This window comes from Anomaloglossus baeobatrachus, chromosome 4 (genome assembly GCF_048569485.1).
Source record: "Anomaloglossus baeobatrachus isolate aAnoBae1 chromosome 4, aAnoBae1.hap1, whole genome shotgun sequence".
Taxonomy (NCBI): Eukaryota; Metazoa; Chordata; class Amphibia; order Anura; family Aromobatidae; genus Anomaloglossus; species Anomaloglossus baeobatrachus.
In genome coordinates this window covers 661,151,951-661,224,039 of record NC_134356.1, presented here as the reverse complement: position 1 = coordinate 661,224,039, position 72,089 = coordinate 661,151,951, and positions in this window count along the sequence as shown.

Sequence of the window (72,089 nt, the reverse complement as noted above, 5' to 3'; positions counted from 1 at the left end):
CCGTATGCGCTGCCACCCCAGAGCCGTATGCGCTGCCACCCCAGAGCCGTATGCGCTGCCACCCCAGAGCCGTATGTGCTGCCACCCCAGAGCCGTATGCGCTGCCACCCCAGAGCCGAATGTACAGCCACCCCAGAGCCGTATGCGCTGCCACCCCATAGCTGTATGTGCTGCCGCCCCAGAGCCGTATGCGCTGCAACACCAAAGCCATATGCACTGCCACCCCAAAGCCGTATGTGCTGCCACCCCAGAGCCGTATGCACTGCCACCCTAAAGCCAAATGTACTGCCACCCCAGAGCTGTATGCGCTGCCATCCCAGAGCCTGCTGTAATGTCTGTGTGTGCGTGTATGATGTGTATGTCAGTATATATGATTGTATAGGTTTATGTCTGTCTATATGTATTTTTTGTGAATGTATGTGCGTCTCTACGTGAGGATGGGGCCTACTGAGCCTCTTTCGCCCAGGGCCCACAAAAACCTGGAGCCGGCCCTGCCTGCAGTGCATGATAGTGAAGAGAAGGCTGCAAGCACAGTAAATGTATGAGATGAGCATTATGAAAAAAATTAGTGATGAAAAAATTAGTGTGAGCGAAATACTATTTAGTAAAATGAACATATTTTAGGTAATTAGAGTGGATATAAAAAGTTTACACGCCCCTGTTAAAATGGCAGATTTTTGTCATATAAAAAAAAATCATACAAAGAAGAATTATTTCAGCACTCTTTCCACTTTTATGTTCACCTATAATCTGTAAAATTCAATTGAAAAAGAAACTAAAATGTTTTCAGGTGGAAAAAAAAAATTAAAATAATGTGGTTGCATAAATATACACATCCTTATACGAATACTTTGTTGAAGTACCCTTTAACTTTATGACAACATTCTGTCTTTTTAGGTCAATGTTTCAGCAAGGCACTACTGTAATTGGCAATCTTTGCACACTCTTCTTTGCAGTAGCGCTCCAAATTTGTCCAGTGGCAAGGGTGTCAAGCTACCAGTAGGGGTTGCAGGGACTCAGGTAGAAAAACAACTCCTGACTGCAGGTAGACAGAAGCCCACTAGAGGACGCTAACACAAGAGCAGAGATAGTGATCAGTCAGGGTCTATTCCGGGATGTCATGTCAGTATTGTGGGGAATACAAGCCAAAGTCAAAGAACAGAGCTGAGGTTGGATACCGGGAGAGCAAGTAAGCACAGGGGAGAGGGTGGAAGACACAGAACAGGACCGGAGTCCTGAGGACAGGTAGGTACAGAGAACAGGTCGGGCATGAGGGACGGTGGTCAGGACAGGCAGGAGGGACAGAGTTAAGAACTGATCGGGGAAACGGTGGTCAGGTCAGATCGGGCAAGAGGGACATAGGTAAGGGCAAACAGTACCGGGTAGCAGGACAAGAAACAGAGAACTTCTCACAGGAACAGAGCACACAGCAGAGCAGAAAACAGGCCCGGATTTAGGGGGTGGGCAAGGGGCCCGGGCCCTGGGCCACCCATCAAGCGGGGGCCTCACACCAATATAGGGATAAATATCTCACAACATGTAAAATACACGTCTCTTTGCTGTGAACCGTTTCAAATGATAAGGAACATTTAACAAAACAGAAACTATTGAAAGTGTAGGGACCTGGCTACGATCCTACATCTCAGTGGCTGGCGCAGAGTCATAGCACCTGCGTCAGCATCCACTGACCTGGCTAGCCAGACTTCCATAGTACCTGTACCTAATGCTTAGCTTATGGCATGCGGCAGCCTTCTCCGATCCCAACAGAAGCTTCTAGGCCAGTGATGGCGAACCTATGGCACGCATGCTGTCGCCTCATTCAGCCACTTTGAACTGCCGGTGTGATGGCGCCGGCAGTTCAAAGTTGTGTTGGAGCAGAGCTAGAGGAGACATTTCTGGCGGGAGTATCAGTAAGCGGCGCCGGTGTAATGACGACTAGTGGCAGCGCGGAAACTGAGGACTGGACCTAGCGGCGCACAGCGGTGGAGTGGATGCTGGAAGGTGAGAGTTGTTGTTTGTTTTTTTTTTTTTTATAAACTATTTGCAGCAGTGGCTGTGTCAAGGTGGGGGGGGGCATGGCAGCATGGGGGAAACATTGCAGCATGGGGGAAACATTGCACCATGGAGGAAACATGGCAGCATGGGGGAAAACATGGAAGGATGGGAGAAACATGGACGGATGAGAGAAACATGGAAGGATGGGGGAAACATGGAAGGATGGGGAAAACATGGCAGCATGGGGAATACATGGAAGGATGGGGGAAAACATGGCAGCATGGGGGAAAACATGGAAGGATAGGGGAAAACATGACAGCATGGGGGAAAACATGGAAGGATGGGGAAAAATGGAAGGATGGAGGGAAACATGGCAGGATGGGAGAAACATGGCAGCATGGGGGAAAACATGGAAGGATGGGGAAAACATGGCAGCATGGGGGAAACATGGGAGGATGTGGGAATCTCAAATTAATTGAAAACCGATTAAGCACATCCATGAAGCAGGAATGACTTGTAAATTTGGCTATCATAAGCATCGAGTCAGATATACTGCGTGAATTGGACTTTAGGGACATCATTAGTGATTTTGCGGCACAAAAATCAAGGAAAGTGCCTGGATTGTAAAAAAAATGAACGATTTTACCTGAATTACTCTGCGTAAATGATTTTTGTAAATAAACTTGCGTTCGTTTCATTTTGTGTTACATATTGCAACACCTTGAAAAATGAGCCTCCCTCCAACATGGCCCCCGGGCCACCCACCTCTTAAATCCGGCCCTGGCCGGAAATATTACTGACAGGAGGTAGCAGCACCAAGATATGGAACGAGGCCAGAATGAACAGGCTCTTCCCCAGAGACCTAAACCCCAGAGGAAGTATACTTGCACCGACTTAGGAACGGCAGGGCCTTGCATGAATCATGACAAAAGGCTTCTCGTGTGTATAGTGCCCTCTTCATGTCAATCCACAGATTTTCAATTGGATTCCGGTCTGGGCTCTGGGTGGGACATTCTAAAACTGTGATCTTCTTCTGGTGAAGCTATTCTTTATTTTGAGGTCACTTAAAGCCTGCTTTACATGTTACGATTTCCGCCCCCGTCGTATGTGCGGCATGTTCAATTTGTTGAATGTGCTGCACAAACGATTAACCCCTATCACACGTACTTACCCGTCCATACGACCTCGATGTGGGCGGCGAACGTCCACTTCATGGAGTGGGAGGGACGTTCGGCGTCACATCGACGTCACGCAGCAACCGGCCAATAGAAGCGGAGGGGCAGAGATGAGCGGGACGTAAACATCCCGCCCACCTTCTTCCTTCCGCATTGCTGGCTGGGAGACGCAGGTAAGATCTGTTCATCGTTCCCGGGGTGTCACACACAGGGATGTGTGCTACCCCGGGTACGATGAACAATCAGAAGTTCAATTTTTAGGAATTGAACGACGTGCATGCGATGGACGTTTTAACGTTCAATCGCATGTACCTGTCACACACTACAATGTACCTTACGATGCCGGATGTGCGTCACTTACGACGTGACCCCGCCGACACATCGTAAGATATATTGTAGCGTGTAAAGCGGGCTTTAGGTTATTGAAAGGTAAAGTTACTCTTCATCTTCAGCTTTTTTGCAAAGGTCTGAAGGTTTTGAGGCAAAATTGACTAACATTTTGAACTGTTCATAATGAATTACACCTTGATTTTAGGCCTGGTTAGAGCTGATGAAAGACAGCGCCAAAGAATAATGCTGTCTTCACTATCCTTTTCTGTGGGTATGGTGTTCTTTTGGTGATATGCAGTGTAGGCTGTGCACGAAACATACGTTTTCTATTCATGGACAAAATAGTTCAACCTTGCTCTTATCAGACCATAACATTTTTTCCCACATGCTTTTGGCAGACTTGTAAGTTTGGGAAAAACAAAGCCAGGTTTGGTTCGTTTTTTTTGGAAGAAAAGACTTCTGTCTTGCCACTCTACCCACAGGACAGACATATGGCGAATACGGGAGATTGCTATCAGATGTAGCACACAAATTGTAGTTGCCAGATATTCCTGTAGCAGTAGCTACTTTAATATTGCTGTAAGCCACTAAACAGCATCCTGGTCCAATTTTCTATTGTCTTTTTAACTTTTGAGGGACATACAGTTCTAGGTAACGTCACGGTTGTGCCCAAGTTAAGCCACTTTTTGATGATGTCTTCACATTGTTCCATGGTATCTAATGCCTTCATAATGTTTTTGTACCTTTCTCCTGACTGATAACTTTCAACAATGACATCCCCTTGCTGTGTTGTAAGCTGGCTTTTGCTATGTGCTGTAACATACAACTAAGAAAATATCGGGACAATACTACTAGAACAGCTAAGCTTTACATGGTGTTAATGCACCCCCCATTATTACTCGTGTAAGTAAACATAAATAAGCACAAAACACAGAGAAAAATTGTTTATTAAAAAGAAAAAAACAACAAAAAAAACACCCTCTGTCTCCAATTTATTGACCCACAAAACACTCCTCCATGTCCTATGTAATCCACAGATACGCCATCCCACAACGATCCTGGCTCTACTACATCTTGAGGTCGCAATGCGCTGTTACATTATAAAATGCGACCAAACACTGTAGCAACATGGATTCACTGACAGAGTCGCAGCTGTGATGTCAATGAGTTCACCTGAATTCACAGCCTGCTGTTCCCACGGTACCCCAGCTGTGAACTCATTGAACTTAGTGACATCACCTCAGGTGAAGTAATTGAACTCCAAACTTGATTACCGGATTAGGCAATGTGCACACATTGAGTATTTGGTTGCAGACACTTCTGCACCAAATCTGCATCTCGTGGCAAAAAAATTGCACCAACAGCCTATCAAAAATGCAGTGAGTGTTTTGCCAGGAGATGCAAATTTGGTGCAGCAATGTCTGCAACCAAATGCTTAAAGGGGTTGTCCGACATAAGAAAAATTTTTGAGTTTAAGCTAATCTGTGCTGTATTGTCATATTAATCACCCCTACATTGTTATTTTTTGTTTTCTAACTTTTATTCCTCTTGAATTCACCCTTTATTCTCTGCAGCTTCTTGTTTACATTCAGCTCCAGCAAACTGACCACTTCCTGTGCTGAACCTCCCAGTCACAGCTGGCACCGCCCGACCTCAGTGTCCAGCCCCACCCCCTGCCCGCCACCTGCACACACATTCCCTGTCAGTATATTCTGCCCCAGCACCTGACCTGTTATCACTACAGCATTGCAAATAACAGCCCCATATCAGGCTCTGCACCCCACACCCCCACACACACATCGGGCTGTGCACCGACTCCCCCCCCATAGGGAGTACATACTCACCCGTCCTCGGTCCCCGCTGCTCCTGCACGTTCGCGCGCTATCTGTGCTCTGGACATATCAGCACAGTAGTGACGTCACCGCTGTGCTGAAGAGAGCTCAGACAGCGTGCAGTGATGAGAAGCAGCGCAACGCTCCCTCTCATAAGCGCTTTCAAATATACCAGCATCGGTGATCTGTGATGCCGGTATATTTGAATGTGCGATCCTGAGCAGGGGGCCCGGTGCTGGTGCTGACACCACGGCAGCCGCCGCCAGGCCCCTCCCCCAGGGCACGGACCCCACAGCAGTGCAGGGGGAGGTTGTGGGCAGAGTACGGGGTGCAGGGGAATGTGTGGGAGGGTGCAGGGAAAGGGGCGGAGACTCCTCGCACTGTACAGCCCAGCAGGGAGGCGACATGCTGTTTCCAGATTTGCATGTCAACATGGCCCTGCCCATGTTGACATGAAATGACCGGAAGCAGCAAAATCGCTGCAGGAGCGGTCACATGACCACTCTGAGCCGGGGGAGAGGGGCTGACAGCAGGGCAGGTAAGTGGTCACTATCTACTTACCTGCCCCAATGTAGCCCAATAGGGTAATAATAAAAAAAAGCAAATTAAGCCGGATAACCCCTTTAATGTGTGCACATAGCCTAATCCGGCATGAAATTCAATGACTGAGGTGAGGTCACTGAGTTCAAAGAGTTCATCTTAGGTTAGTTCACCTAAACTCACAGCTGGGATACCGTGGGAACCCCAGCTGTGACCTCAGCTGAAGTCATTGAACTCAATGCCAGAATACCAGATTAGGGTATATGCGCACATTGAGTATTTGGTTACAGACATTTTTAAACCAAATCTGCAGGAGATGTAGATTTGGTGCAGAAATATCTACAGCCAAATATTAAATGTGCGCACATTGCCTAATCCGGCATTGAGTTTAATTATTTCACCTGAGGTTTGGTCACTGAGCTTAATGAGTTCACCTCTGATCAGTTCACCTAAGGTCATATCTAGGGTACCGTAGGAATGAGCAGCTGTGATCTCAGGTAAAGTCACTGACGTCCCCGCTCTCACAGCTGCGGGCTCCATCAGTTTATGTGTTTTCTAATGTGACTACACAGTGCGACCTCAGGATATAACAGTGCCGGGATCATCGTGGGATCCTGTGGAATGGATTAATTTGGACCTGAAGAGGTGTTTTGGGGTTACTAAATTGCAGGAATAGGGTGTTTATTTTTTAAATAAATGATTTTTTTGCTTTGCATTTATTTCTTTTTACTTAACTGATTAGTAATGGGAGGTCTCATAGACCCCCCCCCCCCCTTTTACTAACCTTGGGCTTGATGACAATTGTGATTTTTTTTACAGATCAAGCTGTCATTATTCCCTTATATTACCCCGATTGCCACTACACAAGGGCAATCGGGATGAACCGGGTAAGCGCCAGGATTGGCACATCTAATGGATGTGCCAATTCTGGGGCGGTTGTGGGCTGCTATTTTTAGGCTGGGGGGACTGGACGTTGTTTTTTAAAATTATTTAAATAATGCATTGGGGTCCCTCGTATTTTGATACTCAACTAAGATAACACACACAGTCAGGTTTTGCAATCTCCAACTGTCTGCTTTATCTGCTCTGGATATAAAAATACAGGGACCCTGCCCCATTTTTTTCCAATATTTTTTTTTATTTTTACACTCCACTTTCTTGACCCAGACAGCTATTTTGATGGCAACCAATCACAGATTCCGGTATACCAGCAGTCTGAGTGTAACCAATCACAGACACTTTCATTGAGGGAAGCAGTGAATATGCATGAGGTTTACTGAGCAGGCCCGGAAGTAGTGTGACAGCTATGGGGTTCAGCGTCTGGGCTCAATTTTGGGTTCAAGTCCAATGGTGAACTGTTTTTTTTTTTTAAGTCTGGCCGAACCCAAACATCTGCGGGTTCGCCCATCTCTAGTAATAACTTAGATATAGGTGGTTGTATGAGGGAAGATTAAATAAAGGTGATTGTATGAAGGTAAATAATATATGGGTGTTTATAGGAAAAAATGGGAAGAGGAGATTTAGGTGGTTGCATGAGGGAAGATGAGGTATAGATGGTTGTATGAGTGAGATCTGATATTGGTGGTTGTATGCGGGAAGATGAGATATAGGTGGTTGTATGATGGGAGAAGAGATATGAGTGATTGTATGAGGGAATAGGAGATATGGGTAGTTGTATGAGGGAAGATGAGATGTTGGTAGTTGTATGAGGAAGATGAAATTTGGGTTGTATAATGGAAGAGGATATATATGTAGTTGCATAATGAAAGAGATATGGGTGTTTGATGGAAGATGAGATAAGAGTGGATGTATGAGGGAAGAGGAGAAATGGGTGGTTCTATGAGGGAAGAGGAGATATGGGTGCTTCTGTGAGGGAAGAGAAGATGCGTGTGGTTGTATGAGGAGAGATGAAATTTCGGTGGGTATATAATGGAAGAGGAGATATGGGTGGTTGTATGAGGGTACATGAGATTTGGGTGGTTGTATAATGCAAGAGGAGATATGGGTGGTTGTATGAGGGGAGATGAGATTTGAGTGGTTGTTTAATGAAAGAGGATATATGTGTGGCTGTATAGGGGAAGAATACATGGGTAGTTGTATGAGGGAAGAGGAGATATGGTAGTTGTATGAGGGAAGAGGGGATATGGGTAGCTGTGTGAGAGCAGATGAGATTTTGGTGCTTGTATGGCGGAAGAGGATATATGGGTGGTTGTATGAGGGAAAAGGAGATATATGTGGTTGTATGAGGGAAGATGAGATATGAGTGATTGTATGAGGAAAGAGGAGATATTGATAGTTATATTAGGGCAAAGGAGATATGGGTGGTTGGTTAAGGGGAAATGAGAGTTGGGTAGTTGTATAAAGGAAGAGGAGATATGGGTGGTTGTGGGTGGGAAGAGAAGATATCAATGGTTGTATAACCTAAGAGGAATATTGTGTAACTCTGGGAGGGAGGATGATACATCAGTAATATTATGAATGAGATAGCTGCTAAGTGATTGTACTGAAGGCTAAACATGTCATATTAAAAATCTTCATGAGACTAGGACGAGATATCTACCTATTTGCAGCCACTTTGAAATTGGCCATAGATAAAAGAATTCAACAGATTATAAACTATGACTGTTAATGATTATCACTGAGCTTGTGACTCTTTAACTATATTCTGATCAGTAGAAGTTGGTCTACAGTGTTATAAATTTCACTTGTTCATTACTGACTACATAATCACAGGCATTGGAGTTTTCGTTTTTTCATACATTCAGGTATAGATGTAACTACATGTGGAGCGAACAATGTTTTCATTGTTTTGAATTAATTTCCATTACTTAAAGGGGTTGTCCACTACTTTTACAGTGATGACCTATCCTTACGATAGGTCATCAATGTCTGATTGGCTGAAGTCCAGCACCCCACACCCCTCGCCGATCAGCTACTTCAGGTCCCGGTGGGAGCAGCAGCAGGCAGCCGGAAATGTTCAGTTCCGGAGCTGCTCCATCTTTTGATAGTGGCTGCAGCTAGGTACTGCATATCCGCCTCCCATTCTAATCAGTAGGAGGCGGATATCCAATAACCGGCCGTGGTCACTATCTGAAGACGAAGCAGCTCCAGAACTGAGCATTTCTGGCTGCCTACTGCCACCGCCGAGACCGAAAACAGCTGATTGGTAGGGGTACTGGTAAGACTTCGGGGAATCAGACATTGATGACTAGTGATGGGCGAACCCGAACTGTAAAGTTCGGTGTCCATACCCAACACATAAGCGGGTTTTACACACTACGATATCGTTAGTGAATTATCGTCGGAGTCACGTTGTTTGTGACGCACATCCGGCGTCTTTAACGATATCGCAGTGTGTAAAACTTAAGAGCGATCTGAAACGATCGCAAAAGAGGGCGAAATCGTTTGCCGTGGAGAGGTCGTCCTGAAATAAAAAATCGTTTTCTGCTTTTTAGCGATGTTGTTTGTCGTTCCTGCAGCAGCACACATCGCTATGTGTGACACCGCAGGAACGACAAACATCTACCTGCGTCCACCAGCAATGCGGAAGGAAGGAGGTGGGCGGGATGTTTAAGTCCCGCTCATCTCCGCCCCTCCGCTTCTATTGGACGACTGCTGTGTGACGTCGCTGTGACGCCGCACGACCCGCCCCCTTAGAAAGGAGGCGGGTCGCCGGTAAGAGCAACGTCGCAGAGCAGGTATGTGAGTGTGACGCTGCCGTAGCGATAATGTTCGCTACGGCAGGATCACCACATATCAGCCGTACGACAGGGGCGGGTGTTTATCGCGCTTGACATCGCTAGCAATTGCTAGCGATGTCACAGCGTGTAAAGCCCGCTATAGTGTTCGTACACATGATCCCGAACACGAGCTTTCCTGTGAAGCCCGTGTTACAGTTCGGGCTCAGGGACTGTAAAAAAAAAAAAAGAAAATTATTAAAAAACATTATGATTATACTTACAGGTCCCGCGACGCATCCTGCAGACTCTGTCTCCTGGCTGCTTTTGCTTCTGGGTCCGATCATTGCTGTGCCTCAGGGTGTTGTATTACCTCATAGGTTACAGACTGGTCACATGGCTATGACGTCATGGAAGGTCTTGTTAACTTCCGGGGGTATTCACTGCACTGCTCGTCACTCTGCAGTCTTCGGCTGTTTTCAGCTGTGTTCGCGGTGATGTCCAGGTTCACTTAAGTTCATGGCTCATGGACTCGATTGAACTTTTTAACTTTCACTGTGCGGGTCTCGCATCGCTATCACCCGATAAGGCGCACAATCTCCTGACAGGAGCTGGTTGGCTGCATGTATTTCCATGGAGCTGTGGCACTCCTGTCTGGAGAGTATCAGGCCATGGTGGGTGATACCGATGCAAGACTTGCACAAGTCATATGCAAGTGGAATCATACCCTCAGTGTCAGCCTGCTTCTCTCTCTGTAGAGACGCTTTTCTTTACAGAGTGATGAAGCAGAGCTGACAATGCTCTACCTGTGGACTACATCGGACTAAGGATTTTTATAATAAAAGATAGTCTCTAAATGTTTTTTTGTTTTATTTCTAATAAAAAAAAAATGTTTCTGTGCGTTGTGGTTTTTTTTTTTTTTTACTGTTTACTAGAAACTCATTGTAGCCATGTCTAATTTGGCGTGACACCATGACTTTCGGGCTTAGTATCAGATGAGAATACAAAGCTGGTATTAACCCCTTTATTACCCAGCATGCCACCGCAATCATGACCGCTGGACGAGCGTTTTTTTTATTATTTTTTTTTTTTTTTTCCAAAACGTTTTTTATTGATTTTTCAAATTTGTAAAAACATGACAAGTATCATTGCAAAAGAAGAACATTCGTCTGACAAAATGTGACATAGAGGTGGGTGATACCCCAATTTGGAGTTCCATGTTGCTGTTCGATTTAAGATAGTATACAGTAACATTAAACCAAAACATAGGTAATGAAATATAATATAACATATGCGATACAATTCGTTAAATCTCTGTGTCGTCCCTGAATGATTTCAATTTTGCTAGCGTGTCTTGGTATTCCCAACCGTCTCGTCTCCCCCTCCCTCCAGAGCCCCCTCCTAGGTGATTCTCAGTTTACCCAGGCTGTCCTGAATATCGCTCAGGATATACCACTCCGAGTGAACAAAAGGTGCCATCAGGTTAATTATTTCTCCCTGTGTGAATTGGCTTTCAATAAAATGTCTCCATCTCACAAAAAACTTGGCTGTCAACCCATCTTTATCCCTCTCCGCTTCTAGTTTTTCCCACTTCAGAAGGTTGTGTAGTTCGCCCACAACCTCCTTTATGGATGGGCCCTCCCTTTGAATCCAGTGTTTTAAGATGCAACGCTTAGCTATCATGGCTATGTCATGCATTATTGCGTATTTCCTCTTTTCCTGCGTGCTCGGTCCTCCTCCTACTCCTCCCTCAAAGGAGTGGAAAATCCACACCATTAAGTCTAGTTTGCTGAAAATTCCCCATGTTGACTGGGCAAATAGTCTGACTTGGTTCCAGAACCTAGCGATTGTCTCACATTCCCATAGCCCATGCAGCATATCCGTTTTTTCTTTTTGACACTTAGGACACCACCTATCCCTACCTGGTATGTTGAAACCTATAATGGCCCTATGTAGAATTCTGAATTGAGTGTCTCTCCATCTCTCATTGGTAATATGTTTCCGCACTTGTACCCATCCTCTCAGTATATCATCCACCACTTCTTCCCTTCCCAATTGTTTCCCCCACGCTTTTAAAGTCCGACTATCCTCCCGTGAGATAAGCACCCCCCTTAGCGATCGATAAATTTTAGAGACATTTATACTTGTTACATCACATTCCAGTAACTCATCAATCGAACTTCTGTTCAGCTCTCTTCCAACCACACCCAGGTCTCCTATTATTCCATGTTTCAATTGTTCATACTGGATGACATGTGAGCTATTAAGGTTGTACTTATCCAACACTTCCCGACCTGTCATCCACCTCCTGTCCTCCACATTCATAACATCTATCATTCTCCTGACTCCCCTCTCTTTCCATCTAGTAAATAGCTTGTTTTCTCGTCCCAGGGGAAAATTTGGGAATGCCCAGGGGTTCAAGTACTTGGACACTTTCCATGAGAGCCCCAGTTTTTTCCTTACCGACTTCCATGTTAGCATGGTGTCTCGGAATATAATTGAGTTCCTTATGTGCCCTTCAACCCTGGATAGTGGGGAGTGCAGAATGGACGTCAGATCCCACGGTGACGCATATTTAGTTTCCATCGCATGATCTGAGTGCCTACTCGTTCCTCTCACCCAATCAATTACATGCCTCATGATACATACAAGATTATACCCTTGGACATCTGGAAAGTTTAGACCTCCCTCCTCTGCTGACTTCATCAGCGTACGCAGCTTTATTCTGGGTTTCCTTCCCCTCCACAGAAATTCTGTATACGCGGAGTTGAGCTTATTCACATCCTTTAGTTTTAGCAATAGCGGGATTGTCTGGAAGGGATACAGCAGCCTAGGAAAGCTCATCATTTTTATCAGGTGGCATCTTGCCAGTAATGGAAGTGGCAGACCTTTCCATCCCTTTAATTGAACTATAATTTTCCTGATTAGCGGTCCATAATTCAAGTTATAGATTGTTTCCACCGATCTTCCTATATGCACTCCCAGGTATTTAATTGAAGATTGTGCTATAGGAATTCCACATAGACAGCCATCCCTTATTTGTCCCCCCATTGTCCCATGATGCCCCTTTAGGAACATGATCTCGCATTTTTTTTTGTTCAGTTTGAAACCGGAGAATGAGCCAAATTTTTCAATCAAGGCAAGAGTCTGTGGCAAATCCGCACCGGGGTCCCCCATTTAAAGTATGATGTCATCAGCAAAAAGCGCTGTCTTTACTTCTGAACCCCTTATCTTGATTCCTTTAAAGCTATTTTGTCCCTGTAGTATTCTTGACAACGGCTCGATTGCCAGGTTGAATAAAAGAGGAGATAATGGGCAGCCCTGTCTTGTTCCCTTCATCAAAGGGAACACGTCTGATAGAAAGCCCGGAGTGTGTACCCTAGCTCCCGAGTTGGCATAAAGGTTTCTAATGTAAAGTCTCATCTTGCCTACAATCCCTATGGCCTCCATTACCCTGTCTAACCACCCCCAATTTACATTATCAAACGCTTTTTCTGCGTCAAGTGTAACTAGGGCAGGTCTAGCCCCTCCCTCAGTGAGACCCAGTCTAACCGCGTCTACCACTAGAATTGTCTTTCGGATATTGGTAACGGCATTTCTCCCCTTGATAAACCCCACCTGGTGATTCGTAATGATCCTAGGTAAGATCTCGGCCAGTCTATTAGCCATGATCTTGGACATAATTTTTAAATCCTGATTTATGAGCGATATAGGTCTATAACTAGAGGGATCATCCAGGTCCTTGGTTCCCTTGGGGAGTAATTTAATATATGCTATGTTGGAATTTTTGGGTATTTCCGCCCCTCCCAGGAAAGCATTAAAGACTGAGGTTAGATCCGGCGAGATCAGATCCTTCAGAGCCTTATAGAATTCACTATTGAAACCGTCAGGTCCCGGTGCCTTGTTGGTGTTAAGCTCCCCAATTGTTCTCGTCACCTCCTCTACTGTGATATCTGCGTTTAAGGCACTCAAATCTTCCTCCGTCAAGCTAGGCATTTGGGCTTGTCTTAGCCACTCTGCCTCATCAGTCATGTCGTTATTCCCTGACCCATATAGTTTTCTATAGTAATCTCCCAACAGTTTATTAATGTCCTTAGGATCCGTAGTCACCTCTCCCCCCTTTGTTTTCAGTTTAGAGATCACTGTCATCTTTCTGCTGCCCCTTGCCAGATTGGCCAACATCCTTCCCGCCTTGTTGCCAAACCTATGTAAGTCAACCTCCTTGTGCGACCAGAATAGTTGTTCCTTTTTTTTGGCCCATTCGTCAAATCCCTCTTTTGCCTCCAACCATCTGCCTTTTGTCATGGGAGATCTATTTGTCACATAATTTGTATATGCTACCCGTACTGCTTCACTATGGAAATTATAATTCTCATTGGTTTTCCGTTTGATCATGGCTGCGTACCCCACCAGACGGCCCCTTAGGACCGCTTTTGCCGTTTCCCAAAATATCACTGGGGACTCTCTATGTTCCTTATTGTCCTCTGCGAATTCTCCCCACCACTCCTGTAGCACCTTATGGAAATTATCTTGCCTGAGAAGGAACGATGGGAATCTCCATATGATATCTGTACCTCTCCTGAATTTCTCTCTAATGCCCAATCTCACCGGACTATGATCAGAGATCACCATATTCTCTATCACACAATCTTGCGTTCCACTCAGTAAGTCTTGCGAGATCCAGAACTGATCAATACGTGACCAGCTATCATGAGGGTGAGAGAAGTGTGTATACTCTCTGTCATGTGGGTGAGTTAGTCTCCAGATGTCTTTCAGTCCTACGTCTTCTAATGTTACATCCCTATTGTCTAAACTCCTGCCCACATTAGCTGTCCCCTCCTCGCCCCTCCTCCTATCTTCAGCTGAGTCTGGGACAGTGTTAAAATCGCCTCCCACTATAATGTTAGCCTCCCCATCTGCTAATATGGTGGCCTTTATGTCATCATGAAATGTGATTTGTTGTGAATTTGGGCCATAGACATTATAAATACTGAGTTTACCCGCTGGACTAACGATTGTTAAGTGCTGCCACCTTCCATGGTCGTCTGCCTCATGTGCCACTACCTCATGACTGAGTTGTTTATTTATTAGAATCATAGTGCCCGCTTTTCTACCTTGTGCCGCTGCCCCGTAAACGGTGCCCACCCAATGTTTCTTCATGCGGAAAAAGTCCTCCCCCCCCAAGTGGGTTTCCTGTAATAAGGCAATGTCTGTCTTTAGTCTTTTCAGATGTCTCAATATCATTGCTCGTTTGTTAGGTGATCTCAGCCCTTTAACATTCCACGTAGTTATCTGTATCATGTTAACCTGTGTATTCTGCTTTTACTACTCCCTCCCCTATGGGCCCCTGCATCAAGGAAGACGAGATGTTCGACACTAGAATCACAGTTGGTACCACAAAATCGACACTCCCTTTCCCCACCTTGCAAATATAACAAATACAACAAAAAGCATGTAACTGTAAAACATATTTTCCCTTCCGAGAAATCCACGGCGTTTCCCGCCACGTTGGTGAGCTCCCCTATTCCTAGCCAAAATATGTAGCTCCCTAATCACCCCCCAAAAAATATATGTTCTATCCCCGGACTAACTTGAATAAGCCTTTGAAAATTATGCAAAAATTAGCACAGTATGTCAAAACCTCAGCAAGATTCTCCAGTCCTACTTATCTCTGACTCCAGGTAGCCATCAGTCCGCCCAGAACAGGCCCACTTCATTTGAATTTGGATGATGTTCCTGGACAAAGGAGAAAAAGAAAAAAAGAAAAAAAAAGACCAAGGGGAGAGAAGATGGAGAAAGAAAGGAGAAGAACAAAAAAAAAAAAAAAAACAGGCAAAAAAAGGAAAAACAATGAGCGAGTTCCAGTTCAGGTATCATGGTTTCTCTCCAAGGGTTGGTTCCTGTGTTCCAGGCGAGAATTATGCTGTCGACCCGGGCTTGGCCTCCTTTCCTCCCTGGTCTCGACTTGCTTTTGTCCCCCAAGACGTCCCACATCTCTTCCTGAGCTTGTGGGGGATCCTCTTCTATTATTCCCTTCTCCACTAGCTCCTTTTTCTTGCCTTTCTGACCTAGTCTTGTTGAGCTCTGCCATGAGAATGTTTTCTGCTTCTTTGTAGTCCTTGTAGTATACAAACGAGCCATTGGGGTTTCTAACTTTCAGTGTAGCAGGGTATAATAGCTGGCACTTTACTTTTTTGTTGTACAGAAATGAGCAAATTTTGGTAAATTCTTTTCTCCTTCTGGATACTTCCGCTGAATAATCCCCAAAAATTAGCAGTCTGTTGCCTTGATATTGTAGTGGACGCTTTCGTTCTCTAAAGGCCCTCAATATTTCCTCCTTATGCTTATAATCAAGGTACTTGACAATCACCTGCCTGGCTCTTATCGGGGTATTCTTGTTTGAGTTTTGGCCCTCTCCCTTATTCGCCTCCTGGTGTCTCAGTGGACCCACTCTGTGGGCTCTTTCAACTCTGAATTTCGCCTTTATGCCCAGGGCCTGCGGTAGCTCCAACTCGCATATATTATCCAACTGTCCAATCGACACAGACTCTGGCAACCCGACTATACGTAGGTTGTTTCGTCTCGATCTGTTTTCCAAATCGTCCGCTTTATCCTTCAAGTATTCATTAGATTTTGCTAGAGCTGCTATTTGTGCTTGCATAGCCAGTATTGTCTCCTCGGAGTCAGATATTCTCTGCTCTGATTCTGCCAGTCTAGAGGCATGGGCATTTATCTGTTTTTGCATATTAGCTAATGATGTTTGTATGGCTGCCTCAATAGCCACTTTAACCTCTTTTGACAAGTGTGATGTCACTTCTTCAGCCAGTTTTTTATAGTCCACATTAAGCTTTTGTGTGTACTTGTCTTGGCCTGCAGGTGGTGCTGTTTTCTTAGTTCTCTTTGTCTGGACTGGGCCACCACCTCCATCCCCCAATAGCTTGCAGGCTTGTGATGTTGGTGTAGTAAGCTGCTTTTTGTTTCCTTTGGAAGGGGTACTATGAATTCTTGCATTTGACTTCCTGTGAGTCTGAGTGGGATTAATCTCCCTGTGCTGTTTGTCAGTTTCATCCTCCAACACTGCTGTGTCTTTGAGCTGCCCTGCTTTGCCTGTATCTTCTCTCCCCTCTGCCTCCATATCTCCTTCATCCTCCCATTGCGATCCACCATCATCAGTCCCCTGCATCCACCTCTCTCCTGCTGTGTCCTCCTGTGACTCCTCGCTCATATCTTCCTTATCTCCTGTCTCCTTGCTCATATCTCCCTTATCTCTCCCCTTCCAGCTCTGTGTTTGCTTTTCTGTGTCTCGCACCATGCGTTCAGGCTCCTCCCCCATCAGGCTCGGCGCCATTATCTTATCTTCTCCTCTGTCCATATCAAAGCTTCTCCAGGCTGACTCACTGCTCCCAGAGCTTCTCAGGAGGTACCGTTCCATAGCTGTCTGCTTTAGGTAACCTCCTGTGCTGCTCTCTGTTTGGTGGCTCGTCCGGGGGGTCTGTTTTTAGTCGGTTTCTGTGAGGGGTGGCAGGAGATTCTCCTCTAAGCTTCCACCTCAGCCAGGACAGGAACAGGAAGTCTTATTATTTTTTTTAAATAACTAAAAAAAAAATTAATAGGCTTTCCTGTATTTTTATTGCCAGCCAAGGTAAAGCCAGGCAGATGGGGTGGCAGCCCATAGCCGTCTGTTTTATCTGAGCTGAGAATCAAAAATACTGCGGAGCGCTATGTCATTTTTTTAAATTATTTAATTATTATACTACTATATGTGTGAAGGACCCAACAGCCATTCACAGACGCAGTCACGCAAAATGGGCATCTATGATTGAATGTTGGAGTAACCTTGAATCTGCCCATACATTCTAGATGCTAGAATATATGGTCTGGTTTCAGGTTACTCCAGCATCCAATCACAGACGCTCACTGCGTGACAGTGCCTGTGATTGTCTGTTATTTTAACAGTAAAATAAAACATCACAGAGAAAAAAATATTTTATTAGAAATAAAACAGAAGACATTTAGGACTCCAGGACCTTTATTACTCAAAAAAAAACCCCTCCAACGTAGTTCAAAGTTGGGCGAGCATCTTCAGCTCTGCTACATATGTGCGAGGAGACAAACAGGTCTTCCCACACAGACTCAGCTGAAAGCTGTCAGAGACTTTACCCGAGTGCATAGCTTAGGTTGGTCAGCTGTGCCCCCAGGTAACCAGCACTGACTACAGGACCTTCCATGATGTCATAGCCATGTGACCAGTCTGTAACCCACGAGGTAATACAACATTCACACCAGACTGGTCACATGGCTATGATGTCATGGCATTACCTGTAACCCGGTGGTACAGCAATGATCGGACCCGGAAGCAGAAGCGATCGGGAGACAGTCTGCAGGACGCGTCGCGGGACCTGTAAGGCTATGTGCCCATGTTGCGTATTTGCATGCAGTTACGCTGCGTATTGCACTGCAGCGTAACTGCATGTGTCCTGCGTCCCCAGCACAATCTATGAAGATTGTGCATAATCCATTGCCACATTGTTTTAGAACGCAGCGTTTCGACTGCTGCCAAGACGCTGCGTTCTAAAAAGCAACATGTCACTTCTTTTGTGCGTTTTGGTCGCAATGTCGGTCTCTCTCTCTGTCTGTCTGTCGGTCTCCCTGTCGGTCGGTCTCTCGCTCTCTGTCGGTCTATCCCTCTCCCCCTCACTCTCATACTCACCGATCACTGGCGCGGCGCTGCACGGCTGTCACACTGCGGTGGCTTCTCCTGCTTTTGAAAATGCCAGCCGCTCATTATTCAATCTGGTATTCCCTGCTTTCCCCGCCCACCCGCGCCTATGATTGGTTGCAGTCAGACACGCCCCCAAGCTGAGTGACAGCTGTCTCACTGCAACCAATCATAGCCGCCGGTGGGCGGGTCTATGTAGTCAGTAAAATAAATAATTAAAAAAATACGGCATGCGGTCCCCCCTAATTTTGATACCAGCCAAGATAAAGCCACACGGCTGAAGGCTGGTATTCTCAGGATGGGGAGCTCCTCGTTATGGGGATCCCCCCAGCCTAAAAATATCAGCCAGCAGCCCACCGGAATTGGCGCATCGATTAAATGCGACAGTCACGGGACTCTACCCGGCTCATCCAGAATTGCCCTGGTGCGGTGGCAATCTGGGTAATAAGGAGTTAATGGCAGCCCATAGCTGCCACTAAGTCCTACGTTAATCATTGCAGGCGTCTATGAGACACCCCCAATGATTAACCTGTAAGTGAAAGTAAATAAACACATACACCCAAAAATACAAAATACAAAAAAACACTCTCTTTCACCACTTTATTAAAATCCCCAAACACCCTTCCAGGTCCGGCGTAATCCTCACGAGGTCCCACGACGCATCCAGCTCTGCTATATGAAGCTGACAGGAGCGGCCGTAGAACACCGCCGCTCCTGTCAGCTTAACGCAGAAACTGAAGTGAGTCACACTGTCAGCGTAGACGTCACTCAGGTTACCCGCGGCCACAGGTCGCGGGTGGAGGACTCGCGCTGGCCACGGGTCACCTGAGTGACAGCACCGGTGATCGCGGCTCACTTTAGTCACTCAGGAGTTTTGCGGTCTCCGGTGAGTCCTTCACCTGTGATCGCAAATCAAGCCTCGGCAAACGCACAGAGCCACGCGATCACAATGAAGTCGGGTGAAGTTCATCCGAGTTCATTCTGATCGCGCGGCATTGTCTCTTAGCCAGCCATGCTCTTTTTGACAGTGCGGTCCCACTCGGCTCTGCTGCAAGTTTATGGGGATGCAGCAGAGCCGAGTGGGACCGCACTGTCAAAAATGTGCATTCTGGAAGCATCCAGAATGCATGAATTCAGCAGGAATTCTGCAGTTACAATGCGTCTAGAGAGCAGCTTTTCGGCTTCGTTCTGAGACGCACATGTAGTGACTTACACGCTGCGTAATAGAATGCAATGTGGGCACATAGCCTTAGTATAAAGACAATGTGTATTATTAACTATAGTCTTTATTTTACAGCCCTCCTCGCCCCATCCCATAACTGTAAAGTACGTGTTCGGTGTTCGGATGCAAGTTTGCGTTATCTCAGAACCTGAACTCGAGCTTTACAAAACATTCGAGCGAGTCTCTTGAACACGAACATTGGAGGGTTCGCCTATCACTATTGATTACCTATCCTAAAGGATAGGCCATCAATATAAAAGTAGGGGACATCCTCTTTAAAGTTTTCTTGTCATTACGGATATCTGCTGTGTATGGCTTTTAGAGGCATATTCTCATCTTGAAATGTAATGACATATTGAAAGGCTTTGTAATAGCATTCTGGTCAGTAAGGGAGGTGCCCGTGGGGCCCACGCTGATCCTAATATGAAAGTGGGACTGAGGATCTTTTGGCATTTGGGGTGACCTAATATGAAAGTGGGACTGAGGATCTTTTGGCATTTGGGGTGACCAGGAATGCAAATGTGCAGGGAACTACAATAATGCTCCATCAAAGTGAAATCAAAACAGGAACTGGGCAGATGGAGGTACTGGAATTGGTTGTGATGTACAATCATGTTCTATTGTGGAAAAATATCCAGCATCCCGAAAATGTAAAATTCCAGAACTACAGAAAAACCTTGAAAAAAAAATTAATGTGTGCAGCTTGCTTAAAGAAAAACGTACAGTACAGATTGTACCTGCTAAAGACAAAGGGCATATAATTATGCAAAGCTGACACGTTACTTTTGTGGCCTTTTTAATCATTCTAGATAGACAGATGAACCAATTATATAATTAGAGAAAACCATTATTCAACCCAAACACACTAAGAAAATTAATTCAATGGCTGTACACCTGCTTTTTGGCATAAAAATCCTGCAAATTATTGCATTATTTTAAGCCACAGTGTATAAAAAAATTAGCAGCTTTACATTTTTGTGTCAGCATCGGTTAAGAATTAGTGAGGATGGACAATGCCAAACAGAACTCGAAACATTTATTATAATTTCCATTATAAATCAGCATTCAATTTTGGGGAAATCTATGGCAGTTTGTAACTGATGTGGTTTGTGGCTCAACCAGAGGTGCACTTCTTAATAAATTTAGTGCCTTACTCCAGATTGCTTTACTTTAGGACTATTGTATGCCACTCCAGTATATCATTTTACTATCACATTTTGTATTGGTTTGAAGGTGAAAACATTTATTTGACTTCTATACTTTTCCGTTTTGATGTGAAATGTGCCAAGGTAATTTTTTACTTTTAATAGATTTTTTTTGGCTGCAATTTTACACAAATCATTTCCCACATGGCAGTCACAGGGGAAGTATCGATTATCCCTTCCATGGTGCAAGTTTCTAAATCTGTCAAAATGCAAGAAAATTTACCAAATTAATATTTGTCAAAAACAAACTACTTTATTACTACAGATGCAAAGTTTAGCTCTTTATTAGTCCCATTGGCTGGATATGGCCTGCCTTATGTCAAAAACAAGCTCGGAGGATGAGTGACTGAGGAAAGACTAGAGAACAATGAAGTATTTGTAAAGACATCAAGAGGAGTGCAATGGATGTAGGAAACTGGTGAAGTGACTGTGTGAAGAGAGTTAAGAGACTAATAAAAAGCTTCAGTGAAATTATTGAATTAATTGTGTGAAGGAAGCTATTGTCAACCACATGCAAACCTTTATCTGTAATTATTTTGGCTGAGTAACCTTATACAGAAGAAGTGAATTATCCAAACAATCATGATGTCTCGTTCTAATCTAACACCATACCTGTCTATTGGCTTAATCATTTGACTAACAAACACCGATAGAAAAGGGTCACTGTCCAATAACAGTGTATGGGCACTTTGGAGTCTAAGGCGGGCTTTGCACACTACGACATTGCAAGTGCGATGTCGGTGGGGTCAAATCGAAAGTGACGCACATCCGTCGTCACAGTCGATATCGTAGTGTGCAAATCCATTTTGATACGATTAACGAGCGCAAAAGCGTCGTTATCGTATCATCGGTGTAGGGTTCGACATTTCCATAATGCGGAAGGAGGAGGTGGGTGGTATGTTTACATCCTGCTCATCTCCGCCCCTCCGCAGCTATTAACATTAAGGAATAACGTTTGAAACTCCATTCTATGTCTGAACTGGGTGCAAAAAACCTAAAAAACATCACTATGGGGAGATAAGGTATGCACACCAGTGACTATGGAAGGGGAATACATGGAATAGCAGAAACTGCTGTGTGAATACTGACATGAAAAATTCAATAGCTATTTGTAAGAATGAAATGTGAAAAATGGAACCTGCATTACTGCCATGAATATATGAATAAAGAGAAATTTAGCTACTGAATTGATCAATGCAGAAGAGCCCCAACACTACGCCAAAGTATTTCTCTACGTTGGGGTCCCTAGCTTGTGTGTGTCCTCTCATGCAGTTAAAAAACTTACCGTGTATGGGACGCTGAGACCCAGGCTATATATACGATTTGGATTGGCAATAGGTGTGTGTGGGGAGGGTTCACAAACGAAAAACTAATAACATTAAGGAATAACGTTTGGAACTCCATTCTATGTCTGAACTGGGTGCAAAAAACCTAAAAAACATCACTATGGGGAGATAAGGTATGCACACCAGTGACTATGGAAGGGGAATACATGGAATAGCAGAAACTGCTGTGTGAATACTGACATGAAAAATTCAATAGCTATTTGTAAGAATGAAATGTGAAAAATGGAACCTGCATTACTGCCATGAATATATGAATAAAGAGAAATTTAGCTACTGAATTGATCAATGCAGAAGAGCCCCAACACTACGCCAAAGTATTTCTCTACGTTGGGGTCCCTAGCTTGTGTGTGTCCTCTCATGCAGTTAAAAAACTTACCGTGTATGGGACGCTGAGACCCAGGCTATATATACGATGTGGATTGGCAATAGGTGTGTGTGGGGAGGGTTCACAAACGAAAAACTAATAACATTAAGGAATAACGTTTGGAACTCCATTCTATGTCTGAACTGGGTGCAAAAAACCTAAAAAACATCACTATGGGGAGATAAGGTATGCACACCAGTGACTATGGAAGGGGAATACATGGAATAGCAGAAACTGCTGTGTGAATACTGACATGAAAAATTCAATAGCTATTTGTAAGAATGAAATGTGAAAAATGGAACCTGCATTACTGCCATGAATATATGAATAAAGAGAAATTTAGCTACTGAATTGATCAATGCAGAAGAGCCCCAACACTACGCCAAAGTATTTCTCTACGTTGGGGTCCCTAGCTTGTGTGTGTCCTCTCATGCAGTTAAAAAACTTACCGTGTATGGGACGCTGAGACCCAGGCTATATATACGATGTGGATTGGCAATAGGTGTGTGTGGGGAGGGTTTTTCGTTTGTGAACCCTCCCCACACACACCTATTGCCAATCCACATCGTATATATAGCCTGGGTCTCAGCGTCCCATACACGGTAAGTTTTTTAACTGCATGAGAGGACACACACAAGCTAGGGACCCCAACGTAGAGAAATACTTTGGCGTAGTGTTGGGGCTCTTCTGCATTGATCAATTCAGTAGCTAAATTTCTCTTTATTCATATATTCATGGCAGTAATGCAGGTTCCATTTTTCACATTTAATTCTTACAAATAGCTATTGAATTTTTCATGTCAGTATTCACACAGCAGTTTCTGCTATTCCATGTATTCCCCTTCCATAGTCACTGGTGTGCATACCTTATCTCCCCATAGTGATGTTTTTTAGGTTTTTTGCACCCAGTTCAGACATAGAATGGAGTTCCAAACGTTATTCCTTAATGTTATTAGTTTTTCGTTTGTGAACCCTCCCCACACACACCTATTGCCAATCCACATCGTATATATAGCCTGGGTCTCAGCGTCCCATACACGGTAAGTTTTTTAACTGCATGAGAGGACACACACAAGCTAGGGACCCCAACGTAGAGAAATACTTTGGCGTAGTGTTGGGGCTCTTCTGCATTGATCAATTCAGTAGCTAAATTTCTCTTTATTCATATATTCATGGCAGTAATGCAGGTTCCATTTTTCACATTTCATTCTTACAAATAGCTATTGAATTTTTCATATCAGTATTCACACAGCAGTTTCTGCTATTCCATGTATTCCCCTTCCATAGTCACTGGTGTGCATACCTTATCTCCCCATAGTGATGTTTTTTAGGTTTTTTGCACCCAGTTCAGACATAGAATGGAGTTCCAAACGTTATTCCTTAATGTTATTAGTTTTTCGTTTGTGAACCCTCCCCACACACACCTATTGCCAATCCACATCGTATATATAGCCTGGGTCTCAGCGTCCCATACACGGTAAGTTTTTTAACTGCATGAGAGGACACATACAAGCTAGGGACCCCAACGTAGAGAAATACTTTGGCGTAGTGTTGGGGCTCTTCTGCATTGATCAATTCAGTAGCTAAATTTCTCTTTATTCATATATTCATGGCAGTAATGCAGGTTCCATTTTTCACATTTCATTCTTACAAATAGCTATTGAATTTTTCATGTCAGTATTCACACAGCAGTTTCTGCTATTCCATGTATTCCCCTTCCATAGTCACTGGTGTGCATACCTTATCTCCCCATAGTGATGTTTTTTAGGTTTTTTGCACCCAGTTCAGACATAGAATGGAGTTCCAAACGTTATTCCTTAATGTTATTAGTTTTTCGTTTGTGAACCCTCCCCACACACACCTATTGCCAATCCACATCGTATATATAGCCTGGGTCTCAGCGTCCCATACACGGTAAGTTTTTTAACTGCATGAGAGGACACACACAAGCTAGGGACCCCAACGTAGAGAAATACTTTGGCGTAGTGTTGGGGCTCTTCTGCATTGATCAATTCAGTAGCTAAATTTCTCTTTATTCATATATTCATGGCAGTAATGCAGGTTCCATTTTTCACATTTCATTCTTACAAATAGCTATTGAATTTTTCATGTCAGTATTCACACAGCAGTTTCTGCTATTCCATGTATTCCCCTTCCATAGTCACTGGTGTGCATACCTTATCTCCCCATACCTCCGCAGCTATTGGCCGTCTGCCGTGTGACCTCGCTGTGACGCCGCATGACCCGCCCCCTTAGGAAGGAGGCGGTTCGCCGGCTAGAGCGACGTCGTAGGACAGGTAAGTGCATGTGAAGCTGGTGTAGCGATAATGTTCACTACGCCAGCTATCACAACATATTGCTGCTGCGACGGGGCGGGGACTATTGCGCTCGACATCGCAGCATCGGCTTGCGATGTCGCAGCGTACAAAGTACCCTTTAGGCTAAGTTCACACAATGCGTTTTTTTGACGCTGCGTTTTTGTGCGTTCTTTTGGGGCAAAAAACGCACAAAAACGCACCTGCGGCAAGAAAACGCAGCAAAATCGCATGCATTTTTATTGTGTTTTGGTACATTTTTTGCTGCGTTTTGCTGCGTTTGTGCTCACTGCGTTTTTATGCGTTTTTTATTAGTGAACAGTGCCATTAAAGATTGTTGAAAAAAAAAAAAAAGAAAAAAGGTCTGATGTAATTTTCTTCTTCAATATGTTCTTCATTCTCCACTAGTGTATGCTGGAGAGCAGACAGCTGCAGAACTACAAGGCTCAGCATGCTCCATCCAGGACTGTATGCTGGAGGGAGAGGCAGGGGGAGCAGAACTACAAGGCTCAGCATACTCCATCCACTAGTGGATGCTGGAGAGCAGACAGCAGCTGCAGAACTACAAGGCTCAGCATCCTCCATCCAGGACTATACAGGATTTCTTTGCTCCCAAAAAAATGACATGGGCTTCGCCATATTTTTGTATGCTAGCCGGGGACAGCAGGCAGGTACGGGCTGTCTCCAACCCCCAGCTGCCTATTTGTACCCGGCTAGAAACCAAAAATATAGGGAAGCCCTTTTTTTTTTTTTTTAATTATTTCATGAATTTCATGAAATAAAAAAAAAAAGACGTGGGCTTCGCCCAATTTTTGAGTCCAGCCAGGTACAACTAAGCAGCTGGGAATTGGAATCCACAATGCAGGGTGCCCAAGCTTTCTGGGCACCCCCACTGCGAATTGCAGTCCACAGCCACTACAGAAAATGGCGCTTTCATAGAAGCGCCATCTTCTGGCGCTGTATCCAACTCTTCCAGCTGCCCTGATGCTGGGTGGCTTGCTGGGTAATAATGGGGTTACGGCTAGCTGTGTATTATCAGCTGTCCCTAAGCCCGAAATTTATGGTGTCACGACAATATTAGACATGGCCACCATGAATTTCTAGTAAAGATAAAAAAAAAAACACAACACACAGAAAAATATTTTTATTAGAAATAAAACACAACACAATTAGTGACTCCATCTTTATTGAAATAAAGAACCCTCCTCCGCAGTAATCCTGAGTCAAGGGTCCCGCGCCGTCCAATCCGGATCCAATATCATCTGATCGGTTTGCTGGAAGGCAAAGCGATCAGATGATGTGTCAGGTTCTAGGGCCTGAATCACATGACACATCAGCTGATTGTATAAACGGCTTTTATACAATCAGCTAATGCATCGGTGCAAAAAGAAAAACAAAACAAACTACACACTTCTGTGCAGCGTCGGACTGGCTACCGTAGGAATCTCCAAGAATGTCAGGCCTGGATTCAGGTACCTGCACTGCAGGAGCTGCCGGTAATCATCTGATGAAGTCTTCTGACGCCATCAGCTGATAGCCGGCCGGGCGGTAAATTCCAGCGTCACCGCGAGACTTACGATCAGCTGATGCGTCAGGTGACCGCAGCAGGTGATCACCTCCAGGTCCTCACCGCAAGGTCCTGCAGCTATCGTACGTGCCTGGGAGCCGGCACACAGCCAGAGCCGGGGTGGCGGTACCGGGAATAGGAGCTAGGAACAGACATGGCATCGGGAGTCTGCAGACAGGTGAGTATGAGATTTTTTTACTGTTCACTTTTGATTTAGCAACCGGTTCCACCTCCCGCACGGGAGCGGACATAGCACCGGGCGGGAAATGGAAGCAGCGGTGGCGGTACCGGTAGGATTCACGCTTCTGTGTCACTTTACTACCCACCCCTTGCGTTTATAGCTGCGTTTTTAGTCATAAAAACGCACTCAAACGCAGCTATATTTGCAATTTGCGGTTTTTGAACATCTCATTGAACTCAATGGGTGGAAAACGCAGTGAAAAACGCAAAAATAATTGACATGCTGCGTTTTTGTGGGCACCACAAAAACGCAGCTAAAAAAACGCTGTGTGCAGACAGTAAGAATGAAAACTCATAGACTTTTCTGGGGAAGCAAAGTCATGCAGTTTTCTGAGCAAAAATGCACCCGCAAAAACGCCGCGAAAAACGCACTGTGTGAACTTACCCCTGCGTTTTTGTTGGTTTTTGGACGCTAAAAACGCACCCGCGGCAAAAAACGCATGTGTTTTTACTGCGTTTTGGTGAGTTTTTGGCTGCGTTTTGCTGCGGTTTTGATCTCTGCGTTTTTCTACGTTTTTACAATGTATTGCATGGGAGGAAAACACAGGAAAGAATTGACGTCCATTTTTTTTTAAGCTCAAAAACGCAGCTTAAAAAAAAAGTTGTGCGCGGACAGCAAAAATAAACTCATAGACTTTTCTGGGGAAGCAAAGTCATGCAGTTTTGAGGCCAAAAACGCACCCAAAAAACGCGCAAAAACACCACGAAAAATGCACTGTGTGCACATAGCCTAAGGCTGTGTGCGCACGTCTTCATTGTTCATGCTTTTACGCTGCGTATTGCACTGCAGTGTAAAAGCATGCGTCCTGCGTCCCCAGCACAATCTATGAATGTGCAAATTCCATCCGCACGTTGCGTTTTAGAACGCAGCGTTTTGCATGCGGAAATATTTTGCCAAAATGCTGCGTTCTAAAAAGCAACATGTCACTTCTTTTGTGCGTTCTGGATGCTTTTCCCACTGTGTCTATGGCAGAGCAAGCATCCAGAACGCAAAAATTCTGTAAGAATTCTGCATTCACAATGCATTCAAAGTGCAGCTTTTCGGCTGTGTTTTGAAACGCACATGCAGTGACTTAAACGCTGCGTAATGTAACGCAGACATGCGCACATACCCTTGTACCGTAGTTCTGCTATGATAGAAGCTCCTTGCTGCTTTGGAGGTCACAATGAGGCCCCTTGCACCAATGATATGTTTACCTCTGAGTTGGTATCTAAACTACAAGATGATGATGATGCTGTGAAAATGATGAATGAACAGATCCTGTGTGATCAGGTCACTATTGCCCTAGTGACAAAATGCAGAGGCAGAAGCAATCTAGAGCTGAAAATAAAAGTGCAGTAGGATGATACCTGATGAAACAGGCATAGATAAAACTCCTTACCTGGGGTGGTTGTGTGAGACACAACGACTATGTAGTTCTAAAGGCTGCTGGAGATACACAGGTATAGAGATACCAAGCCGGAATATATTGAGGTACAAAGTGGTTCCTCTGCGCTGACCATATAACCAAGCAATGAGTCAGATGAAATTTAACAGGTTTTATGTATCTACCTGTTTTGAGGTGATCTGGCTTATTCTTCAAGATAAAACCATAATAATGTGTTATTCTGATTGCCTTGAAAAGCGTAGATAAGTCTAACTTGTTCAATTTCATCCGACTCATTTCTTGGTTATATGGGCAGCATAGAGGAACCACTATCTACCTCAAAATGCAGAGGCAGCATAGATGCAAAATACTGATGAACAACCAGTCACATGGGCGTGAGAATTGTTTAGTATGATAAGGTTAGTATCAAGTGCCAACAGACTTTAATGTAAAGACACCCCATGTAATATAGACACATTCAAACGTCAGTATAACCCTGAAAAGGTTAACTAATGACAGCCTTGCTTGTAGTAGGCCGATATATACTTGCCTTCATTCTCGAAGCATTTACTCATGAATGTTCTACTGTGACCTAGAGTCAGCAAGAAAAAGAACAGAGGACATGTTCACTCCGTGCTGCTGCTGAAGACTTTCCAAGGGGAGATCCAGGATGAAACCAGTAGAGATAACTGGTTTTTATTCAATGCATTTCAAAGCCATTACAAGTTTTTTCTTCGGGAAAAGAACCACAATACTGAAGAACAAGCTTGTAATAACTTTGAACTGCATTGAATAAAAAACACTTATCTCCACTGGTGTGTCCTAGATCTTCCCTGGGAAAGTCTTCAGCAGCAGCATGGAGTGAACACCTCTTCTGTCCTTTTGTTACTTTTTTACCAGATAAGACCCCATTTTGCTCCTTTGCTTCTTAGTGTTATTTCATTCTAGAGGCAGCGAGATCTTGCGGCTATTTACTTCTGCGCTCCCACTCCTCATTTTGGCCAATCACAAAATGCCACTCCCGATTGCATACATGCTCTTCCTCTACTAATTTTCAATATATCTGACAACAGCTGAAACCTCATGTCACTACCAATTGCTGTAATGTTCACATCAGAGATCCGATGTTCATGCTGGTCTCCAGTATTAGCCGGTCGAGCTAGCATGCTGATTGTGAATTTCTTTCAATAGCAAATGAATATTAATATTCATCTATTGCACATGCCCTCAAGAGGGAAAATCCATAGGCCAGTGCCTACTGCGTCTAATTGGTAATTCGGCACTGCTTCCTGGGTCTCCTGCCAGCCTCTACTTTGTGCTTCTTTTTCCATAGACATGTGACCCCTACAGCTGAATAACATTCTGTAAGGCTAGGTCCACGTGACCATATGTTTGGTACTAGAGCGGCCGCTGACATCACACAGACAGCACTTGAATCAATGTTATTCAGTTGGGATGTTCAGGTGAGCATTTTTTGTTTCATGGACTGAATCTCTGCATAAATAATGTCACAACATGCACTCGTCTTTTCCATGTGTCAGAAGAATCACACCTATTCAAGTTTATAGGTGCACAAGCAAAATCAATCCAATACAGATGCCCCACATAGGATCCATTTTTTTACAGACACATTATCATTATTAATTAAAGTAAATGTATGTATTCATGTACATTTTAAAATATTGATGTACAAAAACAGATGTCACACGGACGTAAAATATGGATACACAGCTTGCACATGGATTGCACATGGATAAAAATATTTTTTTTCATTTGCAAAATAAATTGCGTACTATCGTGTCAACTTAAGGGCACTTTACACACAGCGACATCGCTAGCGAAAGCACCCGCCCCCATCGGTTGTGCGTCACGGGCAAATCGCTGCCCGTGGTGTACAACATCGCTAAGAACGGTCACACGTACTTACCTGCCTAGCAACGTCGCTGTGGCCGGCGAACCGCCTCCTTTCTAAGGGGGCGGTTCGTGCGACGTCACTAAGCGGACACCCAATAGAAGCGGAGAGGTGGAGATGAGCGGGCAGAACATCCTGCCCACCTCCTTCCTTCCTCACCTGCGTCCTGCAACAGCATCGATAATTGGGAATAAAACAACGCGCCAACGATAAGGTAAGTAATTTTGATCGTTAACGGTCGTTTGTGCGTTTCACATGCAACGACGTCGCTAACGAGGCCGGATGTGCGTTGCAAATTCTGTGACCCCCAACGACATGTCGTTAGCGATGTTGTTGCGTGTAAAGCGGCCTTTAGCCTGACAGTGTTGTAACGGGTTGGTCTAAAGTAGGTTGGGGTAAACAATAATAATATTCATCATAATAAAGTTTATTTATATAGTGCCAACATGTTCCGCAGCACTTTACAATCAGGTGGGGGTTGTACAGACAAAAACAAAACAAAATAGTACATAATTCAACAGCTACAGTAGGAATGAGGGCCCTGCTCGAAAGCTTACAATCTATGGGGAAGAAGGGGGGCATAAAAGGTGAAGCACACTTGTAGATTTGGCCGGCCATCGTGGTGGATGATTATTTCACATGATTCTGAGATGTTATCACGGATCCATTTGCAAAATAAGTTGTGCAGACATAACGGTTTTGTCCATTGTTAAATAATGGATCTATTAAAAGAATGCTACTGTGTTTTTCCAAAAATAAGACACTGTCTAAGGCCTGCGACACACATCCGTGCCCCCGGTACGTGTTTGGTACATTTTTGCACGTACCGGCGGCACGGAGACACGTTGACAAATGTTACCCTATGGTAGAAGGCACACACACGTAAAACCACACGGGACGTGTGTCCGTGTGGTTAGTACATGTGTGCATTTTTCCACACGGCCGACATGTTCGTTTTTAGCCGTCAGCACTCAGCACCCACTAAATTCAATGGGTCCGTGCCTGCACGGACGGCACAAGTAGCATGTCCGTGTACTACACGTACTGTGCGTGTGCGTTAAACGAGCGATGTCGGGCTTTTTTTTTTTGTTAAATGTCAGTCTACTTACCTTTTTTTCTGCTGTTCTCAGTCATCATCCCTTTGGCGCTTGGTCTGTATCTTCCCCTGTTGCATACTCACCGATCCCCGATCATCAGCACGGCGAAGAACAGCTGTGCCAAAGATACGTGGCTTCAATTAATTTGAAAATGCTGGCCGCTCATTAATCAATCTACTATTTTCTGCTTCCCCCGCCCACAGGCGCCTATGATTGGTTGCAGTTAGAGACGCCCACACGCTGAGTGACAGCTGTCTCACTGCAACCAATCACAGCTGCCGGTGGCCGGGTATATACTGTGCAGTTAAATAAATAATTAATTAATTAAAAAAAAACACCGTGCGGTCCCCCCCAATTTTGATACCAGCCAGGGTAAAGCCATACGGCTGAAGGCAGGTATTCTCAAGATGGGGAGCTCCACATTATGGGGAGCCCCGCAGCCTAAAAATATCAGTCAGCAGCCGCCCAGAATTGCCGCATCCATTCGATGCGACAGTTCCGGAACTGTACTCGGCTCATCCCGAATTGCCCTGGTGCGTTGGCAATCGGGGTAATGAGGAGTTAATGGCAGCAACCCATAGCTGCCACTAAGTCCAAGATTAATCATGGCAGGCGTCTCCCCAAGATACCTTCCATGAGTAATCTGTAAGTTAAAGTAAATAAACACATACACCTGTAAAAATCCTTTATTTTCAATAATAAACACTAAAGCGGGCTTTACACACTACAATATATCTTACGATGTATCGGCGGGGTCACGTCGTAAGTGACGCATATCCGGCATCGTAAGTTATAAGTTATATTGTAGTGTGTGACAGCTACGTGCGATTGCACGTTAAAACGTTCATCGCATGCACGTCATTCAATTTCTAAAAATTAAATGTGAGGTTGTTCAATGTTACCAAGGTAGCACACATCACAACAATGAACAGATCTTTCCTGCGTCCCGCGGCTCCCGCCGGCAATGCGGAAGGAAGAAGGTGGGCGGGATGTTTACGTCCCGCTCATCTCCGCCCCTCCGCTTCTATTGGCCGGCTGCTACGTGACGTCACTGTGACGCCGAACGTCCCTCCCACTCCAGGAAGTGGGTGTTCCCCGCCCACATCGAGGTCGTATGGAGGGGTAAGTACGTGTGACGGGAAATAATCGTTTGTGCAACACGTTCAACAAATTGAACGTGCCGCACATACGATGGGGGCGGGTACGATCGCATACGATATCGTATGCAAAATCGTAAGGTGTAAAGCAGGCTTTACAAATACCCTCGTTCATCACTTTATTAAGCCCCCAAAACCCATCCATGTCCGGCGTAATCCACGGAGGTCCCACATAGCTTTCAGCTGTGCTACAAGAAGGTGACAGGAGCTGGAGAAGAACACCGCCACTCCTCTCACCTCCACGCAGCAACTGAGGTGAGTAGCGCGATCAGCGATGACGTCACTCAGGTAACTCGCGGCCACCGCTGGATCCTCCAACTATGAAAGCAAGTCGCCCAAGTGACAGCAATGAAGTCACAGGTGAGTTGCGGTCTCGGGGGGAGGACTCCAGCTGGCCGTGGGTAGCCTGAGTGACAGCAGCACTAATCGCGCTGCTCACTTCAGTCACTCAGGGGATTAGCGGTCACCGGTGAGTCCTTTACGGGTGACCGCTAATCAGTACGCGACACCCGGACAGAGCCGCGGTATGACAAGGAAGTCGGGTGAAGTTCACCAGAGTTCATTCTCATCGCGCGACACTATCTGCTGTCAGCCGACATGTATCAACGACATTGAGCATCACACACGGATCATTTCACACGGACATTACACGTATGCATACACAGCCATTCCACACGCACACACGGCAAGCATACGCCATCACACGGATGTCACACGTACCGGAGAAACGCCCATAAAAAACGGAACACGGACCCGAAGAACGAAACGGGAGACATGTACGTTTTTTATGCGGAAGTGTGTTTTAGGCTTAAGGCTGTGTCCGCACTTTGCGTCGTCCTACTTGCAGTTCTAAACGCACCCTCTGGCAGTAATTGATTTTGCCAAAGTTGCTTTTGACCACAAAGTTGTGCTAAAACGCATGCGTATATCCCGTGTTTTAGCCGCGTTTTTAGCGCTTTTTTACATGCTTTTCCATTGCGTTTTGAAAGATGCGTTTTGAACATAAAGACGCTACTAAATAAAGTTTAAACAGTTAAACACAATGAAAAAAGGGGAAAAAAGGAAAAATATTTAATTAATGAAATAATAACGAAAATAGTTATATTTCATATAATATTAGCGATTTAATACTATTTAGCGGTAATATAGCAATAAATTTATATTTTTCAATAATATAATTGTCGGACTATGTGTGTGTGTAATGGGACATATTATTCCATTATTTTAATGTCAGGAAAGCATGCGTTTTGTTATTCCAAAAAGCAGTGTTTCTGCAGCTAAAAAGTATGTAAAACGCTGGAATTTTTATGTTGGTTGCTTTTTGCTAAGGCCGGCTTTGCACACTACGACATCGCAGGTGCGATGGCGGTGGGGTCAAATCGAAAGTGACGCACATCCGGCGTAAAACCTTTTTGATGCGATTATTGAGCGCAAAAGCGTCGTTATCGTATCATCGGTGTAGTCTCCGACATTTCCATAATGCCGGTGCAGCGACAGGTACGATGTTGTTCCTCATTCCTGCAGCAGCACACATCGCTGTGTGTAAAGCCGCAGGAACGAGGAACATCACCTTACCTGCGTCCCGGATGTTATGAGAAGGAAGGAGGTGGGCGGGATGTTTACATTCTGCTCATCTCCGCCCCTCCGCTGCTATTGGCCGCCTGCCGTGTGACGCCGCTGTGACGCCGCACAACCCGCTCCCTTAGAAAGGAGGCGGTTCGCCGGCCAGAGAGACGTCGCAGGACAGGTGAGTACATGTGAAGCTGGCGTAGCGATAATGTTCGCAACGCCAACAATCACAAGATATCGCAGCTGTGACGGGGCGGGGACTATCGCGCTCGACATCGCAGCATCGGCTTGCGATGTCGCAGCGTGCAAAGTACCCCTAATTCTCATAGACTTTAATGTTAGCAAAACGCAGCCCAAATGGCAAAAACAATTGACATGCTGCTTTTTTAAACGCATGGTTTTTGCCACAAATTATGCAAATTAAACGCAGCGTTTAGAAACCCAAAGTGCGGACAGGAAATCCCCATTCTCCATAAACTTTGCTGGAAAATCAAAATGCTTGCATTTTGGCATGAAAACACTGCAGTTCAAAACGGACCTTAAAAGCAGCTGAAACGCAGGTGGAAACGCAAAGTACAGACACAGCCTTATACTTTTTTTTTTCTTGAAAAAAGTACTAGGGCTTATTTTTGAGTAGATCTTATTTTTGGAGAAACATGGTTGGGGGTAAATTTCCCAGGAGACTCAAACTTACCAGACTCTGACAACCGGATGGCTCCCAGGTAGCCTTGTGATCCTCGGCAGGCGCTCCCAGCAGGTATACTGCACGCGTCCTCCCCTGCCTCTTGCTGACACATTCACACACACTTATACTCATACACTTACATCAGATCACGCACGCACACTCACACATATATCAGATCGCACACACACAAACTTATGGCAAGTAGGGGAAGATGGGACGCATTGCCGTGGCACGCATGGAGGACTCGACGGTGGAATGCATTGATGTGTTCCACCGCAGGTCCTCTATACGTTCCACCACACTGCATCCCAGGATTCTCTGCCGGCCAGAAGCAATTGGTATCGCTGGATGTGGTGAGTGTGTGCAATGTAATTGTGTGAGCAATCTGATGTGTGATTTTGTGAGCAATTTTATGTGTGATTGTGGTGTGTGGGTCTGATGTGTGTTCCGCTATAGGTCCTCCCATTCGGCATCTAGTGAGTATGATCGCGGGGTCTTCTCTCTTCTATTTTTAAGGGGTGTCTGCTTTCTATAGTGAAGTACCCTGCAGTATTCTCTAAATTTTTTTAGCTGCGTGGACACTTCATTATTGAACTGCGTCTAGGGCGTATTTTTGCGGTAGGGTTCCAAAAAGGCCGAAAATTCCTGCTAGGGCTTATTCTTGGGGGAAATCTTATTTTTGGAAAAACACGGTATTTATCGTCCATTTGTAATGGATCTATTAAGAAAACAACTTATCAGTTACAAATGCAAGTACAATGGAGGGATAAACCTCAATCTGATATGTTGTCCATAGACTCCAATGTTAAAAAAAACAGATCTGGCAGAAATCAGTTTCCCAACTGATCAGTTCTAACGTATGACTACAGGAAATGTGAACTTAGCCTAAGCATTAGAAGAAGAGCGCATTGGATCTGTAAGGTATTACCTTTTTGCTATGGCATCCTTCAAATTCTGGTTACTCTCCTAGCTTTGGCTCTGTTTTTTTTTTTGGGGGGGGAGGTTGTTTTTTTTTTAACTATGGAAGAAACCTTCCACCAAGTTGCAGTTTTCTTGCAGACTGCAGTAGGATTTCCTTGTTCTGCCCTTAATGTACCCTCTGCTTTTACAAGCGTTCCACAGCATGGATCAGGGACATATCACCACGGGATGATGATGACATTACCGTACGTTTTCATCGTTATACCATTATGTTTTGTTTTTTTCATGGCTGCAGTCCCTGCTTTAGCTCTTTTCTTGATCAAAGTTTCATATACAATTGAAATCCAAGACCATTAAGGTGATTATGTGCCGGAGATGAGGGAGGTGATTTGGCATGTAGATTAGAGAGATGTGTGAAGTGACTGTGAGAAGACAACCAAGCCATGATTGTGTTCACTGAGTGAGAAAAGCTGATGACCACTGTAGGGGTTATTTGAGCAGAGAAGAATGAAATGATTGTCCAAAATAACAAAACGTGTTGTGCGGGAAAACGTTGGTACAACTACAGTGATTATGCAAAAAGATAGGAGATTACTATGTGATTGTGTAAAAAAAAAAAACCCTGACTGAATACAATTAAAGGAAGTATGAAATACTATCATGAGAAGCCTGGATGTAAGAAGAGAGCCTGGGTGATGAGTTATTAGTGGAGAAGAGCTGCAAAGTCTATCCAGAGATTCTATGAGGGAAACACCCAAAATAAATTACAAGTGTAACCCCTTCCTGAAACTGCGATTTTCCATTTTTCCACTTTCATTTTTCCTCTCCCTTCTTCCAAAATCCATAATTTTTAATTTTTCTATCACTGTAGTTGTATGATGGGGCTTTTTTGTAGGAAAGGGTTGTAGGTTTGAATGGCACAATTAATTTTACTGGAGAATGGGAAACAAAAACCATTCAAGGGAAATTGATAGGGAAAATAAGCCTCAATTCCGCAATAGTTTGTAGGTTTGTTTTTATAGGTTTTATTATATGGAGAAAATGACATGTGCAAATGATTCTCCAGGTTGGTACGATTATAGCAATACAAAACCTATGAAGTTTTTTTTAAGTACTAAAAAAAAATTGGAAATTCGTAAAAAAAGAAAAAAAATTCTGCTTGTGTCTCCATTTTACAAGATCAGTAACTTTTCATTTTTTGGTCATTAGAGTTGCAAGAGGGCTTTTTTTTTCCGGAAGAGCGGATGTAGATGCAATATTTTGATTAATTCTTATTGCATTTTTTTTGCTCACTTGCGACTTTTCTCATTATGGTTTGTACCAATCGAGTTTATTAACTCTATCTTTAGAGCAGACTTTTATAGTGTATTGATTAAAAACTTTTATTTCTTTACTTTTAATGGGGAAAGAGGGATAATTGGAATGTTTGTTTTTAATATATTTTTAGAAACATTTTTATTTTATTTTTTTTACCTTTTACTTTTTTTCTTAGACCCCTTAGCAGTGTTATAGTATTGCAGTATTTAGTAAAAAAATATTGTCTCCTATAAACACAAGCTTTAGACTGGTCTTCATAGGAGTACTATCTTGACAGGTTTAGGGGTCTTCAGTGGACCCTTGGCTATCATTTCAACCCATTGGTACCCCAACAATCACATCCAAAGCGGAGAAATGGGCAGGTTAAACGGCACACGCCCCCCACTTCTGTCCAAAAACTGCTGTGAGGCTATGTGTCCACGTTGCTTTTTACCTGCTTTTTTGCTGCTTTTTCAACTGCAGCGTTTAATGCCGAAATGGATGTGTTCTGCTTTTCAAGCAAAGTCTATGGGAATTTGGGTTTCTTGTGCCCACTATGCAGTTCAAACTGCAGCCTTTTTGTTGCAGAACTTTGGACAAAAACTCAGCTTTGCAGTGCAAAACCCAAATGGCAAAAACAATTGACATTTCAATTGTTTTTGCTATTTGCGTTTTGAACTGCAAAGCAGAGTTTTTGCCCAAATTTCTGCCAGAAAAAGGCTGCAGTTTGAACTGCATAGTGGGCACAAGAAACCCAAATTCCCATAGACTTTGCTTGAAAAGCAGAACACATCCATTTTGGCATTAAACGCTGCAGTTGAAAAAGCAGCAAAAAAGCAGGTAAAAAGCAACGTGGACACATAGCCTTAGGCCGGTTTCACACATCCGGCTTTTCGCCGGTTTGCCGGATCCGGCGCTCTCCCATACAGTGACTACACTACAGTGACAGCGCAACAAGCGCCGGTCACATGCTGTCATGTGACCGGCGCATGTGACTCGGAAGTTACAGCGCTGTCACTGTACTGTATTGTCTGTACGGGAGAGCGCCAGATCCGGCAAACCGGCGAAAAGCCGGATGTGTGAAACCAGCCTTAGAGGTGCAAGCAAATCAGCTTCATCCACTGCTGTTGGAGAGAGATGATAGCTGTGCAAAACAGTCTGTATCTGCCAGGAATGATGCAAACGCACTTTTTAATCTTGCATCAAAAACATGGATGTGACATATGATGTAATAGTATGATATATTTTGGGAAGCAGACAAAAGACTGCTGAAAGATAACATTTTGGGGAAATGTAGCTTGTTTTTTATTTTTTCATTTATTTACTAGTACATACTTTTTGACCTGGTTTTAGTTATGTACATATTTATATAAGTAACTACTTAATCTGAAATATGAACAACAGTTCAAAGATCTGCCATGCAGGAAGGAGCTGGACGTGGGAACATGCTTTGCGAACATGCTGTGCGACCAATGCAGAAGTCAGTGTGCAAGGAAAGAAGGGAGTGAGAAGTTAAGCTACCTCCGTCACCGATCAATGGTGTAATTCGCTGTAAATGACCTTCAACTTTTTAAGAGATTTTTTTACTTTTCTTTGTGATTCTACCCTCTGATGATAATGAGATAACTTGTTCACCCCACGCTGAACACAACACAAACTGAAAAGTCATATTAAGTGTCAGGCCGAGTTCAGATGACTTTTTTAATTCATAGGCCAATCATGTCTGCAAATTGGAATGTGCCTTTTGGCACAATTGAACTTATTACTGTTTTGTCTTCAAAGTGGGTGTAACGATTCCAGCATTGTACAGACCTGGAGATACTCTGTGGCACTCACAGATTTGGCAGTGACACTATTTCCTTGTGCACAGCATCTTGCCTTAGGAGATGCTCTGCGGCGCCTTCCTTAGATACTTAACTGGCAGTTTGGTTCACTACACTGGAGTCCAGGTTGTTTCTGGGATGTGCTGGTTCCTGGTAATTGCTCAGGCTTCTTTACTGAGCATGCTCCACCAGAATCTCGCCAGTTGTATTTTCTGGCTCTGCTGTGTTGCTTGTGTGTTGGCTTGTGTTCTGATCTTGGCTTTCTGACCCCGGACTGTTGTGACTTGTCTGTGTTTTCTCCCTTTATCTACTACGTACTCTCCTAGTATTCTGACCCTCGGACTGTGACCTGACTATGCCCCTGTTTGCCCCTTTTGTTCATACGTGTCCTCCTGTTACCAGACCCTGGCTTTCCTAACTACCCCTCCATCCATACTATCCATGAGGTAGTACTATTGTTACAGTGGGCTAGTACATGCTGCATTGAAAGCGCACCAATTATCAAGATTTTCCTATATAAACTACAGCCAGTGGTATACTAGTGCTATCAGGCTGATTCTATACATACCTTTAGCTGTCAGATTGGATGTATAGTTTTTGAAATACAAGTAAGTAAAGTTACAGAAATGTACAGCTTTTTGATTGGCAGCAGCTGTCGAATAGCTAATATGTGGGTTGGGTTTTGCTATCTATTCCTGCCCCTGTCTTCTGCCTGACCTCTGTAGATTCTACACTGTATTGGCTCCTTCAAGGTATGAGTCATTTCTGTCACGTGATAGAGGCCTGTTAGAAATGCATCCCATACAGTCTATTATCTACCAAGGCCAGGCAGCAGACAAGGGCAGAAATAGATAGCAAAACCCCACCCACATATTAGCTATTCGGCAGCTGCTGCCATTTAAACAGCTGTGCCTTTATGTAACTTTACTTGCTTGTATTTCAAAACCTATACATCCTAGCTGACAACTAAAAGTATGTATAGAATCAGCCTGATAGGGCCAGAATAGCACTGGCTTTAGGTTATATCAGAAAATCCTGGTGATTGATGCGCTTTAAAGGGAATCTGTCACCAGGCTTATGCTTTCCAATATATGAGAAGCATAAAATAGCCACATACTGGGCTTTTTGCTGTAGTTGTCATAAAATTGCTGTTTTATTTGCTGCAGCTCTGCTAGTACTCTCAATGATAAGCTCTGTCCAACCGTGTCCACAGCATTGAATGAACAACCTCTACTCATGCCTCATGTTTACCCTTGTTAAAATAAAAACGTTTATACTAACCTCCTGTGCCCGCTGTTACAAGGTGTTTGGTTCAAAACTCGCCGAGTGTTTGGACTACTTCTAAGGCCTCTTTCACACGTACGTGCCTCTGCTACGTGTTTGGCAGTTTTCTCACGTACCGGAGACACGTACACACGTAGACCTAGGTATTCCTATGGTTTTGGACACACGTAAGTATTTGCGCATGGAACGTGTGTCCGTTCCGTACTTACGTGTGTCCGTGTGTTTCTCACGCCGACATGTCCGTTTTCTCTCCGGCATCACGGGTGTCACACGTAATGCAAACGGACCACACGGATGTGTTCTGTGTGACACGCATCGGAGAAAAGACGTGTCTGTGAGAAAAAAAAAAACATTACTCACCTTCTCCTGCCCTGCTGTCTCTGCCGCTGCTGTCACTTGCTGCCGACCGCCGCTCATTGCATATTCACTTCACTGCGGCCGGAAGCAGCAGCGGGGAGTCGGCAGGACCGGAGACCGAAGATCAGCACCACGGACAGTGACGCCAGGGACAGGTGAGTAGAAAGTTCCCGTTCTCCGTGTGTTATCACGGATAACACACGGAGAACACACGTAGCCCATAAACACAGCTCACGGAGGCCAAAACTCACCTCTGACACGTCCGTGAAAAACATGCGTGGTTTTTCACGAACGTGTGAAAGAGGCCTAACACTGTTCACACAGCAGAGTCAGACACTCCACACGATGCTGCTTTTGAGTTACACAGACAGGCTCGGAAGTCGACCAGCTGTGCTCTTGTTCGTAATCGGGCGTGCAGGAGTTCATTTCTGCTAGTCTCTGGATTAGGCCGGCTTCTCACTTGCGATTAACTCGTACGAGGTGCAATGCGAGAAATTCTCGCATTGCACTCGGACCCATGTTAATCAATGAGGCAGCTCCCATCTGCTATTTTTTTTCTCACTCCAAATCGGACTGAGCAAAAAATCGCAGCATGCTGCGTTTTGGTGAGTTTCTCGCACGAGTCTCTCCAATGCAACTCTATGGGAGCGGGTAAATAAACGGATGTCACACGGACGGCACACACACCATCCTAGTCACATTCGTTTTTCTAAATACATTTATCGCATGTTTCAGAAAACACAGGAAATGAGTGAGGTCTCACAATGTCGGTCAATCTCTATCTCTGTCAGTCGGTCTCTCCCTCTCGGTCTCTATTCTCTCTCTGTCGGTCGGTCGGTCTCCCTCTCTGTCTCTATCTCTCTCTGTCCATGTCGGTCTATCCCTCTCCCCCCCTCTCTCATACTCACCGATCCCCGATCACCAGCGCGGCGCTGCACGGCGTTCACACTGTGGTGGCTTCTCCTCTTTTGAAAAAGCCGGCCGCTCATTATTCAGTCTCGTATTCCCTGCTTTCCCCGCATCTATGAGATGCGACAGTCCCGGGACTGTACCAGGCTCATCCCGAATTGCCCTGGTGTGGTGGCAATCGAGGTAATAAGGAGTTAATGGCAGCAGCCCATATCTGCTACTAAGTCCTAGGTTAATCATGGCAGATGTCTCCCCAAGATACCTTCCATGATTAACCTGTTAGTTAAAGAAAATACACACATCCAAAAAATCCTTTATTTGCAATAAATGACAAGAAACAACAACCTCTTTCACCATTTTAATAAAGTCCCCAAATACCCCTCCAGGTCCGACATAATCCACAGCGGTCCCTCGACGCTTTCAGCTCTGCTACATCGGAAGCTGACAGAGAGCAGTCACAGACCACGACCGCTCTCTGTGAGCTCCCCGCTGCAGTGAGCCGCGCTATCAGCGATGTCATCACTCAGGTTACCCGCGGCCACAAATCTCCGCGGGAGGACTGAAGCTGTGGCTGCGGGTAACCTCAGTGACAGCACCGCTGATAGCGTGGCTCACTGCGGTCACTCAGGGGATTTGCGGTCACCGGTGAGACCTTCACCGGTGACCGAAAATCAGGCCATGGCACACAGACAGAGCTGCGGGATGACAATGAAGTCAGGTGACGTTCATCCAACTTCATTCTGATCATGCGGCTCTGTCTGTGTCTGCTGTCAGCGGCCATTCAGCTCTGCTACATGGCTCTGTCTGTGTCTGCTGTCAGCGGCCATGTAGCAGAGCTGAATGGCAGATGACATAGTAAAAACGGATCCCATATGCATCAAACACGCATTGCGCACGGAATGCAATCATGAGAAAAATCTCAGGATCGCAGTGCAGTTGCATTGCACACTGATCATAACGTGAATTAAAATCGTCCGATTTTCTAGCATGCAACTCGGACCGATTTTACAAGCATAAGTGTGTTTCCAGCCTTACTGCTGGAGTCACATGTTGCAGGAGACTTATCACAGTTTGCACCAAACGTATTAATAATAATATTATAATATTTATTTATTTATATAGCGCTATTAATTCCACAGCGATTTACATACATTGACAACTCCGTCCCCATTGGTGCTCACAATCTAAGGTCCCTATCAGTATGTTTTTGGAGTGTGGGAGGAAACCGGAGACCCCAGAGAAAACCCACGCAAACATGGGGAGAACATACAAACTCCTTACAGAGATGGTGGAGCCTGGTCTCTCATGTCTAGATAACTTATGCGATCCCGGTCTTTGTGCATTGATAACCTGTTGCTGGTGAACTTCTGTGTGCTGTTGAAAATACTTTTGTTTTCTGATTATTTTCTCCCTTACTTTAGTTTACTCCTAATCATGTATTGTCTGTACCTCTCTGTGAAGGATTGCTGTGAGTTTGAGTTTTGTTTTTTCCACATCTGTTTATTTGTGTGGGATTAATCACTCCTGTCCCCACTCTCTCATGGGTGAAGGGAGGGGGGGTCACTGGACCAGGGTTGTACAGGAGGTAGGGTTAGGAAGGCGGCCCAGACATCGTCACCTTCAGTCATATCTTTGGAATCAGGGTCAGTGAGGATAGCCCTAGCCTGAGGGCCAGTTCAGGATCCCCTGTTCACAGTGATCCTGTCACACTCTGTGACAGCAATGATGTTCCAGAAGTGTCAATTGTTACGTGACTTGAGATCTACACCCAATCACTGTACCCACCATTAGACATATAAATAATCAAGATGAAGTGAACGCTGTGGCTGCTGCTCAATTCCTGTTGATTACTGGTATATCCACAGACTTTACAGGCCACGCTACACTCTGCGTGGGTCAAAAGTGACTTTTACAATGTAAGTCTCTGAAGCCTCAGAATGATGCTCCATAAACTTACATTGTAAAAGAGACTTCCAGCGCTCACTCAAAGCACAGCGTGACCTGGAAAGTCTGCTGAGGGTTGACATAGTATAGTACCCTCATACTACATATCATGCACATACACATATTTAATGAATAAAAAAACTTAATTTGATTCTTTAACTCAATTTGTTTCACCAAGTGACAGGTCCCCTTTAGGCTACTTTAACACATCCGGTTTTTGCTCTGCGACACAATACGGCGCTCTGCAGAAAAACCGCAACCGTTTTTTTTTGCCGCCGGTTGCGTTTTTTTTGCATAGACTTACATTAGTGCCGTATTGTGCCGCAGGGGCTTGCGTTCAGTCTGGTTTTTGCCGCATGCGGCAGATTTAGCCGATGCCGCGGCCGGATGGAACGTTGCCTGCAACGTTTTTTGCTCCGGCAAAAAAACCGCATCGCGCCGCATCCGGCCGCTGCGGCGCATTTTTCAATGCATGCCTATGGACGCCGGATGCGGCGCGATGCAGAAAAAACGCATCCGGCCGCCGCATGCGGTTTCTTCCACTGCGCATGCTCAGTAGCGTGCCGCAACCGGAAAAAAACGGACCGGCCGCATGTAAAAACTTATGCAAAGGATGTGGTGTTTTCGCCGCATCCGTTGCATAGGTTTCACAGCCGGATTGAGCCGCACGGCTCAAACCGGATGTGTGAAAGTAGCCTTAGACTAGCCAAATTAAGGAGTCCTAGAGCTTCAGGACATGTTTAGGAAACATATCAAACCAAATGAAAGTGTTACCAAGATACATAGAAACCTCCATCAGATCGTAACGCAATCCTAAAAGTTATTTGTGACAGAAAGGTGAAATATGGTTTTTTGGTTTTTTTTTGTTCACAGTTGGTCCCTTGATATAAGCACACAAATATTTGAGTAGAAGGAGATATGTGCACATTGTTGCTGATAAGGTGCTTCCCTCACAGCAGCTGTGTTCCCATCTGCCAATGGGCTCTTTTGAGAAGATAATGCTCCATACCACAAGGCTAGAAAAGTCCTGGAGTGCTTCCAAGAACATGGCAGGGATTTCAGCTTAATGCAGTGGCCTCCCCAGCCAACAGATCTCAAAGGGCAATCAAGAATCTGTAGGATGAGAGAAAAGCGGTATTTCACAGAATTCCCAAGAGAATTTTGAGGATGTATGTAATTACAATGTGTGTAAGGATTCCCTTATTGTATTATAAGTGCCTTGTTCATTTTGCTGCGTTAGGCCATGGTCTCATATGCAAAAACGCAGCTTTATTTCGCCCAAGCTGCATTTTTTCCACACCAAAATACACAATAGCATTCTGCACTGAATATTGCAATTTTTTTTTGCTGCATTTTAGAGTACAATTTGCTCCTTTTTTTCATGTTTTTCTTGGTTTTTTGCAGATAAGAATCAGCATTATTTATGGATTTTTTTTAGCTTTTAGTGTGGCAATGCTGAAGTTCTGCACTTTAAAGTACCACTCCAGAATTTATTTTTTTTTCCTTTTGGTAGCAGAATGACACTTTAAATCTAAGCCCCTGCTACCTCTTCTCATATACTCACCCTCTGGCATCTTCACCTTTTTTCAGTTTCGTTCCAGTTTCGTTCCAGTTTAGCAGCACCATTTGTTTTGTGCTCCTTAACTTCTTGCTTGCTGTAAGCCAGAAGTTACGTCATAAGCATTCAGTACTATGAGAGCCAGAATGAGGCCAGAACAAGGCTCTCATAGACTTGTATTGATTTGTGACCTCCAGCTCCAAAAAAAACCCTCTGCAACTGGCGTCGGGTCTCAAATCGCACAAGACGCTAACAAAAGAAGACTCCAGAGAGTGAGTATAACGCAGGGGAAGTCCACCAAAGCACCATTCCAGCAAGAAAATTAAAGAAATAGTAATGCAAATTAACTTGTAAAGCGCCATGGAATAAATGGCGCTATAATAATAAATAATAATAATAATAATAATTAGCCATGTGTTGAACTGACATCATACCAGGAAGGAGCCCATGAACTCTAGCATCTGCCCTACTGTGAATGAAGCAGAGCAGGGCACCAGCGCGTCATTCCACAGGCCAATGTGCAGCAGCATGATGAGGTTATCAAACTACTGCAAGCAACGCGGAGGTGGCAAGGACATGGCATTCGGCGGGGAAAGATAAGCGTTCCGTGAGCTGAAGATCACCGGGGGACCTGGTGACCCAAGTCACTGCCTTGCTTCAGTTGGATGTGCATCAGAGGGTGCACATCCAGCTGAAATGCATCGTAGCTCAAAGAGGTTTTTTTTATAGAAATTTATATATATTTATATATATATATATATATATATATATATATATACACTGTATATATATACTCAAGTTTTTCCAAGAATGGAGATGAGAGTGTGGAAGGTTTGAGGGGTGGAGTTGGAGTCTGGGTGGAGTCTCAAGGGGGCCCAAAAATGTTGCCAGTATGGGGCCCTGAAATTCCTACTGGCCGCCCTGTATGTAATGGATTTGTCTAGGTTTCTCGTAAGGTGATTGGGTGTACAAATGGATTATCTAGGGCATCAAAGTAATAAAATTAGTCCAAATTACGATGAAAAGATTTTAAAACCTTATTTCCTGTAAGAACACCTTCTGAATCTTAAATATCACCAGTATGTCTTCAGCTTCTGCCTCTACATAGGGGCTTAGACTTTGATACACACAGGAAAACTTACCAAATCATGGAAGGATTTGCATTTTTCGGTTGCCGGATAAAATGACAAATATTCTCCTGATACCACAGGGGTAAATTGAACCTATGAAGGATTTTTCAACAGTTTTCTGGTGTGAAAAGTTGCAAATTATGACATACACAGTTTCTGCGCAAAAATTGCAACCTTTTACTACTTTGCTCTTGAAACTCTTGTGAAGTGGGTGGGAAAAGGAACAATCGCATTTCTCACTCCAGTAGGGGAGAAACGGAAAACGAGAAGTACTGTATCTAAATATGCATAAAATATATTCACCATCTTTGATAAGTTGGTCACAAATAAAGGCAACACATCCCCTAGTTAAAACTGACTTTTGAAAATGATGAATTCCCCTCATGTGGTTGAATTCATAGGTCACAGATCCAAAGGTACAAAATTTACCTACATATGTAATATAATTAATAGATAAGTATTTTACATGGATGCTTAAATATTTCAACCATACAATGGCAAAATAATAATACCTTAAAGTGCTAAATAATACTACCACGTATTGCTTCAGTAATTCCATGATATACTGAACAAATATCTTTATACAGACACATAAATACATACAATGCCAAATATTACCACAATATAGACTCAAATAGTCCCACCGTAATATGCTTGAATTATACTGTCACAAAATATAAAGGATAGTGCTGGTGATTAAAGGGTTTGTCCACAACGTGGCAACCCTTTCTTACCTGTGTAGGGGGGGTTAACGCTACGCCACCCCCCTGCAGAAGTAGCCGACACACCGAATGGGTTTGTCAGCTGTAGAAAATTGTATGTGTATTTTGTAAATGACCACCAGGTGGCGGTGTGGGTTTGTGACGGCTGCCCTGGCACCTGGTTAGGTAAACAATGGGTTAAGAGAAAGGAGGAGGATAGGATATTGTATATATAGGACATGATATAGCAGGAAGGTAGGAGAGTCCCCAGGAGGAGATAGAAAGAAGAAGCCTTTTTATTGTACTGGTTAGTGATCTTAAGGGTCACCCCTTTGATCCAGAACACGTGGGGTCCTGCTCTTGAGGGGACTGTGGAACTGCGTCCTCAGAAGCGAGGTTTAGTCCGGTCGGGAAGGCGTCCATTCTTTCCTGGAGTCGATACCCAAAGAAATTCCCTGCAAGACCAAAGAACAGGGGTCCTTGACAGAGAAGGGTAGGTACTGGTCTATAGCACAAGCAGAGGAGTGCTGTCGCATGTAGCCTGAGCTCCAAAGCGCAAGCTAATCCCTGTAGGTGGGACGGATAGGCTTAAAGGGAACCTGTCACCACTTTTTCGGCCTATAAGCTGCAGCCACCACCACTGAACTCTTATATACAGCATTCAAACATGCAGTATATATGAGCCCAGGGTGCTGGGTAGAACATAAAAAACACTTTATAATACTCACCTAGGAGGTCGCTCCGCTGCAGACTGGTCAGATGGGTGCCGCCGTTCTCCGGGACCGGCGCCTCCCCTTTCGGCCATCTTGGTCTTCCTTATTTTGAATCCACGGTGCATGACGCGTCTATGTCATACACACGTGCCGACATTGAGGTCCTGCGCAGGCGCACTACAATACTTTGATCTGCCCTGAGCAGGGCAGATCAAAGTGCGCCTGTGCAGGACCTCAATGCTAGCGCATGTGTATGATGTAGACGCATCATGCACCGCGGCTTCAGAATAAGGAAGACCAATATGGCCGAAAGGGGAGGCGCCGGTCCCGGAGAACGGCGCCACCCATCCGACTGTTGTGCACCGGAACGACCTTCTAGGTGAGTATTATAAAGTGTTTTTTATGTTCTACCTAGCGGCCTGGGCTCTTATATACTGCATGTTAGAATGCTGTATACAAGAGCCCAGTGGTGGTGGCTGCAGGTTATAGGCCGAAAAAGTGGTGACAGGTTCCCTTTAAGGACTATTTGAATCGGTTTATGCAGCGTTGATGTCAGACAGAAGAATGAGGGGCCTAGTGGTGTCCGATGCAGCCCAGGTGCCAGGAAAGTGGTCGGCCGTTAAATTATATGTGAAAGTGGAGTCTGGAAAGAACCCCATCAAGTCAAGAAGCGGTGCCCGTGTAGTGCAAGTGAAGACAGCATCTGTAACGAAGAATAGTAAAGTTCTGTTGTTAAAAGAGAATACTCCAGTGTGCACTTTATTGTCACTTTATTGAGAGAGGAGCGGCGACTGGGAGGCAAGGGATTACTGAGTGGCTGCGCTGCAGCCTGGTATCCCCTGTACACATGACTACCACTGCTTGCCCCGTGCCCCCCACACCTGCTAAAGTCCCACATAGAGAACATTTCCTCATCTCCCAGACCACTGCTGTTTCTGCTTTTCAGCACTGTCTCCACCACTGCTTCTAACCAGCAGAAGACAACTCTACAGAGTGTTGAAAGGCTTAAAGGGGTTATTCTCCACTAGGACAACCCTTTCTGATTCCACATATTTCCCCCAGGTAAAATAATAAAGCCTATACTCACCTGTCCCCTTTCTGTTGAGGGGTTGTGATTGTGACGTCATTCGAGCCCCGTGTCCAAATCAGTGCCGACTTTGGTATCCTCACCTTTGGACCAATCGAGCAATCAACAGGAAGTGAGCACAGCCACAGTGCTTACTTCCTGTTGAGTAACACGTTTGGTCCAAAGGCAGGGAGACCAAATTCAGTGCTGATTGGACACAGGGCTCACGTGATGTGACAACCCCACATGAATCCCGACATGGCGAGCCTGGACACCGTTGGAAGGGTGCCGGCCATGGAGGTGAGTATAGCCTTTATTATTTTACCCTGAGGACACGTGAAATCAGAAGGGGTTGTCCTAGTAGTGGACAACCCCTTTAAACCTATAAGCAAACAAGACTGGACACTATAGCAGTTAAGAAGGAGTATTCCAGTAGTGCACAAATAATGCTTCCACAGAGTGCTTAAAGGGGACCTGTCACCAGATCAGAAATGTCCAGTTCTTGCTATTATTTTATTTCAGTTGCTCCAGAGTATTCCGGGTTCTGTTTTGTCTTGTTTTTCTTTTTAAATCCACCATATGGTTCCAGAAATATGGACCTTTTTATTTAGTGCAATTTTTTGGATCTCTCACAAGGAGGAGTGGCTCACATGTTCTCTGGAGGCATATCTTTAATCTACTCTGCATAATTACTCTGCAAGCCGCTCCCCCTTCATAAAGACCATAAAAATTATCACTGGATGAAAAGGCCCATATCTCTAGATCCGTATAGCAGATATAAATAAAGAAAAAAACTGAATACTCAACAGAACAGTAAGAATAAAATAAGAACAAAAACTGGACACTTTTTACTTTTTGACAGGACCTCTTTAAATATTATCACCATTCAGATGAAAGGGCAAAGAATAGAGCAATAGAAGTATTAAAAAAAGGGAGAAACATAAGCATCCAGGTCGGTAATTTTATCTTGAAAGCTGAAGCTTTTGTCAGGGGAGAGGAGTTGAGTAGTGAATACATAAAGTGCTTGGATAGCTGTCATGACACAGTGCCAATGGGTTTTACTAGGGCCGGCACAGCACTGATGGTGGCTGCCACATGTCAGGGTTTTTTTCCCTGTAACTAATGCTGCTGTATCTCTTACACTGAAATAGTCAAATAAAAACCTTTCTAAAAATACAAAAATCTCAATAAGATATTAAAAAAAAAGCTGTGCCTTCTCATTAACTGTGACTCTAGTGCAGATACATATAATAAATCTAAATAAACAGTAGATGACAGTCAACACAAAAAAATTATTCCATGTACAGTATTCTAGGGTTTCTCATATATGATGTCTTTGTACTTATGATTCTACACACCATGGATCCGATTCATTACGACTGGTGTTACGTACAGTATGACAACCGTAATAAGGGGCATGCAAGAACAAGATGCGCCAAATTCATTAAGCGATGCATGCTATTTAATGAGTTTGCCGTGTCTTATCAGTTGCGTGTGCCTCAGTGCACCTCGCCAGAAATGTTACTCCAGTCTTAGTTTAGAGTATCATTTTTACATAATTTTTCACCACCACTAGGTTATTAAACTTGGGGTTATTTAGTTTGGAAAAACGAAGGCTTAGGGGGGATCTAATCACAATGTATAAATATATGAGGGGACAGTACAGAGACCTTTCCAAAGATCTTTTTACACCTAGGCCTGCGACTGGAACAGGGGGGCATCCGCTACGTCTTGAGGAAAGAAGGTTTAATCATAATCACAGACGAGGATTCTTTACTGCACGAGCAGTGAGACTATGGAACTCTCTGCCGCATGATGTTGTAATGAGTGAGTCACTACTAACATTTAAGCAGAGCCTGGACGCCTTTCTTGAAAAATGTAATATTACCAGTTATGTATATTAGATTTTATGACAGGGTGTTGATCCAGGGAATTAGTCTGATTGCCGTATGTGGAGTCAGGAAGGAATTTTTTTCCCCATTGGAGCTTGTTTGCCACATTGTTTTTTTTTTTTTTTTGCCTTCCTCTGGATCAACATGTTAGGCTACGGGTTGAACTAGATAGACTTAAGCCCGCTTTACACGCTGCAATGTATCTTACAATGTGTCGGCGGGGTCACGTCGTAAGTGACGCACATCCGGCATTGTAAGGTACATTGCAGTGTGTGACAGGTACGTGCGATTGCGATTGAACGGTAAAACGTTCATCGCAAACACATCGTACCTGTCTCTAGAATTGCACGTCATATTGTTCATCGTACCCGGGGTAGCACACATCGCAGCGTGTGACACCCCGGGTACGATGAACAGATCTCACCTGCGTCCTGCGGCTCCCGGCCCACAATGCGGAAGGAAGGAGGTGGGCGGGGTATTTACGTCCCGCTCAGCTCCGCCCCTCTGCATCTATTGGCCGGCTGCCACGTGACGTCGATGTGACGCCGAACGTCCCTCCCACTCCAGGAAGTGGACGTTCATCATATCACCACATCGAGGTCGTATGGAAGGTAAGTATGTGTGACGTGGGGCTACTCGTATGTGCGGCACGTTCAACAAATTGAACATGCCTCACATACGATGGGGGCGTTGCAAATCGCATACGAAATCTTATGCGAAATTGCAACGTGTAAAGCAGGCTTTAGAGTCTCCCTTCAACCTTAAAAAAACTATGAAACTATGATACTATTGGTAAATTTGATGGGTGAGCATTTACACACCCTGGCTCCTCCCCAGCATGGTCTCTTTTGCTGGAGCTGTCCGAAACTGGCAAAATTTTTTTTTTTTGTTTTTTGGGTTTTTTTTACTCTTAAACACTTTGGTGAATCAGGGCCTGAGGGTAATTGAAGGAAAAACTCCAATACAAATCTGCATTATACTCTGCATGTGCAAGGTAGGCCTAAGACACATGTGCCGCCAGCAGCCAGGCTGCTCGGATCCGAATCCGCAGTGTGGCTCGAGGGGTCTCCGGACCCGGGGGTCTCGCGGACACTTCAAATAAACAGGGGAATTGGTTGTATGTGGAATTTTCTATACAGTCCGTGACGCCACTCACAGCTTGTGGTAAGATGGGATACCACCGCTGCTACTAAGGAGCACCCGGGGGCGTTGGAATGGCAGCTAGTTTTTAACCCTCCGTGGGTAGGGGTGGATGCCCCGGGGCCCAGTGTCACTGTGCTGAGGATGGTGGCTGCAGGGGCGGGCGCGCTTGGTCGGACCGGGGGATGTTAGTGTACTCACAGTCAAAGAAATCACACAAGTCAAGCGGTAAACCAAGGTGCCAGTGGCCGGCCGCCGCGGCCGGGTGTATTCTGGTCCCTCAATTGGGGTGATGGTCTGTGCCACTTTCCTCTGCACTGTTTTTAGTTCTCTTTGGACTTACTGGTGTGAAACATGGGAGTCCGCTTCCAGAACTACGGGTGGGAGCCTTGCCCGCAGACGCTGACCCGTGGGATCTAAAGGGGCCCTGGCGGATGCCCTATCGCCCACGGTGGGCTGCTGGTCTGCTCTTTTGGGACTTTGGGTGTGACAGGACCTATAATCCTGTCCTCAACTGGTGAATTATCAAAGCCGGTGGTTCCGATCCTTGCTTCAGGGTCCAGGTACCTCCTCTGTGCACGGTTTCCAGGTCGGTAGTCCATTGTCGGTACCCGGAGCGCTCCTACCCTGTCCCGGGCCACCTCCTGAGAGACACGGACCACCGTCTGCCACCTAGCCAGCACGCCGGGGCTCCAACCCCAACGCTTTTCCTCTATGGCTTCCACTTGAACTTCACTTTCTCCTCTCCTCTCCTCTCTCACTCCTACTCCGAACTCTGCACTCTCCACTTTCAACTGTGAACGCTGCACTGCTACTCTTTTCACGCCCCGGATTCTCTAGACCCCTAGGTGGGCGTTGCCTTCCGCCTGGTCCCGCCCATTGGTGTGCCTTTCCTACCCTGGTGGGGGTGACTAGGGTTTTGTCGGCTCGGTGTAACCCTATGAGGGAATGTGTTATGTGGGGGTCTACTTTGTGTTACCACCTGGCGGCGCCAGGGCGTTACACACCCAGCATGAAAATCGGAGCAAGTGGAATGCGATAAAACATCGCACTCCACTCAGTCCAATATTAGCCTGTGTGCCAGCACCCATGAGCGATTATTTTCTCAGCCCTAACCGGACCGAGAAAATAGTCGCAGCATGCTGTGGGTGCAATGCAATCGTTGTTTTTCTCGCACCCATTCAAGTCTATGGGGCGAGAGAAAAATCACTCTGCACTCACAGTACACCGTTGTACTGCGAGTGCAGAGCGAGAATGGCAAAAGCCGGCAACGGAGGAGGGAGGGAGATAAATCCCTCCTCAGTGCTGGCCCGCCCCCCACAGCTGTAGTCCAATCACATGATTGGACTTCCGTCGCAGTGACACTCGCATGACACACGGCTTCCGCTGTGCTGCCAGCGTGAGTCGAGTGTCATGCGAGGATCGCAGTAGTCCCCCGTGTGGCCCCGGCCTTAATAATAGACTTTCTTATTTGGTGTGACTCTAAGTACTGGATGTGGAAGGAGAAGAAACACCCTCTTGAAGAATTTATAGTGCGTGTAATATGTTATATTGATGCATTTTCCATTTGTTGATGCGTGATGCGGTTGTTCAAAGGGAATCTGTTACCAAATTTTTGCAATGCAATCTGAAAGCAACATGATGTAGGGGGCAGAGACCCTGATTCCTGAGCAGTATCATTTAATGAGCTGCTTGCTGCAGTTTTTCAGTTTATTTAAAAAAATCCTTCTGGGGGGGCATGGCTAGACATGGCCGAGTGAAGACGTGCAGCTCCTAAGCTCCGCAGCAGAATCCCTCTATCCACCGGCATCCCTGTGCAGAGATGGGTCAGACCTCCGCCAAAAAGACCAGGTTCCGCACTGCTGCCCACCTGACATCTCCACAACACAGCCTGGAGGCTTACCTCTCCAGCTGTCGGAGAGAGAAGCCTTGGACGTCTATGCGGCCTGTACATGAGACAGACCGCGCTGCTGGGACCTCCGTGGCGGTGAGCGTGGGAGAGATCCAGCCGCCGAGGGAAGCTGGAGACGGGCCAAGTCAGGCCCGGAAGGGTGAGTTTGCACCCGGAGAGCTGAGAGCCTCTACACCGGGAGGGGAGAAGTCCAGTGCGGCAGCAGCGCCATTCCAAGATGGCCTCCGCAGCAGATCACCGGCAGAGACCTGCAAGGCAGCAGAGACAGCGCAGGTCAGCCCACCACAGACCTCGTCCCTGAGACAGCCGGCAGGCGCTGATAAAACCCCACAAGGGAGATGAGTAGGGGTCTGTATGGCACACCAGACACCTTTATCCTCGGGACAGATGCTGGCGCCACGGGGGAGAGAATCTGGGAAATGCTCTGGACCTCCCCTTACTTCTGATAGCAGCTGGTGTGGTGGTCTGGAGGGCGCACTGACACAGAGTGGGGGAGGCACCCATTCCCCACTGATGGTGGAGGGGGATGGGGGGTCACTCCTCCATGAAGATGAGGAGTCGGCGCAATGGGTGATACCGATGGGAGTGGCAGCACCAAGCCCTCTATCCAGGTGGTCCACGGGCTAATGGGCAGACAGCTCTCCCCCCAACTCCCTGCCTCGCCTGAGAGATCACCACCCTTACATCAGTCGAGCCCCGACACTCGATTGATACCACATGTGCTGATCGTGGTCGTCTCCCAAGGGGGGGGGGGGGCGCAGCCCTACAGATAACAGTCAAGTTACCATATAACCTCTGTGGCCCTTCCCCCTGTCTGAGGGAGAGGATAGACCAGCCTCCCTGGCAGGCCTCCGCGCCCTTCTGCAGGTAATACCTACCAAAAGGGACATTGCGACTTTAACAAATCAAGTCATAGCAAAATGCAAGAAGGAATTTGCCCAAATCAGAGCGGAGCTCTCGTCTCTAACCTCTAGAGTGGATGATGTTTCCGTGGTACAAGAAAATAATTTCACTTCTATGCATACCTTACAAGCTACAGTACAAAAGCACAACAAGCAATTGTTCTCCCTACAGCAAAATATGGACGCTATAGAGAACCGCAATAGGAGAAATAGTTTCTGCATCAGAGGACTACCAGAGTCTATTGCTTCAGTGGATGTCCCCTTGGTGTTAGCCACAATCTTCAACAAGCTCTTCAGACGACCACCAGGGCCTGGGATTGAACTTGATAGAGCCCATAGAGCACTCCACCCTCTTAACCCGGAGGATACCCGTCTAAGGGACATTATCTGCCGGGTCCACTTCTACACTCTCAAGGAGGCGATCCTGTTGGCGGCAAGGAAAAAACCTTACCTCTCATACAATGAGACCCCTATTAGGATCTTACCGGATGAGAAGATGCCCAAGCCACTAGAGTCTCCTATGTCTCCACCTGAAGAGGTTGTGGACTACCGGGAACCTACCTGAGGTTCTTGCATTACCTGTCGGGGATGTCGATTGCGTTTAGGTATTATGATGCCTGTGGTTTTGTATATTACATGTTTTCCTTTTAAGATTGCTCAGTTGAAAAGGAGCTGTCTTTTGGTTATGCCTGACCACTTTTTCCCCCAAATAGGTTGGGAAGCCCTGCCCTGCTGATTTGATGCGGGCATGCTCCCGTTGATTGTATTCACATGTTTAGTGTTGAGTGCGAAGGCTATCCCTCTGCTTTTGTTTTGTTTCTCTGATTCCTCACTTTTTCTCTTTTTTCTATTTCCCTTTCTCTATACTGGACCTTGCCACGGGGACCATGCACCGAAACCATAGTCTTGTCCTTCTCCCATTGCAGAATCCAAACTACATTATGAATGGCGGACCTGAACATTGCATCCTTCAATGTGACAGGCTTCATCACTCCAGAGAAACGAGCTCAGATCCTTTATCACCTTTACAAATGTAAGGTACACCTCATTTGCCTCCAGGAGACACATTTTAAAACTAACCACACGCCAAAGATTAAAAATTAATTCTACACCACATGGTTCTTTGCCAACAACCTGGAGACACGCTCAAAGGGGGTGGCGATAGCCTTGCATAGATCCGTCCCTCACCAATTATTAGGTCTCAAAATAGATGAAGAGGCACGCTATTTCGTTCTATCGCTGTCCCTGAATGACCAAGACTTCACAATAATTAATGCATATGCACCCAACCAGAATCAGGACTGCTTTGTCGCCGGACTGGTGTGCACTGCCCTTTTTTTGATTAGGGGCTCAGTGATTCTGTGCGGGGACCAAAACACGACGCTGGACCCAGCCATGGATAATTCCAAAAGTCGATCAAGCCTTTCCTATGCACTAATTAAGCAAGTTAAAAAATCTTTATTACAACTTCAACTGTATGACTCATAGCACATACAGCATCCCTCAGATAGGGATTACAGTTTTTACTCACACTTGCAGGACTCATACATACGGGGATTGGCAACATCCTATGGTCGGATCACGCTCCGGTGTTCTGCTCCATACTTGTGCCCTCCATGGCAAGGACGATGGGATCCTGGCGGTTTAACGAGTCGTTGCTTCTGGATGAGAGTTGCGTCTCAGATATTCGCACCTCTATCTCAAATGTTGTTGGGGACCATGCATCAGATGCCACTGTGCCTGTATTTAAGTGGGAAGCCCTGAAATGTGTCCTTTGCGGGACTCTCATTAAACATTTCTCCCGAATTAAAAAAAGACAGGGCTCAAGCCATTAAAGAATCTCTCCAGAGAGTCACAACCCTGGAACTTCTCCATAAACGTCCGCTTGCAGGCTCAACACTCCTGAGAGCGAGATTGGAGGTGAAAAAATTATTGGACTCCTCATATAGACACATTATCCAATTGGGCAGGAGCAGGATTTACGTGTTTGGTGACAAACCAGGTAAAATGTTAGCCAATTCACTGCGAGCCGAAACGGCAAAAGACCTGATCCCTTGCATCAATTTATTGCCAACAGACTAAATCCTCTCCTACCAGATCTGATCCACCTAGATCAGGTTGAGTTTGTCCCGGTACAAGAGGCTAGGGATAATACCCTCAAAAGGCTGGAAATTATTCAATACGCTCATGCTCGGGGGATTCCTTTGATGATCCTGTCACTGGATGCCGAGAAGGCCTTTGACAGGATATCAAGTGAGTCGCTTTCTCAAACACTAAATCATCTTGAGCTGGGCCCCAAGTTACGGCTAAAATACTTGCTCTGTATCATTCCCCGTCGGCACTCTGTCTTCTCCTGTCACCATTCATAACAGGACAAGATAGGGGTGTCCCCTATCCCCTCTACTATACATTCTGGTGATGGAACACCTCATGGCTGCTCTGCGGGCCAACTAGGACATCTGCGGGATTCGGATAACAAACCAGGAATACAAATGCTCGGCTTTTGCCGATGATCTTTTAATCTATCTCACAACCCGCTTGTGGCAGTCCCGTCTCTGATGTCCGAGTTGGAAAGCTTTGGTAAATGGGTCAACTTCCGGATAAACCTTGATAAATCTGAGGCGCTGAGGCCTTGAACATTTCCCTCCCTCAAAATTTAGTTTCCTCCTTAAAGCCCAATTACCCTTTTAAGTGGCCCCAAAGCAATAGCATCGGGTACATGGGCATCACCATTCCATCTGACCTGTCCAGATTGTTCTTACTTAACTTTCAACAATTCCTTATTAAATTGGAGAAGGACTTGGCCACATGGCATCAGGGGGTCATGTCATGGTTTGGGAGGGTTGGCACCCTCAAAATGCCCAGATTGTTATACCTTCTGCTGACTGTGCCTGTTCACATCCCTGCGTCATACTGGCATAAGATCCAAAAATTATTAATTGAATTTGTCTGGTCCAATTGTCGGCCTAGAATACAAGGTAGTGTTCTGACCAGACCGAAGGATGCGGGTGGTCTGGGGCTGCTGGATGCCGAGGGTATCACTTAGCAGCGGCCCATGCACGGGTTCTTGACTTGCATGGCAGGAGGTCTAAGTTGTGGGTGCGTATGGCCCATGATGTCTGTTCTTTGTCGGTGTCAACTGTCCCCTGGACCTGGCCCCGACTTAACCGCTGCAAACTTGTGGTAGGGTATAGTGTTGGGCAGACTTTACGCACAATACATGCTCCTGATAGGAAATGCGACCTGATTCGTACGTGGGGACCGATGATGCCGGTGACGGATAGCCCGAGATTCCCTCCGGGTACCTCCGCTACCCTTTTCTTAGATGGTTCTAGGAGGGCGCCTCTTCGTCTCCTGCATGTAGCCCCACAGGGAACTATCCTCCCGCTTTCCGCGATCCTGGAGGAGAAACCCCTAAAACTGCGTCATAATTTTGAATACGCACAGCTCCAACTTTTTATTTCATCCCTTACGCAGGTGAATGAGCTCTCATTCTCTCAATCCCCTTTTGAATTCGTGTGTACTGCGACTATGGCCCCCAATCACACTATTTCAGTTATATACAAACTACTGATCTCCAGGGGCTTGGACTCCCTCCAACCCTTCTGTGGAGCTCAATCAAGCGTTCTTTAAAGAACAATGGGAGCGTTGCTTTCATTTGTCGCATAAATCGGTGACTGCCACTAAAGGCAGCTTTACACACAACGACGTATCTAACGATATGACGTCGGGGTCACGGAATTCGTGACGCACATCCAGCATCGTTAGCGACGTCGTTGCATGTGACACCTACGAGCGACCGCTAACGATCAGAAATACTCACCAAATTGTTGATCGTTGACACGTCGTTCATTTTCCAAATGTCGTTGCTCATGCTGGACGCAGGTTGTTCGTCGTTCCTGAGGCTGCACACATCGCTACGTGTGACACCCTGGGAACGACGAACAACAGCATATCTGCATCCTCCGGCAACGAGGTGGGCGTGTCGTTAATGCGGCTGCTCTCCGCCCCTCCGCTTCTATTCGTGGGCCACTGTGTGACGTCGCTGTGACGGCGCACGAACCTCTCACTTAAAAAAGATATTGTTCGCCGGCAACAGTGACGTAGTTAGGAAGGTAAGTCCATTTAACGCGTCCTAACGATATTGTTCGCCTCGTGCAGCGATTTGCCCGTGACGCACAAATGACGGGGGCGGGTGCAATCACTAGCGATGTCACAGCGTGTAAAGCAGCCTTAAGTCCTAGGAGACTGGTTATAAAGGCATCTCAAGGTGGTACAGGGTTCCTTCCCTTCTTCACAGTTGGTGCCCAGAAATCCCGGATACTTGTTGGCAGTGTGGGAATCAGGGATGCACCATGACACATATATGGTGGTCGTGTACATCCTTGACTACCTTCTGGGATGGGGTACTGGAGGTGGTCCGGGAGGTTTTGGGGATTGTGGTGCCGAGACGTCCTGAGGCGGTCTTGCTCCACATGTTTCCAATGTCCCTAAAAGCTTACAAAAATATCTGTGTTGTGACAACTTCTTCAGGCCGCCAAGACCATTATTCCTTGCCACTGGAAGACAGCAGACTCTCCAACCTTGGAGGAGTGGATTGACGAGGCGAATGCGGTCTATCAGATGGAGAGGGTACAGGCCCAATCGCGGGGGGATGTGGAGTCTGTGATCACAAAATGGTTTTATTGGGTGTCCTATTTGGCGGGGTCTAACTCGAACCGAGGACATAACTTCACTTTTGAAAGAGACTCTCCGCCTTCCCTTATGGACATGGTTGGTAGGTGGTGACCCGTAGTTCCTTCCTCTTTGCTCACCCTTTCTTCTTTCGTCCTCTCACTCTTTGATACTTTCTCTATTAGAAGTTTTTCTTTTGTAATAAGTTTCCTTTGTGGGGGCAGGGGTTTTCTTGCATAAACACTTTCAGTGTTGGATACATCTGATAAATGTCACAACGAAGTATAAGAGAAACACCCTCTTGGGGTTTTTTTGGTTGGACTTCTTGGTCCCTATATTCTCAATATGGCGTGTAAGATGTAATTACGTGTTGTGACTTGTTCTGCTTTTTATGAAAACCAATAAAATATTTAAAATTTAAAAAAAATAAATCCTTCTTTTTTCTGCCGCAGATCAACCAGTTCTCTGAATGTTGAGCTGTGTATAATCCCGTCCACTGATTGTCAGCTTTCTGTGTATTCTGTACATTGGCAGAAATCTGTTTATCAGTCGTGAGGGCAGGGTTGCACAAAAATGAAGAACTACATGGCAGGAAACAACTAGGCGCAGTTACATAGATATTTAGATCGATATATACTGCAGCTCTATGTAGGTGAAGGACGAAGTCAGATTCTTTTGTTCCTATAAAACAACTATAAAGAAATGAGAAAAACATGACTGTGAGGACATAGGGATATATTGTGAGCTATAAGCCATATTCCTATAGCCGCCATCTTGTCAAGCTTCAATCAGTATGCTAATGAGCCTGAGGAAATTGTCTGTTTAGCAGTGGCTTGAGCAATAGGTAATCCCCTCTGATATGGAAATTAGGTGTCCTGTTCAGGCCTTGAGAACACAAAAGAGAAGGAAGACCCCCCCCTCTGGGACGCTGTGGAAGAAGTCACAGATTAATTAACAGGCATCCTGAAGTCCCCAGACAGACCGGCACTAGGAATAAATGTTCAATATTTCGTGAGCCGTGCTTCCTATAAATATGTCAAGCAGAAATATGGCATCGGGGCAGGCTGACGATCCCAGCACATATTTTATATAGGTGTGGGACCTTTGTAGGTAGCCCAAACTTGAAATTGGGCAGTGGGGCATCAGCAGACTAGCCATGTGTCCTATCATTGTGAAGGTAAAATCATAACTGTAAAAGTGAGAGCATTGGCGTCCGCCTACGACGTTCCCAGGCAAAGTTATGGCCAATAATCACTTTGGGATATTATTTTAGAGTCAAGACAGGGGTGGAGCAGTGCTCCCCTGTGAGGTCACAGGTAGGAGGGGACATGAGTTGTAGCCAGTTTGATAAACCCAACTCAGCCATTCTTAGCTCGTCTTTGCTCGGGGGTCAAGTGTGCTACACCTGTGAGAAAGTCCCTGGAACCCTGGTCGAACAGCGCCCCCCTGTGGCGAGACGCATAAGGTAACTGCTTGAACTGTATGCCTGTTTGTAACCATGCCTTATTTGTAGATGTACTCTGACCTACGTATATATTCTGTAGATTCCATATTTTATATATTGTAGTTGCTAGTGTGCCTTAGGCTGATTAAAATATATAATTCATCTTGGGCTGTTCTGTTATCTCGATCCTGAACTCCACGTCTGTGCGCTTAGCATAATGTTTATCGTAATCGATTGGTGGCAGCGAGTTTATGCCAAGGATCATTGTGGGGCGACCAGTGAGATTTGGGAGGTTTAGTGTTATGATCCGGAACCATGGAAGACCACCATAAATCATTGGTAAAAGGTGACAAGAGCATTGGCAACTAATCTGGCCGCTATCCCCTTACTAACCATCAACACTAGAAGTAGCCGAGGGGTGAACTAACATCCTGTGCACCGCGAACCTAGCTGGAGAAGCTAGCTATCCTAAAGGAAGGAAAGATGACTAACTCTCTGCCTCAGAAAAGAAATAAAGAATAGCAAGCCCCCCACATTCAAAGACTGCGGTGATATAGGAAAACACAATACACAGATAGATGATAGGATTAGCAAAAGGTGAGGCCCTACTGACTAAATACAGTTAGGTCCAGAAATATTTGGACAGTGACACAAGTTTTGTTATTTTAGCTGTTTACAAAAACATGTTCAGAAATACAATTATATATATAATATGGGCTGAAAGTGCACACTCCCAGCTGCAATATGAGAGTTTTCACATCCAAATCGGAGAAAAGGTTTAGGAATCATAGCTCTGTAATGCATAGCCTCCTCTTTTTAAAGGGACCAAAAGTAATTGGACAAGGGACTCTAAGGGCTGCAATTAACTCTGAAGGCATCTCCCTCGTTAACCTGTAATCAATGAAGTAATTAAAAGTTCTGGGGTTGATTACAGGTGTGTGGTTTTGCATTTGGAAGCTGTTGCTGTGACCAGACAACATGCGGTCTAAGGAACTCTCAATTGAGGTGAAGCTTAACATCCTGAGTCTGAAAAAAAAGAAAAAATCCATCAGAGAGATAGCAGACATGCTTGGAGTAGCAAAATCAACAGTCGGGTACATTCTGAGAAAAAAGGAATTGACTGGTGAGCTTGGGAACTCAAACAGGCTTGGCGTCCACGGATGACAACAGTGGTGGATGATCGCCGCATACTTTCTTTGGTGAAGAAGAACCCGTTCACAACATAAACTGAAGTCCAGAACACTCTCAGTGAAGTAGGTGTATCTGTCTCTAAGTCAACAGTAAAGAGAAGACTCCATGAAAGTAAATACAAAGGGTTCACATCTAGATGCAAACCATTCATCAATTCCAAAAATAGACAGGCCAGAGTTAATTTTGCTGAAAAACACCTCATGAAGCCAGCTCAGTTCTGGAAAAGTATTCTATGGACAGATGAGACAAAGATCAACCTGTACCAGAATGATGGGAAGAAAAAAGTTTGGAGAAGAAAGGGAACGGCACATGATCCAAGGCACACCACATCCTCTGAAAAACATGGTGGAGGCAACGTGATGGCATGGGCATGCATGACTTTCAATGGCACTGGGTCACTTGTGTTTATTGATGACATAACAGCAGACAAGAGTAGCCGGATGAATTCTGAAGTGTAATGGGATATACTTTCAGCCCAGATTCAGCCAAATGCCGCAAAGTTGATCGGACGGCGCTTCATAGTACAGATGGACAATGACCCCAAGCATACAGCCAAAGCTACCCAGGAGTTCATGAGTGCAAAAAAGTGGAACATTCTGCAATGGCCAAGTCAATCACCAGATCTTAACCCAATTGAGCATGCATTTCACTTGCTCAAATCCAGACTTAAGACGGAAAGACCCACAAACAAGCAAGACCTGAAGGCTGCGGCTGTAAAGGCCTGGCAAAGCATTAAGAAGGAGGAAACCCAGCGTTTGGTGATGTCCATGGGTTCCAGACTTAAGGCAGTGATTGCCTCCAAAGGATTCGCAACAAAATATTGAAAATAAAAATATTTTGTTTGGGTTTGGTTTATTTGTCCAATTACTTTTGACCTCCTAAAATGTGGAGTGTTTGTAAAGAAATGTGTACAATTCCTACAATTTCTATCAGATATTTTTGTTCAAACCTTCAAATTAAACGTTACAATCTGCACTTGAATTCTGTTGTAGAGGTTTCATTTCAAATCCAATGTGGTGGCATGCAGAGCCCAACTCGCGAAAATTGTGTCACTGTCCAAATATTTCTGGACCTAACTGTAGGACAGGGCAGGAAAGGGACTGATGGTGGCCAGAGAAAAATCCTGCAAAAATCCAAATACCTGATAGTACAAAAAGGCCCTCACTAGATATGAACTCCGTGCTATACCAGGCGCTCTTGTCATACCAATGCATAGAAAGCAGGAATCATTACAAATTCAAGAAGAAACAAACACATGGATTTATAAGAGCAATACTCCAAACATAGCTGTAGGGAGCTTCCCAGCTAAGCAACTGAGAGGGAAGATCCCTGCATGCAAATAAACTGACAATAACCACAGCAAATGACAAACTCAGATAAGAGCCAAAAGAACCAAACAACAAATAAAGAGCAAAGCACTTATCTGAGGTAGATGTGGTCTGGAGCAGGATGAAGCAGGCTGGTGTACAAAGAACAACTGATATCTGGCATAGCCTGCTATCAGATCAGGGTTTAAATAGGCAGAGAGTTAGCAATGGAAACGCCCATTGCTCAACACACCTGGTCTCTGACCAAACCATTCCTGGCCACAAGAGGGAGCCTCAAAGCAGCCAAAGCATAACTGACATATACAACAGTACCCCCCCCTTGAGGAGGTGTCACCGAACCCTCACTAACGCCACCGGGTCGCTCAGGATGAGCATGATGGAAGGCGCGAACCAACCTGTCCGCATGAATGTCAGAAGCCACAACCCAAGAGTTATCCTCCCGCCCATAACCCTTCCATTTCACAAGGTATTGAAGCTGTCGCCTACTGCGACAGGAATCCAGAATTTTTTCAACCTCATCCTCCTGATCCTCGTGTACCAAAACAGGGTCAGGAGGCGCTGCTGCAGGAACTGTTGGCTCCACATGTCTCTTCAACAAGGACTTATGGAAGACATTACGAATCTTAAATGACACAGGCAGAGTCAAACGGAAAGATACAGGGTTGATAATCTCCGAAATCTTATAAGGTACAATAAATCTGGGCTTAAATTTAGGAGATGGAACTCTCATAGGAATATTTTTAGAGGACAACCACACCATGTCCCCCACTTTAAACCGGGGACCAACAGTCCGACGCCGGTTGGCAAACTTCTGGGCAGATTCTTGGGATTGAAACAATTTATCCACTACCTGCCCCCAAATCTGCTGCATTCTTTTCAACACCGAATCCACCCCTGGACAATCAGACGCCTCAAGCTGCCCCGAGAGGAATCTGGGGTGATACCCAAAATTGCAGAAAAAGGGTGACACCAATGTGGTAGAGCTAGCTCTATTGTTAAGGGCAAATTCAGCCAAAGGCAAAAACGAAACCCAGTCATTCTGATCTGCAGAAACAAAACACCGTAAATAGGTCTCCAGGGTCTGGTTAGCCCTTTCAGTCTGACCGTTGGTCTGAGAATGAAACGCCGAGGAGAAAGACAGCTGAACACCCAATTTGAAACAAAAAATCCTCCAAAATCTGGATACAAACTGCACCCCTCTGTTTGAAACAATGTTTTCGGGAATACCATGCAAACGAACAACATGTTGGAAAAACAAAGGCACCAACTCTGATGAAGACGGCAACTTAGATAGGGTAACCAAGTGGACCATCTTGGAAAATCTATCACAGATCACCCAAATCACAGTCATTTTCTGAGAGGCGGGAAGCTCTGAAATAAAATCCATAGAGATGTGCGTCCAAGGTCTCTTAGGTACCGGCAAAGGCAATAATAGCCCACTGGAACATGAACAACAGGGCTTGGACCTAGAAAAAACTCCACACGACTGCACAAAACTACGGACATCCCGGGACAGGGAAGGCCACCAAAAAGAGCGTCTCACAAGATCCCGAGTACCAAAAATGCCAGGATGACCCGCCAAAACAGAACAATGAACCTCAGAGACAACTCGGTCTCTCCATTGGTCCGGGACAAACAGTTTCCCCGCAGGACATCTCTCAGGTTTATCCTCCTGAAATTCTGCCAGTGCCAACCGCAGATCAGGCGAAATGGCCGAAAGAACTACATCATCCTTCAGGATAGTAGACGGCTCGACAACCTCCAAAGAGTCAGCACAGAAACTCCTGGAAAGGGCATCAGCCTTAACATTCTTGGTGCCTGGCAAAAAAGAGACCACAAAATTAAACCGGGTAAAAAACAAAGCCCACCTAGCCTGCCGAGGATTCAAACTCTTGGCAGATTCCAGATAGGTAAGATTCTTGTGGTCCGTAAGCACCACAACCTGATGTCTAGCCCCCTCCAACCAATGTCTAAACTCTTCCAATGCCCACTTCATAGCCAATAATTCCCGGTTCCCCACATCATAATTCCGTTCAGAAGGAGCAAACGTCCAAGAGAAAAAGGCACAGGGCTTAAGTTTACTCGAAGTAGCGTCTCGTTGAGACAGAACAGCTCCTGCTCCGATCTCTGTGGCATCAATCTCAACCTGAAATGGGCGAGACACATCAGGTTGCTGCAGGACTGGGGCAGAAGTGAATCGCCTCTTAAGCTCCTGGAAGGCCACAATCGCCTCTAGGGTCCAATGCTCAGCATCAGCTCCCTTCTTGGTCAAATCTGTCAGAGGTTTGACAATGGCAGAGAAATTGGCTATAAATTTACAGTAAAAATTAGCAAACCCCAAAAACCACTGCAGGGATTTTAGAGAAGTTGGTTGCACCCAGTCGTAAGTAGTCTGAACCTTAACCGGGTCCATTTCGATAGCGGAGGGATACAAGATGAAGCCCAAAAAGGAAATCCTTTGCACCCCAAAGAGGCACTTTGACCCCTTAACGTACAGTGCATTATCCTTAAGTATCTGAAAAACAGCCCGTACCTGCCCAACATGAGAGTCCCAATCATCAGAAAAAAACAAGATGTCATCCAAATAGACAATCAAAAATTTACCAATAAGGTCCCGAAAAATATCATTCATGAAGGCCTGGAAGACGGAGGGGGCATTAGTAAGCCCAAAAGGCCTCACTAGGTACTCAAAATGCCCCTCAGGAGTATTAAAAGCCATCTTCCATTCATCACCCTCCTTAATACGGATGAGATTATACGCACCCTTAAGATCCAGTTTCGTAAACCATTTGGCACTCTTCACTCTAGAGAAAAGATCAGACAGCAGAGGCAAAGGGTACTGATATTTGGTCATAATTTTATTAAGAAGACGGTAATCAATACAAGGTCTCAACGACCCATCTTTCTTAGCAACAAAGAAAAAGCCAGCACCCAAAGGAGAAGAAGAGGGCCGAATGTGCCCCTTCTCCAATGATTCCCTGATGTATGACCGCATGGCATCATGTTCGGGCACAGACAAGTTGAAAATCCGCCCCTTGGGAAATTTACAACCCAGCACCAGCTCAATGGCACAGTCACAGTCCTGGTGTGAGGACAGAGAATCAGATTCCTGGTCATTAAATACATCACGGAAATCAGACAAGGAGGCCGGAACATCAACTGCCTGAGCAGACGTAGACGACACGAAAAAGTCCTGATGCAAACCTTGACAACCCCAACTAGCTACCGACAAGGATCTCCAGTCAATAACCGGATTATGGGTCTGCAACCACGGAAATACCAGTACCAAGGTATCCTGTAGATCATGCAATACTAAAAATCTACAAGTCTCCTGATGTGCTGGTGCAACTCTCATAGGCACATGGGTCCAAAATTGTCGTTTATTTTCTGCCAAAAGGGTAGCATCAATGCCCCTCAAAGGAATAGGAGTTTGCAAAAGAACCATGGGGAAACCACAATCCCTAGCAAACCCAAAATCAATTAAATTGAGCGCTGCCCCTGAGTCCACAAAGGCCAATGCAGAAAAGGAAGACAATGAGCAAAGCAATGTGACAGACAAAAGAAACTTTGGTTGCAAAGAACTCACAGTAACAGAAGTAGCCAATCTCCTTTCACGTTTAGGAGAGACAGAGATATTATGAGAAGCGTCTCCACAATAGAAGCACAGTCTATTCTTCCATCTGAACCCCTTCCGACTAGCATTAGAAAGGACCCTATCACACTCCATAGGCTCCAAAGGCTGTTCCACAGGCACAAAATCAGCAGATATCTTCCTGCGCTCACGTAACCGCCTATCAATCTGAATGGCTAAGGTCATAGAGGCATCAAGACCAGAAGGGACGGGGAATCCCACCATTACATCCTTCACATTATCAGCAATACCCTTCCGAAAAAGAGCCGCAAGCGCATCATCATTCCATTTGGTAAGGACCGCCCACTTTCGAAATTTCTGACAAAAAGTTTCTGCAGAATCCAAACCCTGAGTTAAGGACAACAAGGCCTTTTCTGCTTGGTCCACAATATTGGATTTGTCATATAATAATTCCAAGGCCTGAAAAAAGGAGTCCACATCACTGAGAATCGGATCATCAGACGCTAAAGAGAAGGCCCAGTCCTGAGGGTCACCACGCAGTAAAGAGATGACAATCTTGACCTGCTGTACGGGATTCCCTGAGGGCTTAGGGCGCAGGTCAAAAAATAATTTACAATTATTTTTGAAGCTCAAAAACCTCGACCTATATCCCGAAAAAAATTCAGGAACGAGAATCTTAGGCTCTGCAAGGGGAGTCTGTGCAAGATAAGACTCTATATGACAAACCTTTGCATCAAGATGAGCAACACGCTCACCCAATTCATCCATGCTAGAAAAAAGAAATCTTCCACGGAACCCAAAGAAGAAGAGGAAAAACCCCAAGAGAAATATATATACAGTTAGGTCCAGAAATATTTGGACAGTGACACAAGAGTTATTTTAGCTGTTTACAAAAACATGTTCAGAAATACAATTATATATATAATATGGGCTGAAAGTGCACACTCCCAGCTGCAATATGAGAGTTTTCACATCCAAATCGGAGAAAGGGTTTAGGAATCATAGCTCTGTAATGCATAGCCTCCTCTTTTTAAATGGAGCAAAAGTAATTGGACAAGGGACTCTAAGGGCTGCAATTAACTCTGAAGGCGTCTCCCTCGTTAACCTGTAATCAATGAAGTAGTTAAAAGGTCTGGGGTTGATTACAGGTGTGTGGTTTTGCATTTGGAAGCTGTTGATGTGACCAGACAACATGCGGTCTAAGGAACTCTCAATTGAGGTGAAGCAGAACATCCTTAGGCTGAAAAAAAAAGAAAAAATCCATCAGAGAGATAGCAGACATTCTTGGAGTAGCAAAATCAACAGTCGGGTACATTGTGAGAAAAAAGGAATTGACTGGTGAGCTTGGGAACTCAAAAAGCCCTGGGCGTCCACGGATGACAACAGTGGTGGATGATCGCCGCATACTTTCTTTGGTGAAGAAGAACCCGTTCACAACATCAACTGAAGTCCAGAACACTCTCAGTGAAGTAGGTGTATCTGTCTCTAAGTCAACAGTAAAGAGAAGACTCCATGAAAGTAAATACAAAGGGTTCACATCTAGATGCAAACCATTCATCAATTCCAAAAATAGACAGGCCAGAGTTAAATTTGCTGAAAAACACCTCATGAAGCCAGCTCAGTTCTGGAAAAGTATTCTATGGACAGATGAGACAAAGATCAACCTGTACCAGAATGATGGGAAGAAAAAAGTTTGGAGAAGAAAGGGAACGGCACATGATCCAAGGCACACCACATCCTCTGTAAAACATGGTGGAGGCAACGTGATGGCATGGGCATGCATGGCTTTCAATGGCACTGGGTCACTTGTGTTTATTGATGACATATCAGCAGACAAGAGTAGCCGGATGAATTCTGAAGTGTACCGGGATATACTTTCAGCCCAGATTCAGCCAAATGCCGCAAAGTTGATCGGACGGCGCTTCATAGTACAGATGGACAATGACCCCAAGCATACAGCCAAAGCTACCCAGGAGTTCATGAGTGCAAAAAAGTGGAACATTCTGCAATGGCCAAGTCAATCACCAGATCTTAACCCAATTGAGCATGCATTTCACTTGCTCAAATCCAGACTTAAGACGGAAAGACCCACAAACAAGCAAGACCTGAAGGCTGCGGCTGTAAAGGCCTGGCAAAGCATTAAGAAGGAGGAAACCCAGCGTTTGGTGATGTCCATGGGTTCCAGACTTAAGGCAGTGATTGCCTCCAAAGGATTCGCAAAAAAATATTGAAAATAAAAATATTTTGTTTGGGTTTGGTTTATTTGTCCAATTACTTTTGACCTCCTAAAATGTGGAGTGTTTGTAAAGAAATGTGTACAATTCCTACAATTTCTATCAGATATTTTTGTTCAAACCTTCAAATTAAACGTTACAATCTGCACTTGAATTCTGTTGTAGAGGTGTCATTTCAAATCCAATGTGGTGGCATGCAGAGCCCAACTCGCGAAAATTGTGTCACTGTCCAAATATTTCTGGACCTAACTGTATATATTCTCAGTAGACTTTTTTTTTTTTTTTCCTTCTTAAGAGTACCCTTTAAATTTGTTGGCCGGATGTACTATTATGATCCGGAACCATGGAAGACCACCATAAATCATTGGTAAAAGGTGACAAAAGCATTGGCAACTAATCTGGCCGCCATCCCCTTACTAACCATCAACACTAGAAGTAGCCGAGGGGTGAACTAATTTCCTGTGCACCACGAACCCAGCCGGAGAAACTAGCTATCCTAAAGGAAGGAAAGATGAATAACTCTCTGCCTCAGAAAAGAGATAAAGAATAGCAAGCCACCCACAAAGACTGCGGTGATATAGGAAAACACAATACAGAGATAGATGATAGGATTAGCAAAAGGTGAGGCCCTACTGACTTAATAGGACAGGACAGGAAAGGGATTGATGGTGGCCAGAGAAAAATCCTGCAAAAATCCAAATACCTGATAGTACAAAAAGGCCCTCAGATCACTAGATCTGAACTCCGTCCTATTCCAGGCGCTCTTGTCATACCAATGAATAGAAAGCAGGAATCATTACAAATTCAAGAAGAAACAAACACATGGACTTATAAGAGCAATACTCCAAACATAGCTGTAGGGAGCTTCCCAGCTAAGCAACTGAGAGGGAAGATCCCTGCATGCAAATAAACTGACAATAACCACAGCAAATGACAAACTCAGATAAGAGCCAAAAGAACCAAACAACAAATAAAGACCAAAACATTTATCTGAGGTAGATGTGGTCTGGAGCAGGATGAAGCAGGCTGGTGTACAAATAACAACTGACATCTGGCATAGCCTGCTATCAAATCAGGGTTTAAATAGGCAGAGAGTTAGCAATGGAAACGCCCATTGCTCAACACACCTGGTCTCTGACCAAACCATTCCTGGCCACAAGAGGGAGCCTCACAGCAGCCAAAGCATAACTGACATTCACAACAGTTTAGGTATATTCCGTCCGCTTAGGTCGGGGGAGTATATACCTTATGCTCACCGGGAACCCTTCAATCATCAGCATAGTAGAATAGCGGCCTCCTGGCTTATTGTCGGGCAATTCCATAATTGGCCTGACTATAAGAGGGGTGCTAGAGAGCGCGTCACGTGCTCTGTCTGTCGGCAGGGTGGTGGAAAGGGGGGCTGCAGCTTCCACTTCCTACCACACACCTTTTCGTCACATATTGGTGGGATCGAGATAATAGTGTGTGTGAGTGTGAGACCCATACCCCCAGACACTAAAGACTGCCAGTAGCAGCTGTGGCTGCTGGGGTCTTAAGCCCGCTTTACATGCTACAATTTATCTTACGGTGTCGGCGGGATCACGTCGTAAGTGACGCACATCCGGCATCGTAAGTTACATTGTAACATGTAACAGCTATGTACGATTGCGATTGAACGGTAAAACGTTCATCGCACGCACGTCGTTCATTCCTCATGAATTGAACGTCAGATTGTTCATCGTACCTGGGGTAGCACACATCGCAGTGTGTGACACTCCGGGAACAATGAACAGATCTTACCTGCGTCCTGCGGCTCCCGGCCAGCTATGCGGAAGGAAGGAGGTGGGCAGGATGTTTACGTCCCGCTCATCTCCGCCCATCCGCTTCTATTGGCCGGCTGCCGCGTGACGTCGATGTGATGCCGAACGTCCCTCCCACTCCAGGAAGTTGACATTCACCGCCCACATCGAGGTCGTATGGACGGGTAAGTACGTGTGACGGGGGTTAATCGTTTGTACGGCACATTCATCAAAATTGAACGTGCCGCACATACGATGAGGACGTTGCAAATCGCATACGATATCGTATGCGAAATTGCAACATGTAAAGCAGGCTTTAAGACCAGCTCAACACTAGAGTGTCAGAGTGCAGATTCTGTAAGGTGTGTGGGTGCATCAGGTGTCAGTTCTGTGGCAGTGACCAAAGTCTGCAAGAATGGCTGATGGCACCAGGGGCCGCAAAGCTCAAGAACTGGCCAATGCTAAGGCAGGAGCCGAAGAGGGGGAGGACGGTGTTGTGTACGGCGATGAGGTTGTCCACGAGCCCTCCAGGAGCCCGACGCCCGATAACAGCTCTGCAGAGGACATCGCACAACCTGGCAATTATGGACAAGATGAGGAAGAGCTCACCCAAAGGCCCTCAGGAAGCCAGATGCCAGTCCTCCGCTCTGCAGTGGACAGTGAATCACCAGGCTCTGCAGCGTGCCGCAGATCACCACTTGCCAATCCCTCCAGCCTGAGAGGTTCGGAGGCCCTCTATCAAGCTGCTGTGGCCAGTCTTCCAGCTGGAGACGAAAACACCTACCAGGTGCTCATAGCAGAGCATGGGCGTCTGGCAGCGCGTGTTGCTGCAGAGCGACAGGCAGAGCGTGACCACCAGCTGCAGCTAGCTCAGCTCCGGCCCTCATCATCCACTCGTGACCATCGAGACACCAAGCTTCCAAAGGTCCGTGTTGAGGACTTCCCAGTGCTGGAAAAGGATGGAGACTTGGACTCTTTTCTGACGGCCTTTGAACAGACTTGCCGGCAGCACCATCTGGGCAAAGACCAGTGGGCCAAGTACCTGACCCCCCGTTTAAGGGGTAAGGCCCTGGAAATCCTTGGGGACTTGCCTGCTGAGGCAGATCAGGGCTATGACACCATCAAGCGGGCCCTGATCCAACACTACAATCTTACTCCGGAGTCCTACCGCAAGACGTTCCGGAGCCTGCAGAAGGGACCAAAGGACACCTGGGCTGACCACCGGCGGGCACTTGCCAGAGCTGCCAACCACTGGACCCAAGGCCTGCAGCTTACCACCGGAACGGAGATCCTGGATTTGTTCTTCACGGAGCAACTCTTGTGGAACTGCCCTGAGGATCTCCGCCAGTTCATCCGAGACCAGAAGCCAAAGGGGTCCACTGCTACAGCTGCCCTGGCGGATGACTACACCAACAATCGGGCCCCAGAGGCCAGGAGAGCAGCCGCCAGCAGCACCTGGAGAGGGGGTAAGATGAATCCTGTAACTGCCTCCCCTGCCCCTAGACTGCAGGGGGTGTCCCCCTCGACTCCCTTCTCTAGGCCAGTGGCAGAACCAAGACGGTGCCACCAGTGCCACCAAACTAGACACTTCAAGGCCATGTGCCCTCAGCGCCCCAAGGCCCTGTCCCCATCCCAAAGGCCGCCCACGGTGCTGTGTGGGGGTGGTGGTAGGTCCCTGCACAACTTCCAACCCATCACCGTCGGCCGGTCCATGACGCTTGGACTGTGAGACACCGCCGCTGAGATGACCCTCGTACGGCCTGAGATGGTGTCCCCCAAGACTTGGTACCCAGAAAAAACCTCGCTGTCTCCGGGATTGGAGGCATTGAACCGGCGCTGTCCGTCGCCAAGGTTTATTTGGATTGGGGCTCAGGACGAGGGGTGAGGGAGGTGGGAATAACTGATACGATTCCCGCAAAAGTGTTACTTGGGACAGATTTGGGGTGGATAACCTCCCAGTTTGAGGCCCACGAATCCCCAAGAGCTG